Consider the following 72,089-nt stretch of genomic DNA (forward strand, 5'->3'; position numbering starts at 1 on the left):
TTTGAAATTTCAAAAAAATAAAAAACTACTTAAACATAATTTTGGATTCCAAGCAAAGGACCCCATACCTGTAGAAGGGAAAACCGTTTAAATAGGCTATAACCAACGGACAGGCTAGACTCTTCTAACGATATATTATTTGTAAAATTATGATAACAAGGGAGAAATTTTTGGGGGAATATATATACCCAAAACATTCTTAAAAATGCCATCGCAAAGTAAATCAAAGTTCCAGATACTTGAACAGTTGTAACCTTAAGTCATTCTTAGAGTCTACAATGCCTTGAAGCAAAATTTCAAGGCTCCATGCATTTAGGTAAAATTCATTACATCCAAATATGCAATTCAAAACTGTTTGTTGGAAATCTGACAAGTCTTAATTTTAAGTCTAATTTTGGTCCAAAACGTTGTTGGTCTAAATAGAAATTCTGTACTTAAATATATCCAATTCTTAATATACCTACTCTAATTGATTGAGAAGCCTTTTGTTCTGTACCATAAAAGTTCTGATATGTTAAGTGTACTAAATTTAATATTTACATACCTACGTTGTAAAATGTTCATTTAAGTTACAGTAGTCAAAAATGTTAAATTTTTGACACAATTGATATTTAGGTGAAAATTCTGTAGTGCTAAGATTCAACAAGGTCCAAAATTTTGCTAGTGCTAATGTGAATGAAATTTTGCCCAAAATTAGGCAAAATTCAAACATTTTAAAGTAAAATTGTATTCCTTCCAAAATTCTTGTGTGTCAGAAATTTTGCTAAATTGAATTAATTCGGTCTCAAATGCCCGCTGTTTTGTTTTTTCTTTCAAAATAAATAAATCTAGAATTTTTAATTATTGTTTAATAGATTTTATTATTTTTATTTTTAAACTGATATCACTTAAAAAATGAGAACAAAAAAAAAAAACTAGTATTTTGTTTTCCAAATATTATAGATAAAACAAATTTTTTTTTTAGGAATTTTCTATTTCTCTTTATTTTTCATTAATATTTATAATTTTAATTTTATATATAATTTCGTTTGACTTTGTAATAATTTCTATTTTACATTCTTAAAATCTAATAATATAATAACTTTATTTTATTTTTTAATTTTATTTATTTACAATATATTTTTTATACTTAGATAGATTTTTTTTTTATTTTTATATAAATAATTTGTATACAGTTTTAAATTTATTTTTATATTTAAAGAAGAAGATAGCATTTCTATTAATTACAGAATTATTTCAGAAAAGTTAATATTTTACAATGACAAATGAAAAAAAAAATATATAAACCAACTTTTAATAATATCTAAGTATGTTAAAGTGTTTACTATAAAAGGTAGTCTATGGAGTAATCTAATTTATTTTACAAGATCTTTTTGTTTAAAATTTACATTTAATTAGAAACTTTTAAAGTTTATTTTTGATGATTTAATTTTAAATTTTATTCCACACATTTTCTAGCTTTTTTCTGGTAATACATTTCTATCTAACTTATCTGATTTTGTTAGGGTGACTAAACTCGAAAACAAAATTAAATTAAATATTAAACAAAAATAAATTAAAAATATAAAAACTTAGTTTTAAAATAAAAAATATGCAACAAATACAAAAAAAGAAGAAATTAAATATTCTACAAAAAAAAAATAAAAATAATATGTGTATAAATAATCTAAATAAGAAATAAAAATAATGATGTAAAAGACAATAAAATAAATTTAAAAAAAAATAATATATCGTAATTTTTTTGAGAAAAATTAAAAATACACAGAAACTAAAATGTTATAGAAAAAATTTCTTACCAACTTTAAAATTTTTTTGAAAAATAGTGCACTCTTCAAGTTCAACTTTCACCTTCTTTTAAATGCTTGTGCCTGAAGATCTTTTTCCTGGTATATATTTACAAGTCAAAGTATTTTGTTTTGCCTTTTTTGACTGCTTGAAGATTTTTAACTAAAAACTTAGAGCTCAATTACTGGAATTCAATTTACAGCTTGAAGCTTCTTAACTGCTGAAAGCTCAGTTGTATTGCATGGGTTTTCTCCTTTGAAATTAGTTTTGCTGCTTGAAGATCATTGCATTCGTTTCACTGTTTTAAGTCATTTTACTATTTTACTGTTTAAAGTTATTTTACTGTACTGAATTTTTGCTATTTTACTTATATTTGTCGTATTTTCAAAAAAATTAAAAAAAAAACCGAATCCCACGCTTTTGTTCCGACAATTTTTTTTTTTTTTTTGAAAATCATAAAACTTTTGAGCTACCCCAAATTAACCTTTTGAGTCATGACATTTTTCCTTTTTCAAATAAATTTCATTAGAGAACAAAAAAGAAAAAAAAACTCAAAGAAAAATTCAAAACAACCTCATTAACCCCAATCAGCAACGTCCATAAAATTATCTTTAAATTAAATAAAAAATATAAAACTGACAAATGTCAAAAATAAAACAAATAATTTATTTTTTTTTTCTAAATAATAAATTTTTATTTCATTATTTTTTTTTTTTAATTTATATAATTTTGTATTTCTCTTAAAACTTAAAAATAATCTTGCACTTAAATTCTTTTTTTTTTATATATTTTTATTTTCATCTTTTCAAATAAAAATTATCTTAAAAAATAAAATTAATTATTTATATATATAAAAAAAAAGTTCTATATATAAACACAAACACAAAATGTGTACAAATCATAATATATATAAATGTTTGTATATGTATAAATCAATCTATATAAATTTTCTATTTACAAAAAAATATGATTTATCATCTTTAAGATGACCCTAAGAGAAATTAAAAATTATAAATTGCATAAAAGAAAAATAAAAAAAAAAGATTGCCACTAAATATTGATTTTTTAAAAATAAATTTTAAATTAAAAGAAAAAAGAAAAATTAATAAACTTCCAATGACACAGAGTATTTTGTAAAAATAAAATAAATTAAGTATTTTCAGTGCCATTCGAGTTGTGTTATAGGATTTAAAAATTTTTTGTTTTTTTTTTTTTTTGTTCGTTTGACGATTTGATTTGTTTTTTTTTTATTAATTTCTAATAAGTTTTGAAAATTTAATTTTGAACTGGGTTTTTTTTTTGTTTTTGATATAAATTCTTTTCTTGGGAGCCTCATTTTTACATATTTAAGATTTTTCTTTTGTAAATTAACTAAAATCAAAATTTGGCTTCAAGTATTTTTTTAGATATTTATTTTTTCTAAATCTTAAATTAAAAATTAAATTTATTTACAAGGAAATAAGAAAAAAAAATTAAAATCTATTAACAAAAAATATATAAACTGCATTGCTCTCTCTCAACCAAACAAAAAATAATTAAAAAAAAAAAGTTTTTACCACCCTAACGCTATAAGAAAATTATCCTAACTCTCCATACATCTTCATTTTTTTATTTAATTTTTTTTTTAGTTTTTTTTTTATATTTTTTTTTTTTATAATTTATTTAATTTTTGTCTTTTAACCCTACTTGACATCCACATTTAGAGGAACTTCACTGATATCGATAAGACTTGGCGGCGATGGCATTCTACCACTGCTACTGTCACTGCTGCCATGTTTGCCTGCACCATTTAAATTCCCTCCACCACCGCCACTAGATGGCGTTGCAGTAGTTGCTGATGATGAATTTGACAGTGACATATCAATGTCACTGCTTGTCAATTGATGATGGTGATGATTATGATGTTGATGGAAATTATTGACATGTTGATGATGATAACTACTGTTGTTGTTGTTGTTGTTGACATTATTGGCATTATCAACTGACATTGCAGCGGCTGCTGCGGCAGCCATCATGGCGGCGCTGTCATAATAATTTGACAGCGAGGTAGGTACCATGGCGGCCAGTGGTGAATTTCTACGCATTGCCGATGTGGCAAAGGTAGATGGGGCAAATGATGGCGTCATCATTGTCGATGATGTTCCGTTTGTTGTTGTTGTTGCTGTTGCTGATGATACTGGACCCAGGAATACTCCTCCAACGCCACTGCCATCGGATGCTGCTGCTGCTGCCGCTGCATTAGCACAGGCAGCTGCTGCAGCAGCAACGGCTGTGGTGGCGGATGATCAAGTTGTTGTCAATTGTCGCCACATTGTATGTCACATCGAAGGTAAATAGGGCCAAGAGAAACTATTGCCAGATAGTAGCATATCACGAATGAGGGTTTCAATGGGGGTTTTACCGACTAGACGTACAAAAAACAATTGTTCAATGACCTGCAATTTAAATTAAGAAAATATAAAAATAATAAATTAAAAAAGAAATTGCAGGAGGAAATAAAAATTTGTAAAAAAAAAAAAAATAACTTTGAAGGAAAATTTCAACTTACTTGTGATGAAACGGTTCTCAGTGAAGGTAGTCTCAGCAGGAGTTTACCAAATCTCGTTGGCTGATTTGGATATTGTGTTCGGCAATATTCTTCCAGAGCACATTGTGATTTTTCTTGTAGCGTTTCTATATGCGTTACATCGGATAAACCACATGCATCTGTGAATAAAAAATGAGAATAAAAATTAAATAAATTTATTAAAGAATTTTTTAAGAATTTAAAGTTTTCTAATTTTTGGAAAATCAAGTCTTTGTCGATTAAGTTCAAATATTTATTTTTTTTTTAATAATTTTAAAGCACTATTGAGATTCAATTTTTAATAAAAATTAAAAATAGAACCCCAAAAGCGAATTAAAATTTTTGAATAAATTAAGAGTAAATATAAATCAAATAAAGAACTCAAAAAAATAAAAAAAAGAATTAATATTAAAACACTCTGTAGGCACACCTCTTTTTTGTGACGTGATAGGCACACGGGTGCGAATTTGGTTTATACTTTTTCATGTCGCTAGAACTTTTTTCGGTCACAATATTTTTTAGAGAATCAAGCATGAAATTAATGTAGAATATTCCGAGGAATTCGAATATTGTATTCAAAACTCCGAAAAAAATATTTTCACCCTTATAAAGAGACTTTTTTGTGACCACTTTTTTGAAAAATCGTAATTTTTTTATTTTTGTCCTGACATATTCGCACTAGTGTGCCGACAGAGGGTTAAAAATGAAAAGCAAAAAATGAAAAATAATAAAACAATTAAATAATAAACTAATAAAATAATAAAAATAATTAAATAGTAAAATAATTATTAATTAATTATAATTAAATGAGAAAAAAAAAGAAAAAGTTAAAACTTAAAATTGAAAAAAAAATATGAATAACAAAATTGAATAATAAATTTAAAAAAAACTATGGACTTAATCAAGAAAGACTTGTTTCCAAAAAATTAATCAAATATATTTATGTTAGTACACCTACGAAAAATAATTTTTTTTTTCATTGTGTCAATACAGAAAGAGCTCTTTTTACGAGCTATCTAACTAAAGATGTTCAAACTAATTTTCAACTTATTTCTCAAAGTTTCTATTGATTCATCGAATATTGTTGTACAACTTTACATCTAGGAATATTGGTTTAATAAAAATTATATTACCTTTTTTATGGAATAACAGAAGAGTCGAAAAAGTTTAAGTTTATGAGAAAACTAGAAGCATCTAGAAGAAGGAATATATTGATTTTTCTAAAAGAAAATCATTAGGGCATAAACCATCGGATCAAGATTCGAAACAAAGAATTACTAACTGAAGTAGAAAACCGCAGCCAATTCACAATACAGATTCAAGAGAAAGGTACAATTTCTTATTCATAAGGCCATACTCTGATAACTTTTGAATATTTTTTAGAATATTTATAAAACTGTCAACTTTTCAATGATATTTGAAAGCCACTTAAATCACATAATCACTATTTGCAAATAAAAAAAAGTGTCTACCTCAACTTATTTTCTTCTAATCTATTCATTTAACAAAAATTTGAAAAACAAAGCAGCGTGTTACGTCATTTTCATTTCACATTTGGTACCTACTAAAAATATATTTTTTTTTTTATTTTCTAAAAAAGAATTAAGTAGCAAATGTTCATTTAATTTAAAATGACAACAAGTAACCGAAATAAGAAAAAAAAATCAATTGATTTTTATGTGTCTTAAATAAAATTATTCTGGCTCACTTTTTTTTATATCATCAAGAGTGTTAAAGTCCAATAAAAATAAATATTCTACGTCTTACTTGAAACACTTTTTCTTTTTTTTAGTATATAGCCAATCGAGTTGAATAATAATTTATGGCATCAATTTTTTTTTTATATTTATTTTGACTGACTTTACATGACATGATTGAAATATTTTAATTGAAACAAAAATGATAGTATTAAAAAAAAAAAAAATTAATAAAAATACAACATCGATGTAGGTATTTTTTTTTATGATAAGAAAGAAAAACGATATTTTGTTGTTTTCGAAACATTTTGTGATTATAAGCTTTCTTATCACGTCTCTGTATATTACTTATGTTGAGGGTGTTTACGACAAATATTTATATTATCAATGTTTGTGTTTAATTAATTAGCGAATAAAAAAATATAATAATTCATTTTTAACGCTAATGGAAATTTTTGATATTAAAAATCAACCTATTGCAGAAAAAAAATTGATTTTAAATTTCGAAATTTTTAAATGAAAACACAATTTTTGAAATTTTTCGAAGACTGACTCACTATTTAAAAAGAAAACTGAGTCACTTTCTAAACTAAAAAAAGTTATCTAATTTAAAGCGATTCAAAATTAAGAATGTCTGCAATGCAAACAAATTTTTTGTCAGTTTAGCTGTAATGACATCATTCAAAGTATTTTATATGCATAAATAAAGTAAAAAAAAAACCATCTGGGATATCACTATCATTTTTATTTTTGAAGATTAATTTTAATCCAAGTCAACAAAACATTTCCAGAAATTTAACCTTACAATGCCTTAAAGCCTTAACCTTGTCATTCAAAGTATTTATTTAGACCAAATTTACTAAGACGTCAAATTTAAGTGGAAACACACAAATATGAGTAATGTTTTTTTTGTATCAAAACAAGAGTAGGTAATGATGAATAACGAAGGAATTTTATTTCTTTATTAAATTTCAATTCATTGTTGAAAATATTTTTTTTTCTTCAATTTTCAGGTAAGGAGTTCTCAAACTATTTGAATATCAAAATATCATCCATTGAGTAATAAGGGTAAGATTTTATGCCACTATTTCAAAATTTATTCAGGTTGAATTTCACGTCCATTTTTTTTTTGTCAGAACCAATGATTTTTTAATGATTATCTTTTATTTTGCTTAAAATGTATAAAATAAACCCTTTATATTTGTTTTGCTAATAATTTCTTCATTTATACTCTTCGATCTTTTAAAACTTTATATTTAAATAGAAAATTTAATTTTTCACAAAAAGATTCTCACGTTAATTTTTAAAATTCTACTTAGTTTACATTTTTCAGTTTTTTTTTTCTATTCTCTTGGGAAATCAAATGTGAGTTCAGTAACAAGATTCCAAACAACATTATTAAATAGTAAAAAAGCCCCTTACAAAAATGGCCTGTTTTCATTCCATTCATAGTAGGTATATTTTGTACAAAATCCATCGCCACTCAAATAGGTACTCGAAAACATGAGAATCAGAAAGAACGAATTTTTTTGATTTGTTATTAAAAAAAATTAACATAAATTATGCTTACTTTTTCCGTGCATTTTGGGATTTTTAAAAGTGCAAAGTCCCTCGAATTCATGAGAATCACCAAGAACGAACTTTTATATTTTAAATTATTGAATTTATTTTTTCCTGTTTTTCATAGGGTTTTTTTTTATTTATTTAAACTTTTTTAACACGTTTTCTGAATTATTAAAATGTCAGCCGTTTTTGTCATTTTTTGGCAATTTTTATAAAATACAGTACTAATCGCAGGGACCAAAAGTGTTTTACTATCCACTTTTAAGTATAAATTTTGTGTTAAATTAAAAAAAATCAATTTATAAATTATAAAAAAATTTAAATTAAAAATGATTATTATTTTCTAACCGCACACGAATTTATGGTTTCGTTTTCATAATTTTTGTTTAGTTTGTTTTTTCCTTCAACGAAAACTTTATCATCATATATTTTATTTGCTCCATTTTGTCGGCTTTTCATTCATTTATATTTTTTAAATTTAAAGTTCCATGATAATGGTCTTTCGATTCGACGCACCCATTCGCGGTCTATGAGATTTATGCAAACATACAAAACGAGAAAATAAATTCGTTTTATAGTTCGTATTCGTTTCGTTTTATTTATTTTTTTTTTCTTCATTCGTTTTGTATATTTGCAAAATGATTTTCCACTCTATGCAGTGCAGCAGAAATTTCAGGGGTGGATTCGAGGAAATACGAATCCAATTAAACTCTTAAAAGTTTATAAAAAAAAGTTATAGCGTTTTTGAAACATAAAGCTTCTTAAAATATCTCAAAAAAAGGTCGATTTTATTGTTACACTTAAAAGGGCCCTCTTAAATGTGAGTTTAAAATTTTATTAAAACTCCTTAAACCTGATTCATTTGTATTAGAAAGAGTTATCTTTAAACATTGAATTTATTTAAATTTAAAAATCCCGCTAATTTAATTCAAATAAAATAAGTTCGTTCTTTCTGATTCTCATGATTTAGTGTACCTATCTGGCGTGGCGTTAGATTTTGTACCAAAAAGACTAAACAAATTTACGCAGACAAATCCGCTCCTGTCAAATAGTTGCACTTTGAATACACAATATGATGACGAAGGAAAATAGATTTTGTGCATTTTGCAGCTGGGAAATGGGTTTTTCATTTTGTTATTTTTTTTTTCTTGTTTCTCTTTTTGTAGACTATTTGAATTTTGTTTTATTTGAAAATTCGAATTCAAAATTAACAATAACTCCTGCTGCTGGTTGTATATGGAATTGGAAGTGTGTGCAAATGGAAATTTGAATTGAAATTGGATTTAGTGTTTTGGTTTTTATTATCTTTTGTGATTATGATTAGACTATTTTGTTGAGCTTAATTGACTCCATTTTAGTTGTTGTGTGCATGCTTAATGAGGTTTTTTTTTTTGCTGTTGTTTTTGCTCTTGGTGTTTGGTTGTGATATTAAATAGGGGAATTTTATTGGGGATTTGTGTGAAGCATTTAAAAAATATTTATAACTTAAATTGATTTTAATTTTCTATAGAAATTGTGTTGAAAAAAATTCTCTACATCATTTTGAAGTTTTTTTTATTGAATGAACAAGTTTAAGGACTTCTAAGGAAATTTTTGTTTGAAATAGGGAAATTATGATGTGATCCAAAAATGCCAGTAATATCAAGGAATTTTTTTACAATCGAATTTCCTAAAGTTTTTATCTTATAAATTAATAACTAAAATATATTTTTAACTTTCGTGAAGTGAAATCGTTAAAATAAAAAAAAAAAAACAACTCAATCATTTCTTTAAATACATTTTATGCGACAAAAAAGGAAAAAAAAAGGATTTTTGATTTATTCGGCGATTATCAAGCAATCTGTAACGCAATCTTTTTTCTATTGAATGTGAGTTTATATAGAAGATCACAAACAAAACTATAAAATAGTAAAATTCCTGAAAAAATGCTTTAGTATTTTTCGTACAAAATCTATCGCCACTCAAATAAATACGTACTCGAAATCATGAGAATCAGAAAGAACGAACTTTTTATTTTTATTTGATTTTGTTAGTAAAAATGTTTATTTTTGGGGAAAAAAATGTTAACATTTGTTAATGAATTTTGCATTTTTTGAGAAAAATTTTGTTTTGGGAATTTCGGGTTAATGTATGAAAAGCGCATAGTCCATCGAATTCGTGAGAATCAACAAGAACGAAGTTTTTTTTTAAATTGTTGTATTTATTTTTTTCGTTGTTTTCTTTCTTTTATAGTTTCACTTTTTTTAGTCTTTGTATTTACCTATGAAATTTTTTGGGGGTTTTCATCGCACTGTGATAGTTTTATAAAAAAAAAAATATTTTATAGGAGAATGCCAAATCCAAGCACTCAAATTTTTAGAAAAAGTTATTAAAAACCTTACAGCTTTTATCCTTCCAATAGACCAATTGCACCTTTTCTTACTTTTTGCTTACATCCAAGGAATAATAAATTCAATATAAATTAAAAAACTCCAAGAAAACCCACCTATATATTGAAACTCCCCATTTCAACACCCATAAGTCCTATCCACAAAATTGATCATCAATAATAATTCAATACCTAACACCTCTAGTTTTTTCTCTCTCTCTCTTTTGGTGGATCACGATCAAACTTCAAACAATATATATAGGTCAACCTATTGATATCAACACCAATCCTAACCTAACCCAGAAGGTCAATAAAAAAAAAGAATCTCAAAAAACCCCACACCACGACGAAGACGACGAACGCTCCTTTACCTTTATTTTTTTCGATGAGATGATGGTCAACAATAGAGCTAGAGACCCCATCACAAACCGAAACCTTTATTTTCCACTAAATTGCTTTATATATCGTTGGTCATATCTTGGTAATCTTCATATTGCTAAGAAACCATCATCACGACCTCGTCGTGTAATAATATTCCAATATATTCGCTCCAACTATGGCCAAATGCGGCTGATCGCGCGGTCTTGACTTGACTTGGCCTAGCTTAGCTTGTTTTAGCTTTGGCATAGAGGTTTACTGTATTCGTAGAAAAGATGGAAGAGAAACAAAAAAAAAAAAAAAAAGTGAAACCGTTTATTACCAAAACCCATATATTCACATTCCATGCCGCACAATCACTCCATTTCAATCGGTTTTCAATTCTAACGCGCGTATATAGTATGTTGGAGGAGCAGCACCGCGAGATGCACATCTGAGAGGCACACTTTCAGAGGATTTTGCGCAAATCGTAGGAGGAGGACGACGAAGACAACGACGACGACGAAACGAGAAAGCGCGCATAGACCAAACCAACCAACAATTGACACCAAAGCCACGGCACGTTCGAGAAATCACCAGACTCCAATCAAAAAATTGAAAATGCATTCGATTTTTTGTTGCACACCGCGTTCGCGTCCGTCTGTCCATCGAAAACCATAGATCCCAAGCGGTGTATATAAAATAAATGCATTCAACATCAATAATCGCCCCGAAAAGAGTGGTACTTGGCGCGGGTGATGATGATGATGATGGCTAACCGCGAGGACCCCAGAAAAAGACTGCGGGGAGACCGGAAAGGGGCTTCACATCATCCCATTCCAACGAACAATACGAAATATCATAATAATTACTATGCTTGACACTGGGTATCTTTTATGAGGTCGCGCCAAGAGATGATGTCGGAACAACTCGACTCGGAATGGAGTCGAAAAAGAAGAAGAGTCTTGTTCGGAATCCAACCGGGGCAGGCATTCAAATCGTGTTGGAAAACGTTTGACTGACACCGAGGCCTCTGAGATGCTCAGATACATACGTAGATACAAGGCGCAAGTACCTATAAGATACATTTGTATCTTTTGCATGCTCAAGCTTATACTAGTGATGTTGTATGCATCTGCGCTGAGTCGCGCCGCCGCCGCCGCTGACTATCAAACCATGTGAAAATGTAAAGACACAATAAAAACAAAGTTAAAAAGTGGTTAAAGAGACAGGCGAACATCTAACGGAAAACACTGTTTAACAAGGTGAGCCTAGCACACCTGAAAGTTCGCGTTTTTTTCGATTCGATGATACTTCTTTTTCTTCTCTTTTTTCGCCTTTTGCGGCTCCTATACCAACCAATACCTCATCATCATCATCATCATCGTCAACATCCTCTTCTTCTATATGCTCTATCTCTGTGGTGTGTCGCCTTGAAAGAGGTGCGCCATCTTCGCTGTTATCATGGGTAACATTGGTTTTGGATTTTCCACATTTCTAATTTTTGTTGTTGTTGTTTTATTTTTGTTTTTCTGTTTGTATTCCTACTACTTGGCTGTTGCTCATTTATTCCTCGTGATAGAGAAGTTTTTTTTTTTTTTCTACTGATGAGCAGCGGTGGTGAGATGTAAGGAGCTAGAAGGATTGTGGGAGACACTGATTTTTTTTTATAGAGTTTTTCCTCTTTTGGAGTCTTTAGTGGTACATGGTTGCCCCTTTCCATCAGAGGCGCGCATGATTTGGTGATGCACATCGAGTCGATGAGTTTTTTTTTCACAGGCACAGATATAGAATCCGTTTTGTTTCACACGCAGGGTAGGAATTGTTACTTAGGAGCCTAAAATTGGTCTCTGTCAAATAGATCTTGTGATATTGACATCAAAATGGTTAAAGTACCTACTTTTTCAAAAAAGCTTTTTTCGTGATATATTGATTAAGGAAAATCTGTTTTAAGTATGACTTTCAAAATAAAAAGTAAACTGCCAATGTTGAGGTCACAAGAGAAGTGTGATTTTGTGATATTTATTTCAAGTAAATTCAAGTCTTACAAATTGTGTTAAATGACGCTTTCCCGCGAAAACTGACAGCTAAATTTTTAACTACCTTCAACATTCTCTTTGTGTGATAATATTTATTACAAAATCTGTGATATTTTCAGAAAATCTTAAACATTGCTGTGATATGTAGTAAAAATTAGTTAAAAGAGCATTATGAAATTTCTTTTTCATTAGTAATACCTATCAAAAAAGCTGTGACATTTTCAGAGTGTCAGTTTTTGTGATATTCCAAGACATTGTTGTGATAACGCAGCAAATATGTAAGAATTTCTATAAAAAAAATCTAAAAAAGATTTCTTTTCTTTTTTAATAAGGCTTTTATTACAAAACGTGTGATATTTTTGTTGAATACCTTGAATATGTCTGTGATAATTCGAAAAAAAAAACAAATTTTTCTGTAAATAAAATAAAAAATGTTCAATCGGGATATCTTGTTATCACAACGTGAATATGGTAAAATTACGTTAATATGTTTATGTGATAGATGCAAAAAAGAAGTCTTGCTGCTAGGGTTACTAACAAGAAAATTAATCGAGATTGAAAACAAAACTAAGCCAACTAAGAAGCTTAATTCCGTGATATTTTTTAACACAACTGTATCACAATAAATCACAAAAAGAAGAAAACGTTATTTTCAAATATAAAACCTATCACAGAAAAGTAAAATTTTAAGAAGGCATCTAACATGTTATGATACGTGTAAAAATTTTATCGACAATTGAAAAAGGTGAAAATATTGTTTAATTTCGTTGAAAATTGTATGGTTTTTTGCTAACAGCTTAAACAAATACCCCAAAAATGTATTTGAATAAAAAAAATTACAATGTTTGTGATATTTACAGAAAACTTTCAATATATCTGTAATAAATTATTATTAAAGAAATGTTCCTACTCTGTTATGTGTTATTTTAAAAATTTGTCATTTTCTGTGATATCTGTGACATTAATAGATTTTCTGTAATTTGGTAATACATTATAATTCGCATGATTAAAAAAATAAACAATATCATTAGAAAAATTTCAGGAGGAAACCAAAATTTCAAAATTTTTGTGATATTTAGAGAAGTCATTCAAATATTCTGTGATAATCATAACAAGATGTGAATAATATTTGAATTAAGCAAGTTTAGTGTATAAAAAAGCTTTTCTAGAAATATTAATATCTCCATTTCTGTGATACCTTACTATTTTTGTCTCTTTTTATGTTATATCTATTCTCATAAAAGACTTTCTGTATTTTCTAATATTCTACAGTCCGCAAATTCAAAAGAACAATCTCATTAAGAAAATTTGAAAGGGGATTCCCTATTAAATTTCAAAATGTTTAAGTTCCGCCTTGCGGCCTATTCAATTCTTAATGCAGCCCAGTTCCCACACATGGATCCTACTTCCATTCCTATATTCCCACATCTAAACAACAACACTATTCAACAGTTGTGCCTTGATCATCAGCATCATCATCGTGGTCGTCCTCATCCTCATCAGGAGAAGCAATACCGAACATCAACATCACAGAGCTGCCTGCCTGCCAAAGCCATGGAGAGATTTTCAGCAGTTCTCTACTACTCTCTGCACGTATCCACGTCTTGCGCGCTGTCCGTCCGTCTTCTATCCTATCAGTCGTCTATTGGGATCTTTCTGTTGCGCTTCCAAATAATGCTTCTGAGGTGTGCAGCACTTTATAAGCGCATTTCTGCCCATTTGGACATATTGTACGAGTGTAGTATCGTATCGTATCGTCGTTGTCTTCGATCGTACCGTTTGCGACGACGAACGACGACGAGTGCGCGGTCATTATCCATTTAGTCGTTTGGTCACGATCTAGTCTTTGGAGCGAACACCAAAAAAAAAAAAAAAAAAAACAAAACAAAAAAAAAAGAGAATCTCTCGCAAATCTCCTCCTGATGCAGCAGCGTGTGTTCCAAAAACTAAATCAACAACAAAACAAAAAAATAAGCAAAAAAAAAACGAAGGAGGAAGCCCATGCCAAAAAGTCCGCATAAGCCATCCATGGAGTGTGTGGCATGATAATGATGACGATCGTTTGTTTTTTTTTTTTTTTTTTGGTATATTTCGGGGGGATATTTCATGGACTTCGAGTTGGATTCGAGCTCTCTCGAGTCTCGTTTTAGAAGCTTAAGTCAATTGAATTGATAATGATGACGAGGATTTTTATGAATTTCGCCTCCAAGTGACTTTGGCAATTGTTTATATGGTAAATTTGATGGCTTAAATGCTTTGTGTCCAGATTTGGATTTTTGTTCTCTCTTATAAACTACTCCTTCTTCTTCCTTCATCACGAGAGATTTTGGTTGGAGTTGTTGTTGGCACTAAAGGAGACGCTTTTGGAATTCTCCTAATTAAGTGGAATAAAAGAAATGAGGTTATGACCTCAAAGTGGAGATTTATAAACACACACAGGATTAGATATACATTTGTATCTTTTTTTTTTTAATCGACAATTTTTTTTATTTTAGTTCCGGGATTTCTCGATAGGTGCGCTGAGGAGAGTGAAGACACGATAGTTGAAGTGATTTTTATTTTTTTGTTGCAATTGCACGAATGTTTTGCATTCATATATGCATAATGCACCACAGAAATCAGCAGGTGGTGATGATGATGAAGAGTGTGGAGAGGCAGCATATTTCATCTACGGGCAGAAAATTTTGATTTGATTTTGTTGTAGATTCCCGCTGGTAGAAGATTGATATTGCATACGTTTTGGACGATTCGATTTAGAATTTAATTTGATTTCTGAGATATTGCTGATGTTGTGTGTTGATAGAGATTTGGTCATTTCAATTTGTTTGTGACTTATGGAAGTTTGTTTTGAAAATGAGAAATAGGGTTTTTTTTTGTCTGGAGATTCTTCATGAAATCTTGATACTTTGTGATAAGAGAAAGTTCTAAGATAGTTACATGGTGTATATAAAATATCGAAAAGTTCTCAAAATTCGCCAACGGTAAATTCTGCTTACAAATAATTGTTGAAATAGACTAATAGCTCAAAAGGAATTAGTCCCTAAATAACCTCTCACAATAATTGTGATATTTTTTCCAATATCTCAATATTTTTGTGATATTTACACAAATAAAAGAATATTTTTTTAAACAGACATAGAAATATGGAAGAAGATATTTTCAAAAAATTGTATTAAAATGTTTATTTGAATTTAAGAGTAATTTTTATCAATTTTTTTGTTTGTGATATTTTAAACAAATTTCCCTTTAATACTTGAGTGAAAATTTAGCAAGATACTAAACTTTAAAAAAAAAATTCAATAATTTTGTAGAACCTTGAAACTGTTGACCTAGAAAAATTATTGATTGATTATAACGAAATGACTTATAACACTCTTTGTGATATTCCCAGTTTACTTGTGATATTTAATTTTGTATGATATTTCTATTATGTCCGTCTATAATAATTATACGTAATTGTAAATTGTGTTTCAAATAAGCAAAAAAAATCTGTATATAGGGAAAATATCTCTTTTTCTGGTCAAAAATTGTTGTGATATTTCCTAAATTGCTCTAATATTCTGTGATATCTATAAAAATATGAGAAATCAGGCATTCCTGTGCGTTATATGACCTTCTACAATAAAATAACATCAGAAAAAGAGGATCTATACAAAATTTAAAAACCAACAGGTTTTAAGCTCTTTGACAAAAAAAAAAAACATTCTAAATAAAATCAAAGACAAGTGAAGTTGCCCAGATAAGACAATTCTGGTGATTCCAAGTCTCATCTTTACCCTCATAGATGAAACAGAAATAAATATGACGATCAAAGTCGGATTGCTTTTAAACATCCTAGAGATCTTAATGAAAGGTTTCAGTAAAGCCGAGTTTCAAGCCTTATGTTACTAAATTTCACAGTTTTAAAAGACTGTTCGCTTCCCTTTTAATTTTTCTGATCTGCTCGTTCTTTTTTCGAGCCCAAAAACAGTAATAAGCAACCAAACAAAATCAAAACCAAAGAAAAATAAAGCCAAAAAATAAAAAATAAATTTAAAAAATATAATTATATTAATGAAAATGCAATGGTGTTATTTTTTTTTTTGTTAATAGATACATTTTGTTAATTGTTTTTGTGCAGGTTATATTATTTTCAATTTTCCAAGAATCCAGCCATCAATTTATCTGTGAAAATAAGCAGTTAAATGAAATAAAATAAAATAAAAATTCAAAGCAAATAAAATAAAACAACCAAAACTACAAAAAAAGCATTAAAAAGCAAACACTTTTAAAATGTAAAAAAAAAAATAATAAAGCATAAACAAAAAAAAGTAGGCAAATAAAAAATAAAAAAAGCTTACAAAAATAAAAAAAAATCTAGCCAAAATGAAGCGTTTAAAATGAAGCTGCTAAAAAAAAGTTTTAAATAAAAGTATTTTTAATTATTTTTTAAAAATATTTTTCCGTCACACAAAGAAAATTGAAGAATTTGAATATCAATTTGATCAAAAAAAAAGTTTTAATTTTATTTTTATTTTTATTAAATTAGGTAAGTTAAAAAATTCTAAAAGGAAATACGAAATAAGCAAAATGAGCATTTAAGCAAAAAAAAAAGCAAAACATTGCAAAGCAAAAATTTTTCACAATAAAGCAAAGCAAAAAAAGCGGAGCAAAGCCAAAATGAAGCGACTATCTTGACAAAAAATATTAATAACCAAAAAAAATAAACAAAAAAGCATTAAATAAAAGCGTTAAAAAAGCAAAATAAAAATAAATTAAATTAAGACAAAAAAACAAAAACAAATAGGTACAAAAAATAAAAATAAAAAAATGAATCAAATAAAAAATTAAGCGAAACAAAAAATAAAAAAGCAAAAGCCTGTGAACTAATAAAGCGACTTTATTGCATTAAAATCCAAGTTTTCAAAAAATATAAAGCCTTTTTTTTGAAAAAGCAAATCAAAATTTGATGGAAAAAAATTTTTTTTTTAAGAAGCAAAATATTATTTTATGAAGCAATTTAAACAATATTTTATTTTAAGAAGCAAAACAGAAGTTTACCAAGAACCAATATTTTTTTTTTTCAATGAACCACAAAATGAAAACACCAATGATTTTTTTTTTAATTTTAAAAATTTTAAATTTTATATATTATCGATTTTTCTTTTTTTAATAAATTAAATAAGTTAAATAAGTTAAATAAATTAATTAGGCACTAAATTTTTATCACTAAAACTAAAATTAAAATAAATTAAGAAATTAAGTACAGAAAATTTACATAGGCAACTTAAGAGTTAAAAAAATGCATTTACAGAAAAATTAAAAACTAAAGAAATATATTTTTTTTTACAAATTTTTGGGCCGTCCTAATCTTACTACACACTCTCTCTCTCTCTCTTTTATTTCTTACAACTGCCATCTATTGCCAAAATTATAAGGCGAATATCTATAACTAGAATTACCAAACGACCCATTACTACTCGTATGACTTACGAACGGAGTGCTATGATGGAACATATCGAACGCTGAACCGAAAGTTCTCGGAGGCGTTTGATAAAACATAGCTGCCGCAGCCGCAGCTGCCGCCGAAGCCGATGAGGGTGAATTGTATGTGCCCATGCTTCCCGTACTCGGATTACTCAAAGGAGACGAAGTGATATTGGCCAAACTTGAGGTCCCATGTAAGTGGGAATGCGTCGATATCACTGGTGAGCTTGGTATCGCTCCCGTCGAGTTATAGTACATTGAAGGTTGATTGTTGCTGCTGTTGCAAGAGCTAAATGCACTTTGCAGCGATGGCAACATTGCCGTTGATATGGACGATGTTGTAGGGGTTGCCGTTGTACTCAGACAATTTGCAATGGAGTGACTTACTCCCGAGCCCTTATTGACTTCCCCCGACATCGATACAATTGTGGAAGGTGTTGTGTGATGGTGTTGTGATGTTGGTGTATGTAATGTATTGGGACTTAGAGCAGACTCACTACTACCTTTTATGAGAGCGGCCAAATGCGAAGTCAAGGCCGATGAAGCTGTCTGCGCATGTTCACGATCCAGATCATCCAGATGATCCCTGACCACCAGCATGATCTCCTCACACAAACTATTCGAGGACGAGTCCCCAGCAGACGATCCATCGGATGTAGAATTCGCACCGGCACCGACACCCCCAACACCACCCCCACTACTACTGCTAGTACTATTATTCTGGGAGCTTTGTAATTTAGCTGAAACTTTTGTTAGTAAGGCCGGAACATCTTTATACAAGATGTCCAGAAGCTTACCTGTGGTGAACAAAACAATCGCCTTCAAACACGAATACTCTGCTGAATCAACATGCAGCGCCTTCAATTTTTCAACTTGCTCCTGGAAGATACGTATGTGATCCATGAAGGCGACAACACGATCGGCAGCCATTGGCGATGCATGTAAACCAGCAGCAGCTAACAGTGGTGCCACATGCAATGGCATTGAACACTGTGATGCATTCAGGACGAACAGCTCAGACCACACTAATCTTAGTAACGCCACTTGATCGGTCACTTGTAGATCGGGGAAGAATGGTATATTTTTCGCCCATTCGACAGCGGAAAATAATAAACGGGCAGCTAATTCGCAAATATTATCAATGCCCATAATATTGTTGGGTTGCATACATTGGCCATAGCGTGATGTTGGATATGGTTCGGCACGTAGCAGGAGTGAAATGTAGGAACTTAGATATGAATGACCATTGAAACCGGCCACGCCCATGTGATCGCCATTGGCTAGTTGATATTGACCATGCATGCCAGCTAGTCCGGGTTGGGTGGGCGGAACGCGACCACGTTGAACAGCTGAAATTAAATAAAAATTGCAAACAAAATTTATAAGCTTTGGTAGATGATGAAATTATATAAAAAAGAAAATTTAAAATTAAATATTTGTTGGTTAAAATTCTCAAGACATGAGGTCCTAAACAATAAAACGGTTATCAAAACACAACTAAATACAATATACTATTATTCAATTTGGTTCATAAGAAGATAGGTCCCATAAAATTATGGGGTCTTAAACAAATCGAACGTAAATATAGGGTCCCAACGACATTTTACATACAAATGGCTGCATTTTGCCTAAAAACTACTAGGAATTAAATCGAAATAATATTATGTAAATTCAAAGGTCATATAACTACTTTCATAAAAATTGTAAATTGTTGGGTCTTAAACCAAATCAATGATAAGATTGTATCATACCAATAATATTATTAGTATACAGATTTTTTTGTACTTTTCTTTCTTATTTTTAAAAATAGAGACTCGGGGTCTCAAAGTCTTTGATGGAAAAAAATTCATGGGGTCTCGAATCGAACAAATTTCAACAAAATTTGAAAAATGAATACCTCAAAATCAAACAGTTTTCACGTCTTTAATCTTTTTCATGTTTAGGACCTTAAACTAGGTAAATGATCAATATTAAGGTTTTTTCTTACTTAGCACTAAAAAATAACGTCTCGTTCCTAATTTTTAAGATACCAGGAGACCCCTTCTCAAAACATTTCATCTATAAAAAATACTTTGTGGGTCTTAATCAGATCAATTTGAATAATAAACAATAAGATCAAAGACAAGTTTCAAAATCAAATAATTTTTAAATCTCTTGACTTGAATTTTTTAGGGTCATAACTTTCAAACCTTTTATCAATCCATAAGATACCTCTACTGATTAATTGAAACCTTCAATAAATTTGTTTGTTTGTTGCTGATTTTTTTTTCTCTACTATTCAAGTTTAGTAGTTTTTTATTTTTAAATGTCAGCTAATCATCAATATAAATTCTCTTGTTTACCTTCAAATTGTTCAAACAAATTAATACATCATCAAACTCAAAGTAAGTATATGTATCTCTCAGATACTCTCATAAATCATATTAAAAAAAAAAGTATCTGGGTAAACACATTAACCATCAATCAATCTCATCAACTTAAGTTTGAGCAAAAAAAAAAAAAATCATTTAATAAATTTCCAAATACCTAACAATTATAAATCACTTAATGCATTTTGCAGATACTTTTTTACAACAATAAAAAAATCACTTTAGATACAGATAGAAAAAAAAAATTATAGTTGCTGTCTAGTTAAAGATATGTTTTACCAAGAAAAATTAATCGACACATTTTGTTGAATACAAAGAAAAGAAAATATAAAAACAATGTTACACAAAATTATAATTAATAATGTCAAAGTACGAGGTATGTATATAGAAATTGATAGATAGATACTCGCATTGTATCTGTATCTACGCAGTGCAATTTAATTCTTATAGCAACAAAAAAAAAAAAAAATTACAGTTGTTTTAATAAATGTTTTCTCTCCATTTTTCTCTCTCTCTTTGAAACTATAATAAACTTCAAGGCTGTTCTAGTTATTGTCTTTCCACTCTCCATAAGTATTTTTATAAAAATAAAATATAAAAAAAAATAACAAAGTATCTATCAACTAAGCTTGAATGGGGTTAAAACGACTTATTAAAGTGAGGCTAAACGTAGGTACATAAATTGTTTGCATGTGGCTTCTTAAGCGCCAAGTGCGATTGACCTGTGAATGTTCTTGAAAATGTCTATCTATTTTGCAATTTTTCGTCTTTTGTCTATAATTTTTTTATTTAATGGAAAGAGAGAGAGAGAGATATCAGAAAGTATCTTTTTCTTAAGACGAACCCAACTAAGAAACCTATAAGATTTCCTTGAGATATTTCTTAGAGCAGAGAGATAATTAAAACAACCCCTTTTACGTTACGTTAAATCCTCAAAAGATACTCACAGATAAAATGCACAGATACATATGTATCTGTGTATCTATAAGGTACACAATTTTTTTTTTGTATATATTGCGACGACAGATAAAGCAAATAATGAGGGAAAATATTTGCATCGCATTACAATGCGAGTATTTTCGTTTAATTAAAATAACAAAGAAAACGGTTTTATATTCCTACCATCTCCGAGAGTTACACATTTACTTTACAAATACATATATAGATACTTGAGGTTTCCTTGTGTTATATCATGAACATATGAGAGTTAAAAGTATATTTAAAATCCTTGGAAGAGATTAAGAAAATATTTAAGATACTCTTCTTGATTTTAATTGCAAGTAGACATAAAAGGTGATGTGTGATGATTTCTTTTTGTTGGAAATTTTGTATTTGTAGAAGAATGAAATTTAGTTTGTTGAAAATTACGGTGGGGGAGGGAAGAAGGGGAAGTGAAGTTTATTTTGTGACTAAATTAAGTCTCATGGGAAGTTTTTGTACAAATCTGCAAACGAATATCACAAGATCTATAAAAACTAAAAATTTCTGTGATATTTCTCATTTTGCAAAATGTTTGTGATATTTTCTTGAAAACTGATATTGGGATATTGAAGTATCGAAATTGGTCTTCATAATTAAGTTTTTTTTTTTTAATTTTGTGAAAGAAATTCATTCAAATTACAACTGTGATACCTTTTTTAAGACTGGTAGGATAGCTTAACGCTAAGATATAGATTCTCGTACAATTTAATGTAACTTTTTGTTCATATTTTAAGGCTTTCGTAATATTTTCTTGTGAATAAATGTTGTGATATTTTCTTATGATAGTAGTATCACAATTTATAACACAGGAGAAGTCATTTGTGATATTTGTTGTGATATCTGTTTTCTCTGTGATAGATTTATCATTTTGAATCTTAATCAAGTAAAAACACAAAGGAAACACTTTGGATGGGTGAAATGTCATTATAATGTGTGATATTCATAATTATCTTTGTAATATTCCTATCATTGAGTGATAGCTCATCCAAAAAGTTGAAAGCAACACATTTTTTTAATATGAATTTATCGTGTTAACCTATTTTTGAGATATTCAGAAGTCTTTTCTCTATCAAACAAAATGTTTCCAAGGAATGATTATGTGATAGAGTCCGTTAAATGGAAAATTGAAACCACTTCCTTGGGATATCTATTTATTTTTTAATTTTTATCGATTTTTTGAAGCAAAATAAATATTGAAATATTAACAACTAATATCACACAAACAATTAATGACCCAAACAAAATACCACTTGCACTCAAAATACCCTTAAATCACGTTGCATTCCCTTAAAAAAGGCCAAAGTTCCGTTCACATGACATCTTTTTGCTGACCATCCCTATTTTTATGTTTAAAAAACTTGAATAATGGTGACAAAAATTCAATGATATAAAAAAAAGCAGGCAATGCAAAAACAGGATTTTTTTTTATAAAAAAATACAAAAAAGGGTCGAATTATTTCATTGTGAAGTGAATGTCCACATAACAAGATGGCAACCTTTAGGTAGTAATATCTTTATATAAGGCCAAGGCAATTAAGGTGAAGTGTCATATAGTTAAATTATGCTGTTTCTGTTGGTAGTTTTTTTTTTTTTAAGCTTTTCACCGATAAATAAATAAAAATACAATTTTAAAGAAGAAGAAAGAAAAGGGACTACATTTTGAGCGGAAAAAGAATATTTTTTTCTCATCAATCCTTTTTTGAATATTTTTTTTTTTTAAATAGCAAACTGACCATTGAATTTTTCTTTTGGATTTATTGTATTTTTCGAACACAATAGCCCTGCAGCTTGTTTATTTTTATTAATTTGCATATTTTAGTTGAACAACTTGATGTTGAATTGCAGATAAAAAAAAAAAAATAATCGTGGTTAGGTAGGTCAATTGGGTACTCGTAACGATTTTTTTTTCTTCTTTATTTCTATGGGAATTAATCATTGAAAAATTACCAGTCAAAAATATAGAAAATTATAGGAGAGACAAGGAAAAATTGTACCAAAATACCTTTTCAGAGTTCTTGCCCGGGCGCCACTTATATTTTTTTGCTGGAACTTATTGACATTGAAAAGTTTTAGTATTTGGCAGTTTAGTATCATCATTAATGAACTTAAATTAAACAAAATCTTTTTCGAAGCATCATAAAGGAATATTTTTTCCTTACCCGGGCGCCACTTAACAGAAATGCTTGATATTGTCATTGTCTTTCAACACGAACTGATTTTCTTGTTTTTGTCTTCTTTTCTGATTTAATTTTTATGATGCAATTCATGATAAATGCCAACCAAAAAAAAAATCAACCATAAGGTACCACACAAACAATACTCCACCATTTAATGATTTTGAAATTCATTCAAAATCGATAAATCTTCAATAAGAGAGAACGAAAGCGCGCGCGCGCGCGCGAGTTCAATTGTTTGTAACCCATCTTCCATAATCTTCATTTTCGATTGTCTTAAATCTTTTTGGTTTATTTTTTTTATTTTTCCTCTCTGTTCAAAGTTTTAAAGTTGGAATGAAGACGCCGAAATCGTTTCTTTCCTGTTGGACAATAGTTCAACATTGTTGTATGCAATCTGAATATTATATGTACCTCTCTCCTATACGTTAAACCACCACCTGGTCATCATCAGTGGTTGCTCGAACACACAACAATAAAAACGCAACCATCTCTTCGCTTTGCATAAATAATCGACGAGTTTATATCTTCGTCTTTGATTTGAAAAAAAAAAAAAAAATTTTTTTTTTTATTTTTCTCGCCTCAGTTGGCATATATGCATCGAGATCAACAAGACAGGATTGGGATTTCTTTTCTTGACCAGCACAGAATTTATCACTTTTTCATGTCCAACACATAAATATTAAAGACAACACACAAAATCCCGAGAGGTGCGTAATCCTCCCTTTCATTCGACAACGATGAAACGAATAAAAGCGGACGCGTTTGTCCCTTCACACGGTTCCGTGCTATAAATCTAGAATCTGAGGTATGCAAAAATGGTCAAGTTCAAGGAAGAGAAGATACCTTCGAAGTTAAAGTAGTGGTCAAGAATTGTGTTGTCTGACCCTTCTTGAAAATTTAATGTTAAGGTGCGAAGGACGGATCTAAAAAAATGCAAAACCAGTTAAACTGGTCTCTGGACATTGTTGATGAGGAATCCTTTAATCGATGTCCGCGTTTTCATTATAAGAGAAAAAAAAAGAATCCTTTCCTGTGTGTCCACTATTTGTCGTACTGGTCATTCTGTTTAATATTTACACAATACATTTGCGTAATTGTGTTTTGATTTTGTCCCTTTTAAGGATCTCAAAATAGTAGGATATCCCATTTCAGGTATCAAAAGGAATCATGGGAAAGTTTTTTTTTTTTTTTTTTTTTTTTTGATTTTATTAAATTCAAAGGTCACGATCCTTTCTGACACTAAATTACTTTGTGTGCAAAAATTCTCCAACTCTCAGGTAGGAAATATCAAGACAAACCTAAAAAACAGGATCAAGGATGAATGAAGAAAATCCGTTTACGGGATGCTGTATGCGGTTTTTTATACAAAGTACAAAGAATGAATAAAAAAAAACAAAAAATTGAGAAAGAACTCAGACGCGAGATGGTGACGAGGAGAGGAAGATTGAATTGAAAACAAAAAGACAAAAGGCCAAGAGGGGTGATTAAGGTTTTGAAGATTTCGGTCAGATCAGGCGTAATTCAGCATCCGCAATCGATTGTTTAGTGTTTTTTGTTTTTCCTTTTTCTTTTTTTATTTGAAATCATTTTTTTTAGGGAAGAGAATCAGTGAATGAAATTGATGCAGGATGATGATGTTGTTGATGATGCAAGGCAAAAGACTTATGTGAATGATGTAAAGGCACGTGCTTAAGGATAAATAACTTGTGTATTTGGATGTTATTCTTGAGTTTTTTTTAACTGATGTGGGGTTCTTATTTTTGTTTTTTCTCTTGTGTTTTGTCAAGTGTTGGAAGATCGCGTGATTAAGGAGATAAATGGCTTTGAGTGACTTTTGTCCTTTTTTGTGCTCTTTTTCCTGTTTTTTTTTTTTTTTTTTTTTAAGGAAAATTTTGTATTTCCGGTAGAAAGCGCGTTTTCATATTCAGAGCATTTTATTAACCCTTTTGAGACAGACGTGATTGAAATCAATATTTTAATGAGGTGGAAAAGTCTTGTATTTTTTTTTTTTTTTAATCAAAAGCATTTTTGGTTTTTGGAAGTTAGTGTGACAAACTATGCATAGATATATTTAGCAGAGGCGTGAAAACTATCAAAAATACTCTTTGATTCTTATTATTTGATAATTTATACTTTAAACCAACAAATTAGAAATTTGCTTTTTTTTTTTTTTTTTTTTTTGTTCTTCTGAGGGTTTTCCAACATATGTTAGGGATTTTGTTTCGTTGTACTTTTTATGTAGTACAACCTTGTCTCTTTATGTTTGACCAAAAATATCTTAAAATTATTAAACGGTTTTCTTTTTAAAGCAAAATAACGAACGCTCTAAAACCAACTATTATGCAATCTATTTTTTTTTTTTTTTCTTCTTCTAAGGGTTTTTCATCATATGTCAGGGATTTTGTTTCGTTATATTTTTTGTATAGTAAAATCTTGTTTCTTTCAAGAAAACCAAAAACCTCTTAAAAATATTGAGTGGTTTTCTTTTTATAGCAAATTAACTAACAGACCACCCATACCAGTTTCTGCCAATAGTTAAGATACTTATCTTTTCAACTATTTTGTTTAAACACTTTGCCTAAAAAAACAATATTCATTAAGCATTTTGAACTCAAAAAGATACAGATGTATACATATAGCTCTATGTAGATACTTTCAATATGACTTTTATCACCTTAACCAATTATAACATTCAATATTATCTTCTATCATTAAACTTTACATTGCCAAGACTTATATTTCTATTTTTTTTTTGTGTTTGTTTTACTATGGACAAGAACAAGTTGTATCTATAAAGATCTATGTGTATGTGTGTTGCAGGCAAATTATATTGAACCCATGAAAGTATCTATAATTACCATAGAAAAATGTAAAAAAAAAAAAAAAAAACTAAACAGCACAATTGAGTACGCGCTTGATTTAATTACTCTCTGGGCAGTGAACAAAAAAAAAAAAATAGTAATAAAATTATATGTGTTTACACATATAGCGGGCATACTTCATGTCATGTAACATTTGTAGACTACTCACAGATACTTTTAGTGCAGCTCATGTATCTTAAGTTGTAGTCTTTGATTATAATCGATCTTAACCTAAATGTGTTTAAGCTGTTTTTTTTTTTTTTTTGTAAATGCACAGATTTTGTTTTTTTTTTTTCTTAAATATTTACAATGATTTTATTAATGATAAGTTTCTGGTCTCTAAAATATCAAATATTTTTGAATATGACATCAAAACCGAGTCTTCTGTCAAAGTTAATAAAAATTGATTTTTCTCTTTTTTCTAACCAGACTAAATGCGAATCTTACACAGATAAAAGTCAATTGAGTGTGCATTGATCATGGTAATTAAATAATAAAGTTACAGAAAGACAGAAGGCATACAAAAAAAGAAGAAAAAAAAAAAAAAACGAATTATTATCTTTTCTTAATGAATTCGAATGAATTTATAACAACAAAACTGGTAGTAAGTTGTGTATTTCTTAATGATCGGCAGCAAAGAGACTTTATTTGAGGTAATTAATTTGACACAGAGATTTTAAAAAACGTCTGTGGTTTTAGATGCGGGGAACAACTGTGTGTATGCGCTAAGTCTTTTAAATGGATGATGTGTTGATAGATTGGTTTTGATGTAATGTGAATAACTAGTTTAACAAATTGGTTGGCAATCATAATGCTTGGTATAGAAAATTAAATGTGATTTTTCATGTTGCAATTTTTCAACTGTGTAAAAAGTCATTAGGATGCATGATTTTGTTATTTTGTTGTTTTGAGACAAGACGAAAAAATAACACGTATTTGAATTTTTAAGTTACAACTTGATTAGATTTTTATTGATATGTGAATTAGTGGATAATGATCTCAAGCTATTTTTTCTCTAGAATTAACGCATAAAAGAAGCTTTGAGATATGAATGGCGTCAAAGAATGCATTTTGTATCATAAAACTTAATTTTTGTGCCAAGAACAAACATTTTATTGAATTTGTGAGGTTTTTTGTATTTTCACCCGGGCGCCATTTAAGGCAAATGATTGAAATTGAGACTTTGACTCATAGGAACCTTAAATATTTGTTCTAATATAGCCACAAACCATTAGTCTAAAGATTTGAAGAAGAAATATTTAGTCGAACAGCTTTATGAGTTTTCACCCGGGCGCCATTTTTTGAAAAATATGTTATTTTACGCCTCCGATCACGGTAAAATACTCAACATCATTGTGTTCGTGGTCAAAGAAAATGAAAATGACTTCCACCCGGGCGCCACTCAAGAACATCTTCGAATTTGATGACAATTCTCTTCTCATACACAAAACTAACAATGTCAAAAAACAATCTAAAGTCATGTAAACAAGACACATTCACTTTTCACGTACATAACTCTCTTACATGCCTCTCCATATTCCAACACAGTCATCTCTCGTGCTAAATCATGACAATTAAATTGACGTTGAACAAAATACACAGCACAGATAAAGAAAGAATTAGGTATAAAAATAAATATTTTTGTATTTTATTGCATAATATTTTTTTTTTTTTTGTAGTCGTTTTTATTCTTTTACTATTCGATTTATTGAATGCGCGAGTTGTGTTTCTTTTTTTTTTTTGTTTGTCTGTCTGGTATCTGCGAAATTTATCTCATACACCTGGTCACGACCCCTTCATCGTTATAATTTTTTCTTTTTGTTTCATATTTTTTTTTTCGTCTTTACTTGGTTCGATTATGATTGTAACCTCGCTGTTGATCAAAAAAAAAAAATACATGCAAGGTTCACTTTTGTGTGTCTTCAAAAAAAAAAAAACGAACTTTCAGATACCTAGTCTTAGGCGCATGAGAGGGATACGTTTTTAAAGAAAAGATCCATAAATTCTCGGATTAGTGTTCCTAACCACTTCCCCCTTTTTTTATAATATTTGTCTGTTCCACAAGTCACTGTCTGTAACATATGCAACCATATTTTAAAGGAAGACAAAAAAAAAAACTGCAAACAAGAACCTTCTGTAAGAAGATTATTTTCCGCGTCTTCCTTTGTCAAAAAAGTAACCCCATTGAGCAATTGTTTGTCCCAACCAAACAATAACCCAATATAATATACATTTTTTTGTTGGTACCAATCAAAGCACAGTCTAATTACGTCTTGAACTATTCACATTGTGCCTGCTACAATGTATCATTTGACAAAAAAATGCAATCTTCTATTTTTGTAAAAAAAAATTTTTTTTTCTTGTGCCACTAACCAATTGGATTTAATCAAAGTACCACTTGGCCACTTGTACTTTATTGACAGATCAAGGTATTCTCGCCTTTCAATCAGAAAAAAAAACACAAAAAAAAACTTCCTATAAAACTATTTGTTATTTTGGCCACAAGTCAAATAACCAAATAATGTGGTCAAATGCCAAACAAGTGACGAGCGCTCTAATTCAATGTGATTTTTACCAACTTGCTTGCAGAGAGAGACGATGACTTTTAATTGACCTCTTTGTCTTGAGAATTTAGAACGGAAGGAAGAAAAAAGTAATAAAAGAAATTGAAACTTACCTTCTCGCCGCATACCCATCTTGAGGCACTTTCGTAATCGACAATATTGACATTGATTCCGATGATGTTGATCAATTGGACAATTTCTGCTCCCCCGACATGAATATGTTAGATTTCGGCGGACTGAACGTTTGAAAAATGATTTACAGCCTGTAAATAGAAAAAGAAAAAATTAGTACAATGAGTTTTTAAATTAAGAAAAAGAATAAAAGTGGGGTGCCACAAGGAAGACCTTAAGGGCCTGCTCTTTTTTTTTTTTTTTTTATTTTTAGTAATAAATAGAGATAATTTTGATGGTTTTCTATACAATAAAATATAATTTAAGACCACTTTCGGTGGGGTACCTTAAGGTTGTCTCTAAGGACCTCTACTTTTTCAATATTTGAAAGCTCTTTGAAAGAATTTCTGCCCAAAACCAAACTTTATTCCCATTAAATTGCACTTAAATCCTCTTAAATCGTAAACTGTCTTGAAACCTTTAACAAACAGAAAAAAAAGAAAACCTTAGGCACACTCATGGACTCTAGAGAAAAAGACCATCATAAACCGAAAAAGAGACCAAGAAGAATACAAAAAAAAAAAACAACTCTGGGAGATGTGGAAATGGGTGACTTATCCTATTTAATGTCGTGCTGTGTGATGTGACATTATGATAGGCCCGTCGTTCTATGGTCGTCGTCGTTTCGTATAGTGTCTACAAGCTCTCAACCGATGTAGAGTCGCCGCCAATGTTTTGGTATTCTTTTTTTATTTTTTTTGTGTAAACCACATCATTTCATATCAGTGGCTGAGTTTTGTGGGACGAATTTGCCCAACAACACACAACACAACAACATATTCGGCACAAGCCCCTTCTGTCTAGGATGGGCTTTTTTGTTATATCTCAAGACTTGTGAAGTGCTTCGCCTGGTAGGAAAGGTAGGTACTAGATCTTTTTTAACAAAAAAAAAAAGATACAAAAAAAACCTTAAAGATACTTTGTTAATTGAATCCCATTAAGTTAATTTTATAGGCGTTAAGGACATGCATCTTTTTCGTGGAGTAAAATTTGGTGGTGATTTCACTTGGAGTAGGTATCTCTTTTTTTTTTTTTTTTTGCACTTTGAAGTTGTTCAATGACATGAAATGTGTTGTAGTTTTTATGGATTGATGTGCAAATATACTCGACCGAAGACCAACACGGTGCGGTCGGTGGTGGTATATCTTGTGGGAGACCCCATTTGGAAGCAAATGATATTTATCTGGAATTTATTTTTGATGCTTGGGCTTTAAATGGTCGTGGTATGGGATTTTTTTTTTTTTTTTCAAGTCATCGGCTACGCTATGGGTTATATGATGATGACGACGACGACGTGGATAGAAACCAACGATTCCAAGTCGCGTCGTCAGTCGTGCGCTTTATGTCCGTTGGCTGTTTTAAGAGTTTTTTGTATGAACATCGTATTTTGGCGACGTTGTTGTCGTCGTCGTCGCCAGTCATAGTCATCTATCTCTTAGCTTGGCTATGAGCGAGGGAGTTTTTTTTTTTTTTTTTAACGTTTTTTTGAGGTTTTATTTTTTTTTTTGTCTGTCTACTTGCAGCCGATAGATATTTAGCTATTCAACGCTGTTGTACATGTGTCGTGGAAGCGTGTCCCTAGTTTTGCTCATCGTGGATTGATTTGGTTTGATTTGAGATGCAAAACAAAAAAAAAAAAAACATAAAAGGTGAAGGAGGTGGAGCGGTTGTATTTATACAGATGATGTGAGATAAGAACGAATGAATTAAGATTGAAAATGGCATTCAAACTTTTTTATTTTGTTGCAATTTTTGGATGAAAAATATCTGTCATCTTTGATTTTTGCCTTTTACTGGCATTAAATAAATATTTTATTTCGAAATTGAATTAATCTTGGCGAAAAAAAAAATATTTTTTTATTTTTTGAAAAAAAAAAGGTAGTTTTCAATGATCTGATTTATGGATATTGAAATATATTTTATAAAATTTGGTTATATACTCTTTTAGAAGAACATTTTATCAGCAGAATCCAATTAATTTAGTTGCGATATCTGTCAAACTAGATAAGAACCAGCTGGGGGCATTAATGCCTACAAGTGTTTAAATTAATTGAGAAAAATGTACTTTTTATTGTTTTTTGTTAACCTTTCGGTAAAAATGAGGGAAGTTTGGTTCACTTTCTATCGTGAAGAGTATTTCAGCAATCTAATTCATTTTATTTTGTTAAAATATCTCTTAAAACAACGGAGATATCGCTGGGGGCATTAATGTCCAAAAAAACAAAAACTCTCAAAACATCTCAATTTTGTTGGTTATTGCTTCTAAATGATGTCCAAATATGTTCTAGTATATTTTTAACCTATTTAATTTATGTATAACTCTTTTAAAAATTGATATTTTTGTTTTCTCTTTTCAGGTAAAAAATCTGAAAAAAAAATGGTAAGTTTTTTATCTTTTCTCACCATTTCCTCTATTTTTCATATAAACATATAAATGTTAGGCCTCTTATATATTTGTTTTCCCCAAACCCATTGGGTGTCCTATTACATAACTAACCACAACATTAAAAATAGCAAAAAAAAAGTGCTAACTCGTTTCTGTATTTGAATTTAAGTCTCCAAAAAGATACGCTTTTATTATAATTTTATTATTTTCTTCTTTTCGCTGTTGTTTATTTTTTTTTTTCTCACTTAAAATTCGTTATGATTGTGCGCAAGAGCGCGGCGCAATGGCCAAACCTAATGTTGGACTCGTGCACTTTTATAATCGTAAATTTAATGCACCGTGTAAAATGTTTCAGTTCCGTGGAAAAAGTGGTTTCATTTTATATACCTTAACTCTCTGATGGTGGTTCAGTTTGTGTGACTCTATCCTTATGGGGTTTTTCTCTCTGTCTGTCTTTTAGTAAAGTTTTTTTTTTTTTATTTTTTTAATGTTGACATATAGGAATTCTAATATTCCGGGGCTTTCTTGTTGTGTTACCTCTTGCTGTTTCGGCTTAATTTGTTTTGTTCAAAAAATAATTGTTAAAGATTAACATTTTAAGATATCATAAATTTAAACTCCCATGGACAGACATGGAAACACTAAAAAAAAAAAAAAAAAAAAAAAAAAACTTGAGATGATCCTCTAGGAAAAAGGAATACCCCAAGAAGAAGTAGTTGGGCTTTGGTATGTCTATCTGTTGGTTTTGTATGTTGTTTCTTGATTTGGCGGCATGCAACACAGAAAAATACAAAAAAAAAACACAGACACAGAGGGCTTAAGCATCTACATCACCTCGTCATCATCATCATCATCATAGAATACCATGGAGTCACCTCTCAAAGTCAAGATTTAACTGCAGTTCTGCAATAAGGATGCCATATCCCCGACAAGACTAACTTACAAGACTTCAAAAAAGTGGAAGAAGGTAGACGAAAAAAAGTTGAAGGCGCGATGCATTTTAATTTACGAGATGTTCTTCTTATGGGCAGACAATTTTTTTTTTTAACTTTTATTTTTGTTTCTATACAAATCCAATAATTTCTCAAAGAGTTGTAAGCGCAAAAACCCATAGACCACAAGGTGGTGTGGTGCGTTCCTTATTTCTTCCGGTTTTTATTTTTCCTTCATATTTTTGTCTACTTGTTGTGTGAGTTTGCACTTTTCAAAAAAAAAAAAAAAAAAAAACTTGCGTGTTATTTATTTTCTCTTTCAATTTTATAGACACTCGATAAGATGGTGGCTATAAGTATTCATAAAAAAATATAAAAAAAACCTTACTCTTGCTGCTGCTGTCAGGAAAGGGTCAAAATTATACTTAACCTTACGTCGTCATGTGAATATAATTAAAATATCATTAAATCAATTTACGTCAGGAATTAAGGCGTAAAAATGTAGTTTACTTGTGCTATCAATTTGAAATGTGTGTGGTTTTTTTTTGCCATTTGTTTCAAGTTATTTTTGTTTATGTAAGTTTAATGAATATGAGAAATACTTTTTGTTTTCGAAATAAAGTAGGTATAAGCTTTGAGATTTGATTTGAAGATTTTATTTTAGTTGAAATTGAAAATATTGGTCTTTCTAGGTGATATAACTTAATTGGGTTACAAAATAACCAAAAAATTACCCTTTCTTTTTTTTTTTTTTTTTTTTGCAAATTCTTTGCTTCAGAAGAGAATTAATAACTTTTAGAACAGAATTGTCTTGAATCACTATTAAAACCTTTTGAATCCTTCAAAGTTAAAAAATAACCGAATAGAAACTAACTAATATGAGTAAGGTTTCTTGTACATTTTTTGTTGCTTAAATAAACGGATTGCTAAGTTAAGTTCTAAAGTGAAATTTTATAGAACTGCCAGTTGTTTTTTTAGAGAACAAGAAACCTTCACTATAACTGAATAAAAACAAACATTTTGTTGTATTTTTTTCTTCCTTTAGTTCTCTATTTCATGTAAGGAAGTGAAATATGTACTTTCTTTTAAGTTTTATTAGTTCTCTAAAACTATTGAAAGTTTAAAAATAACCAAATAGAAACCATGATTTTGTTTTTTTTTTTTTTTATCCTGAACTCCTATATACAATTCAGAAATAGAAGAGTTTTGTTGAGGAGAATTATCTTGAATTCCTATCAAGTGTCTAAATTTAAAAGTGAAAGGTTTCAAAATTACCAAATTCTAACCCTTTTATTTCCAAGCTTTATGCTTTATGTTCTTTTAGTTGAATTTTCTTAATTTTGTATTCAAAAGTGGGGTAACATACACAAATTCTATGTTTGTTAGTCATCGATCCTTTTTAGGAATATCCTCTTGTAATACTTGTGTACAAATTTTCCTAGAAAAAATTCTAAATTCCGTCCTTATCCTTGTATTCATATTTCTCCTAAAAAAACTAATCCACTAGTCAAAACCTCATGTTTCTAACAAGAAAATCCTTAGGATTTGTTCATGTTTTTGTTTTTTATTCCAAAAATAAATGAAAAATTAAAAAAAAACTTTTCCTTCTCCTTCCACAAAAAAGAACTAAATATCAATAATTCTTTAGAAAATTTCCAATCCAATTAGTGAGAGAGTCAGTCGGGAGAAAGTAGGTATAGTTTGAGCTAAATATTAACTATCGACTGGAAACCACAAAAGTTTCATAGTAAGTTAGGTTATTTTTTTTTTGTTTTTTTTTTTTTTTTTTCTATTTTCTATGTCTATTCAACCATATTGTGCATCGTCAAGTCTACTAAGACTAATTCTAAGCGGTTAAGCAAGCATCTAACTGGTATATGTCTGTATCCGTATCCTAAGTCTCATTGTCTGGCTTTTCTAACCTCGTTAGGTAGGTAATCTTTTGGAAGGAAAGCTCCTTCTTTTTTTTTTTTTTAATATATGTTTTTTGTTGTAAGAAACAAAATGAAGTCGGATTTGAAAAGTCCTTATCCCTTTTATTTTACATCATGTCATGAAGACAAGAAGACAAAATATAAATAGTCTCAAGGAAACCTTAATACCTCTCGACTTGCTTCGTTTGAGAGCAGAGTATAGTAGTAATAATATTGAGTTGTTCTGGTAACCGGCTTGGCGGCTACTTCCATATTGCATTGGTTAACTGATTGGAAGTGTGTCTTTTTTACTCAACTTGTGTGTAGTTGTTTTTTTATTTTTTTATTTACTTCTGCATCATATGATATAATCTGTAATCGCTTCGTGGATCATTGCACCAGAGCAATTATAGGTTTTGAAGACGAAGAAGGAAAAAAAAATAATAAGTCCACAGTCTATATACAAATACTGACAAGCAGCGACGACGACCGACGACAAAGTCTCGAAGAGAATTAATTTGCATATAATAATGTATAGTTGCTCTGGTATCGAAAGAGGTTTGGTACTTTATTTTTTTTTATACAACACCAGACAGCCTAGTTTTGTTGTTTATGACTTAGAGGTGTAATACATACAATTAATTCTAATAACTAACTTTTTGAGAGGGGCTTTGTTGAAAATTTGGATGTAAACCCTTTTAAGGAAGTTTTATTTTATGAAGTTTTTGCAATAAATTCTATATTCTTCAATTTTCTTCCTTGAATTGAAAAATTTTTTTTTTTTTTTTGTGAACCAAACTAATCAAAATTTTGAACCAGTAATATGATTTTCGATTTTTTCGATTGAAAACATGTTGATCGGCACTAAGCTAAATGTTTGTAAGCTAGATTGTAAACATTTTTCATTCAATTTTGTATTTAACAAAAAAAAAAAAAAAAAATTTTTTTTTTTTTTGAAACTCAAACAGGATTTTTAAACTACAAACCCATCTGGTTTAACTCCCCTTCCTGTGTACTTTTTCACATCTTTTCCCATAAATTACCCACAAACACAACAAAATACACAAAAAAAACTAAGATTAATATCCACCAACACCCTTTCTTCCAAATAGCAGAGCGTCTACAACTGGAAATCAAAGGAATAACAAAAAAAAAAAAAAAACTGCACTTCACCTAGTTTCTCCCACACAACAAACCACCAACCAACATCGGGAACAAACAAAATCCTTCCATCTACTATAAAAGAATGGTCAAAGACCACCTCAAGGGTCTTCACTCTAGATTTTTCTTCTTCTTTTCTGTTTTTTTTTTTTTCATCATCATCATCTATAATACCAGACCGCTGTTTGTTCTATAACCTGAAGTAAAGTAACTCCAGAAAAAAAGATGTATATAGATAGAAAGATACATTCAGAGTTCCCAGCATATAAAGTTAAATTATGTTTTTTTTTTTTTATTATTTGTGGGGAGATTCCTCTTGATGCCCCACTCCACCCACTAGATGGTTTTTTTTTTTTTTTTTTTTTTTAATTTTTTTTTTTTTTATTATGAAGATCCATTGCAAGACGTTAGCTTAAGGCGTTTAGTTTTATTTTTATTATTTCTTGTTTTTATGTTATTTTGTATTAATAGCAAGGATTGGTAGGTAAGGTATATATGTGCAGGTACTTCCTGGGAAATACTTGCAGTGCAACACTCTATTTTTTTTGTTTTTTTTGCTAGTATACACGCATATCGCATCGCACAACAATATGCGTTCTTCTTGTTTTAAGAAGATACAATTTTTGTGTTGTGTGTTGTTCTTTTGAAAGAAGGAATTATTAAAAGAATTTCAACTCTTTCGCTGGTGCTATATGGAAGTTTAAATAAAAAAAAAAAAAAAAAAAAAAACAGAGACGATACTTGAATACTTTTAGGAGAATGTTAAGATACATGAGGCTTTATTGTGTGTGCAAGGCGATCCTCTCAAACTTAACTCTGATGAGGTAGGATTTTTTTTTTTTTTTGAGGTATGTGAAGATTTTTTGTTTTTTATTTTTTGAAATACTTTAGCTGGGATAAAGTATCTTCTGCTCGTAGTATAAAGAGTATCTGAACTCTCTGTGTGACTATGACTGCATTCGGTCAAAAGGAAGGAGTTAAAGTTAACCCACAACTTAGCTTGTTTGTGATCGTCTTCGTTCGGTATTGTTCAAGTCACGATTTTTTACTTCACATCTTCCGTGGTATGGTTACATATATAGAGAGAAGATCTCTTTACCCACAACATGTATAGAGTAGGTTTGGGGGATATACCGTATGATGATATATACAAAAAAAGATACATGTGCTTAGATACAATTATTGAAAGATATCTTTAAGATATCGTGTGGCTCAAAAAAGAAACATTCTATATCAATAAAAACCGAAAAAGGGTGGATACTCGATACACGAGACAAACAAAAACAACTTACCAATCTTCGATAGATAGAATATAGTTTTTTTTTTGGTTTTTTCGTCCATCGTGTATCTTTGTTTTTTTTGTATCTTTTTTGAAAAATGATGAAGGATAAATATTGAAGATGCACCAAGTTTGTGGATATGGTGAGATTGTAACTCAAAACAACAAAACTAAAAAAAAAGATTAAGTATCTTTTCTAAGTCCAGTTCGTTTCTCTTCTTAATTTTATTTTTACTCTACTCAATTGGGATCAATGGTTGAGGTTGAAAACTATTTAAATTTCATGTAGTAAGCCAGGTTGTCTTGTATAAGCCTCTATCTGTTGTTGTTGTTTGTTGTTGTTGTCATCATCCTCTACAGGAGTTTGCTATATAGAATGGACACAATGATACCTCTCCTCTATACCCATAACAACAACTGACTCAGGGATCGATGAAAAACTATATCGTCGCGCTACGGAACACGATTTTTCTTCTTTCCATCTTAATATACAAAACCAAAAACAACAACAACAAAAAAAAACTATGGGAATCAACTCTTTTGTATTATAAAAGATAGTTTTTTTTTTTTAGTTTGAATTTTTGCAGGGAGAGAGGAAAAGGTAGGTATCGTATCTACCTTATATTATTCGCATGGACAATATCAATAGGCGATTATGCAATTTAGATGAATTGGTCTATTATTATTATTTTTGTTGTTGTTTTTTTTTTTTTTTTCTGGTTCAACTCGGCTCATAATGTTCAATGAAGTTTTTTTTGTATCGTAGATGCGGGAGAGTATCTCTACCTAGGTTTATATCTATAACTGATGGTTTTTTTTCTGGTTTTTGGAGGAGAGAACTTAATTAAATTAAAAGGTAGATTATGTCACGACTTGTATCTTAGTTTTGAGAGAGTATCTATTACGTGAAGTTTAATTAATAAGTTGTGATTTTTTTTTTGTTGTTGCTGTTGTTTGTTGTATTTTTGAAGCTTGTTGGTTTTATGATTAATTGGATGAAAAATTGATTTTTTTGGACTTTGGAGAGTTGAAGGAGTGTTAAAGTGTTATTTGTGTCTATAATTTTTGATATTACTGCCAAATTATCGCATAGAAAAGAGTTTTGCTAAATAAGTTTGTGAAACTTTTGTTTTAAAAATCAATTTTGACTTTAACAACATGTATCAGATCATTCTTAAAAACTTGCATTTTTTTAAATAATCATTGTATCATTGAATTTACACTCATTAGTCGAAATATCAAGCATTAGTCATTTATAAAGGGTTCTTAAAAATGTTTATAAACATGTGTCTAAACATTTTTTTATCTTTTTTATCTAAATGCTTCAAATAATTTATTGTTAAATTTAAGTTTTCCAAATTCCGTGGATAAGAATTTAATTGAATCGAATAATACAAATCAACATGTATCTAAACATTTTCTTACAAATTTTTTTGCACTTTTTTTTTATAAGTTTTTGTAGTGTTTAGTTCATAATAATATACTTTTTATTTCAATTATTTGATCACTTTTGAAATAATTTTTTTTAATCCAGAAATATGTATCTAAACAAAAATAGTAGAATGTAAACATGTTCCTCAACATCATTTGTTAAAAAAAATATCAACTTGTTTGAAAATGAATCTTATAATTTTTGTAAAGTTTCTGAGGGTACATTTGAAGTAATTCAGAATTTTTCTTTCTATCAACATGTATCTGAGAATTTTCTTAAACATATTTGTAACCTTCGGATCGGTGTGATCGTGTTTGGTATGGTTTTCGCTTGAGGTTTTATTTGTAAGTCGATCCTATAAAGTTAAAAATAGCAAACTATAGTAAAAATTATCTTCAAACCTATCAACATGTATCTAAACACAGTATTTATCACCCATTAAACTTCCTAGTAGAATCTTTCACCTTACTTGATTAGATTTAAGTTTCTCAACCCTTTTCATATAGTTTTCAATGCAAATTACTTCTCAGAATTCAATTCTCTTTCCACATAGGTTATATCTCTAATAATAATTGGTTTATTATAATTTTTCTTCCTCATTTCAGTGTAAACGAGATCATACATCAATTTGTTATTTTGTTTCATTTTCTTAATAAAGTTAGTTAGTTCGTTCATCCAAGACATAAGACATAGATAGATTTATATAGAATTTCTTTTTACCCTCTTTTGTGATGCAGAGTTTTTTTAATTGGGCCATGAGAACAAAACACCTATAATATCCCCCTTCTACACATACTTGAGGAAAAAGATTCATAAAATCCTTGAGAAAAATAGTGAAATTTATTCATCTTTCAAAGTGCAAGCAAAGTGCTATAACCATTTTTCACTTTGATACAACTTTAATATACACAAAGACTTCAAAAAAAAAAAAAACAAAACAAAAAAAAGATACAAGAGAAAAGATACAAAAAAGCAAAAACATGTAACACGGAACCTTTATTTATTTTTTTTTTTTTTTTAATTTTTTACTTCTACCACACTCTGGTTGTATAGTTAATAATGTGTCATGTCATGCTCAAAAGAGCCTGTCACACGATTATAAACAACATTGGATGACAAATTTTTGCACTACTCTCTCTCTCGCGCTATCTGCCTTAAAGACAACTACTATAAAGTTAAAAAGATACTTCATCCACAAAGAAGGTAGATTGTAGCGGAAGAGTCGCTCTGTTTTATAGCTAGCGGTGGTATGCTCAAGAGCTCGCTCGTAGTAAAAATTACATGCTACAGATTCATTAGGTCAAAATTAATTAGCCCAAGCTTGCTTTTTAACTGTGCTTTGTATAGATGAGATAGAGATAGAAGAAAAGAGGGGTTATTTTGTTTGATTAGACAACGAGGAGACACATTTTTCATATTCAAATCTTTATGTTTAACAAATAACCATACAATCAATTGATACAAACAGTTCGATACAATACCAATCGAAATATCTTTTACAAAAAGTCAGAGAGGTTTAAGAATGCTGAGAGAAGAAATATCGGAGAAAAAAGTTGCACAAAACACCGATCACGTAGTTCTTTTAAAATAAGCGAAGAAAATTTTTAGTTTCCAACCATGTTTTGCTGCAATCGCTCCCTGGTTTGGTTTGAGTCTGAGGTTGTGCTTGCTGCTGATACTCTTTTTCGAAGGAGAATCGTGATCGAAAACACAACTTTCCGGTAACGGTTTAATTAATTACGTTATATTCCATTGAAATAGACAAAAAAGCAACCAAAAGAGAAAAGAAAGCTAACTAAGCCCTGTTTTTTGTACCAATCTAAGCGGGGAAAGAAGATTGGATAGGATTCAATAAAGCACACACTAATACACACTTATTCAACATCACACACAAACAGAACAAAAAGAAAACAAAAACTCTATTTGGCATCCCGCAAGGAATTAAGGTGCACGATGAGGTACCACACCGCATCGCGCATCTCAAGACTGCGATGTGCGCGATGCACATTAACTCCCCAATAGCCTAGCCATGCCTGATGCTGCCCCAAAAGAGAAGCGCATTTCAAATTGTCTATGTTCATCGAAGTCGTATAGTCATCGTCGCAGTCATTGTAGTTGCCCCCCAATCGATGCGATATGGAGGGGAGGATAGTCATTCATGATGGTTGATGCGGTCGGTGGTGCACCTATATGAGAGTTGAGAAGAAGAAGACTTGAGAAGCGCGACCATCTGAACAGACAATCAGGCAGGCAGGCATTCCTAGTCTTTTATACCTCTATAGTCTGTGTATCTTAAAGATACAAAATTTCAACAAAAAAAAAGAAGATATTTCACCAAGCAGCAGCGGTGAGGTGGAGATCCCTTTTTTTCTTCTTCTTGTTCTTCTTGAGAATCACCCAAAGTATCTAAGTATCTTTTCGATGAATCTTCTTTGCCATATAACGCGATCATGAATCATTCAGCTATGATGCGAGTCGAGTACATATCTGTTTTTTTGTGCAATTTAATCGTCGAGTTAAGCGCAAAACAACTGACCCAATTTTGCTCATATACTCGCGCATATTAGCCACCATATCACAACCTTCAGCCAGCAACACTGGCTCCAATGTCTGCTGTTTCGAACTATTTTCTTCGTTATTTTTTTTTTTTTTAATTTTTTCTTCTAAGAAAGTTCATGCTCGTTCATTAAATTGTAATTATTATCTAACATAATAACTCTTCTTCCAAGATACTATAGCCTAGCATTTCCTTCCTCCGTGCATCATAATATCCAATTCATTCCGTTCAAGTGGTGTTTGTATGCACTCCGACAATTATGTTATGAAGCTAATTACTTTGAGAGTAGTTCCACAACAACAACAAAAACAAAAAAACTTCATCCCAAGTCGATCATTGACCGAAACTATATCGGTTGCATGACAGCTATGTGTATAATATATGTTTTGCCCCGGCAAAAGCGCACAGAATTGTTGCACAGATACAAAATACAGAAAAAAAAATTATAAGTATCTCTCATGGTAACGCAGCGTTACCTTGTTTTTTTTTTTTGCACTTATTAACTTGGCTATTATACACATTTAACCTGTTTCGCGCTTAAATGTAAGCCATGCTATCATCAAACTGTATAAAAAGGTATAAGATAGATACCCCCTCTGGCATCTTAACTCTCTTACAATGCCCCCCGAAGAAGTGCGCGAGGAGACTTCCTTAAATGTTTTGGCGTTAAGTGTGCGCATGCGCGCCGCACTCATTGTGTATCTTATAGAGATACACACACATACCTTTAGAGAGCTTGCTCTATCTGAGAAGAACTTATTTAATTTTTTTTATTTTTGCAGTTATACTTTTTCCACATGCTTGAGTGCATTTTTGTATCTCAGAGATGATGAGGATTTTTTTTTTTATATTTTGTTTTTTCTCCAACCCCAGCCAACTTTAACAAGAAGAAAGAATACAAAAAAAAAAGGTGACTTTGATATGATGTGTCTATGTGATAATCCATTAACTATATGTGAGCACACAGTTGAGAACTGTCAGATGGATCATGGAATACCACATATTTATCAGATACCTATTCATATTTATGCGCAATGTGTCTAGGAGACATGGTAAATTAAGTGAAGACAGATTGCTATTTTACGGTTTCCTTGTTTTTGAAGACATGCATGCTTACATGTTTACAATTTATTCATTAAAATTGAAATGAAATAGAGCGGTTTTGTAATTGAGTTCTTGTTGCAACATGTTGCTAAGAACTTTTTGGACAAATTTCTTCTTATTAGAGAAAATTGTTGATGACCAATTTTGTACTCCTCCTGTACGAATATATGCATAGGATGCAATATATTTAAGCAACATGTTTAGCAACATATTGTTATATACAAATATTAAAACTGAAGGTTTGTATGTTTTTGAGATGTAGAGATTTTTCAAACTAATCTGGAGCTTTTATGCTTAAGATTCATCAACATGTTGCTTAGTATTATTCACAGAACGTGCACCAAAATGTTGGAAGAAAATTTCTGGAATTATAGAATTTGTGTTCTATCAACATTCTTTTAAAATGGATTGATATTGGCAAACGATTTTTAAAACCTAGCAAAATGTTGCACATGATTACACAGGAAAAAATTTAAAGCAACATGTTGCAGACTTACCTACTTAAATTCTTTCACAAAAAATAAATGTTCCTTGGAATAAAAGATACAAATTTTTTTTCAAAAATCTTAGCAACATGTTGCTATAGACAAGAAAGGTGTATTTTTTAATTCTATCGAACAAAATTGCAACATTTACATTATTTGACATAAATCTTAACTGGAAACTATAAAATCATTAAAAGTTCAAAGCCTCATTACCCCAGTCAAATGTTTTCTTAGCCTTTTTTTGGCAGAAGTTTTCAAGAGACAATGAAGAAGAAAAAAATGTCCAAGATACATTTCTATTTTTTGTATTTTTATATAAATCCTTGACAAATTACAAACAAAACACAAACTGGCATATTTGGGGACACAAAAAGTCAAACGCAGTTTCTATCACAAAACAGCACACAAAAAAAATTATTAAAAACAAAAAAGTTGCAAGAAGAAAAAAGCATCTGAAGCCAAAAGATGAATTATCTTCCAGGACAACGACGACGACGGCAATACAGATACAAAAAAGAATACAAAAATCTCCTGTGCGTTTGTGTGTATCTCAAGACTGCCCTCGTTTTGACATCCTTTTGGTTTGTCTCTTTTTTTTTATTTTGATATCCCCCTCCTTTATCTTGAGGTTTGTATTATTTTGACATTAAGACAAAAAAATAATACAGTTTGTCCTTTGAATCTTTGTCTCATCTTTCGCTAGTTATCATAATCATAAAAAAAAACCGGGGAGGCTAGAAAATAGATGGCATATTTTTTCCATAATTCACCTTACCCCCTCTTTTCAGTCCCCTCTTTTTTAACAACTTGTCATAGAATAAAAATGCCACAACCTGATACTCTCTTGTGTATAGTTTAATGCGTTTTTTATCGACTTGGCCAAGTAGTAGACAATTTGTCACAAACATCCCCCTCTTCAACTGAACTGTAAGCAAAAAGCAAAAATAATATCCAACTCGTGTATATTCCGTGTGTGGAATTGTATATCAGTTCAATTTCCAATCCTAATTTGAATGTAAGCCATGAATTATTTTCAAGTTATTGATTTCAACATGTTGAGAATATCAAATGAATTATATCAACTTAAGTTTGTTGGAAAAGTGGAGGGGGATTGAAATGATGTTGAAAATGATGCTAAAACGCAATAAAAATCAGTGAGTCTAACATAAATACTCGTAAATATTCACATGAATGTGCAAAAAATTTAAATCCTTATTATCTGTTTAATGGAATTTTATTGCAATATGATAGCTTCTCTAATGGGGGGGCTTTAGGTAACTTTTTCTTAACCATTTAATGGTCAATGTTGTAAACAGTTTGAATGAGCATTAACAGCATTACGAAACTCTCCATCGTAAAAAGAGGAATGAAAAATTTTGCATTTTTAAGGATTTACCCTTAGCAACATTTGCAATAAAAAGGATACATCTTATGTGCAATATATTTTTTATATTTGTGTGCTTAGGATAAGAAATGTAAATTGGGACATTTAGACTGGTTAATGGAAACGATTGGGTAAACAAATAATATTTTTATTGTTTAATTCCTTCAGTTAATTCGATTTTTTGTGTTCCTGGCAACATGTTGCTAAGAGGAGTGTTTTGATTTCTCATGTTTTTTCTATCGGAAAATGTTTTCGTTTGGTTAAGAATGAATTTAAAGAAGTTTTTAATGATGTTCAAGGGAACCAACATTCATTTCACACATATTGTTGCAGGAACACTACTTGTTTCTGTCACAGTTAATTTACAAACTATTTCAACACCAAAAGCATTGTCTGAATAAAGCTGAATACCAAATTTTTTGTGTGTTTTCTGCATAAATATAAGAAGTTCATAGCTCAGGCACCAACTTTGCAACATGTTGCAGAAACATTTTGTTGCTATTTCCATAAATCACAACAGAACCTCAAATTACTGTCTTAAAAAAAACAATCTACACCCATGAATATGACTTAACAAGCTCGTTAATTTTCAAGACATTCAACCAAAATCATAAAAAAATGTGTTGTTTCAATGTAACATGCTCTGACGCATGAAGACTAATTAAATGAAGATTACACACACCTTTTTAATTGAAGGTCTTTCTCTGCGGCGTTATGGATAACTAGTTTTCTTTTAAAACTCTTGTATGTTGTTGGTTGTTGTGTGTTTTTTTTTTTTTTTAATGGAATTTGCGTTTTGTTTAGTTTTTTTTTACGATTCCCACGACAACTATAGTAGCATGCAATGGTTTTTTATTTTTCTTTCTTCGCGCAAAAAATGAAAAAAATTGTTAACAGGTTAGAAGAATTAAACCCAATTTCTCACACATTTAGTTTTTAATTTATATGAATCATACCAAAAGAATTGTTTACAATAAAAAAAGAACAAAACAAAACAATTTGCGGTTAGGAAGTTAAGTAATTAACTTAGTGGTTAAAGAGAGTCATTAAGAGGGAAGTTATGAAGATCAAACCGCAAAAATTTGTTACAAATTTATTTAATCGTTTGAAATTACATCTCAATTTGGGTGTAGCTTTTGAGTGGGTTTGGTTGAATTGAAAGTATTTTTTGATTAAATGTACATATCTGGCAACATTTTTGTTTTGCAAATGCTGTCTTCGTGTCTACTCACATTTAAGTGCTGACAAAATTGCATATAACGATTGAAATATAAAAGACTGGCTTATGGTAATGGCAATGCATGTTTTTAGTGCTTTAATACTGAAGTTTTGTTACAATAAAAAACTGTAAACTGCAAAAAGAAGTAACAACAAAAACGACAATTGTTGCTGAAACATGTTGTCTGTTTCAAATTTCTCAAGATTTCCTACACCATTTGTTTGAACTATTAGAAAATCTTTTTTTTTTCAATGTTTCTAAATTTTGAAAAATGAAATTATTTTTAGAAAAACAAAAAGTTGCTGCAACATGTTGTTATCTAGATATTTGACCTTTTAGCTATCAAATCTACAAAGGCTGCTAGAAATTCTTGACAGTAAGATGTTTCAATTATTTTTTGTTAACTTTCACAAAAATTGTAAGCTAATTTTGTCAGTAAAATTTTTTTGCAACATGTTGCTAGTAACCTTATGATCATAAATTATTCCAAAATCACTGTAACTGTCTAAAGTAATCCATTTTCTGCACTCTTGCAAAGAAAATCTCAGGCTTTCCCACGTCTAGTTCTCAAATGAATAAATACATCCGCGATTCCATAAGGCACTCAAGCTTCGTCCAGTCATAGAAACAGACGAAAAAAAACATAATTAATGATGTCCACGAGAAATTTACACATATCCCGGAACGAAATAAAGAAAAACAACGCACAAGACAAAAAAAAAGAAAAAACAAGGACAACAACTCATCAAAAACTATAATCAGATCTAACGAAGCAGAAATAAATCGCTTAGTATGATGAAGAGTTCCTCCTCCTTTGACACACACACGCAACACTTTTAAATATCCCTTTTCTTGAATCTTTTGTTTTTTTTTTTTTTTTTAATTTTTTTAAGGAAACAGGAAAAAATTGTTGACCTCGTCATCGCGCGTTTTGAAGGATCATCATCAACATCGCCGTCGTCGTCATCTTCGCGAACATGATTATTGGTTTATGATGTTCCTCCTCGCGCTTCTTCCATAGTTTCTCCCGATTTCTGAATGGAGGAAGAAGAACATCTTTGGCCAGATGTCTGGATTTTTTTCAGATAGTTCTTTTCTTTATGATGTTCATCATAATGTATCTACACGAAAGAAACTATACTTACGAGAGGTACCTTACAAGAAAGATACAATATTTTGTTGCGTCAATTAATCTTTTTGATGAAACTTGCAACAGTACTCTCCCCATACATTCTATACACATCAGAAAGAACTTTATAGTGAAGGCACGATTCATATAAATATGTTGTATGTTAGGTTTGCTCATGGAAGAGAAATAAGATGAAGAAGGGGGAAGGAAATTTTCATTTAGGTGTGCAATATGGGAAAGAATTTTTCTTGGTCAAGATACTTGTTTTTTTTTTTTTTGGTATAAAAGATACATGCATATGGATTTCCGTGCAAAAGATCAATATCAATATCTAATCAAGACAAGACAGAGAGAAAGAAGATGAACAAGAACGAACAAAAGGGTTTATACCTTTCTCATGTTTTTCTAATATTTCCATGTTTTGACTCACTTTTCATTAAAAAAAATAGAAGAAAAGATACATTGTATCGTAGGAATAGATACTTTTTTATAATCTAATTCTATTATATATCTTTTTTTTAATTCATTGTTATATCTAATAATGTTCTCGTAAAAATGATAAGAATCTTATCATTATGACCGCGACGGACGATATGTAGGTACCACACTGCCGACAGACAGAAATAATACCGACGAAAGATACCGAAACAAGACCAACGAACATACTATCTCTCGTTCTTCGCATTAAACTACCATATTATGGATACAACAAAAGATACAAAGACAAAGATTATAATATAGTCACTTTTTTTTCCAGAAAGAAAACAGATACAACAACAATAATAGGAGGTTATTATCATTTTTATTTTTATCATTACGAGCTGTTTTGACATCGTAAATTATTTTGTTGAGATACATTTTTTTTTGTTCTTTAAATGAATAGATAGAACGAAGAAGATGAAGATGAAACTTTAGATGAGAACAAGATAAAAATTATTTCGAAGAAGAATTATTATAAAAGGGACACTTGAATGAGGATTGTTTTGGATGAAGTTTTGGAGAGTTTTGTTGAAGGCGTTAGAAAATTTATCTTTATACTTTTTGGCACTAGGTATCCTTTGGTAATAGTTGAAATATTTGAAGAATAGTCAAAAGAATCTTATAAGAAGATAATTCGAGGTGTTAGAAGATGTAGAAAAATATACAAAACCGTTTGAAATTGATAAAAACTTATTTTTCAAGTGCTTCCGAAACAGTTCGAATTTATGAAGAAATTTTGGAGGAAATGATGAATCAAATATAAGATTACCTTCTTTAAGCAATATTATTTTTAAGAAGTTCGTAAGATTTAATTGTTAAATGAGTTTTAATAAAGTTTTTACATAGGTAATTTTCGAAGATGCTCACTTAAAATCGTTAAATTTCATTCATTTTCATTCAAAGCTTTCACGAAAACAATTTATATGTTTTTTCGATGAATTAATGTTTCATTGTTTTAAAAATGTTTCAATATAGACTTTTTTAACTTAAAATTCGTAATCGCCACACAAAAAACCTTGCGAAAAGCATATTTTATTTAATAGGAGAATTTCATAGCAATTTAGTGTAATTTTGATATTTAAAATGATGAGAATCAACAAGAACGAAGTTTTTTTTATTTAATTTTAGTGATTTGATGAAAAAACTATGATAAACGATTTCAATCATTAGAAATGATAACAATAGAAGAGATTTTATGATAAAAACCATACAAAATTAGGTCCCTTGGAATGATGAGAATCACAAAGAACGAACATTTTTATTTTATAAGAATATTGGTAGATTTTTAACATTGTTGTTTTTGGTAAAGGCATCAATAGTTTCGGGACTTAGTTTTGTTTTGGAGGTTGTTATATTGTTTTTATGCAAATTTATGCGAGAAGACACAAATACCGTTACAAAATCAAATAAAAATTACAATTTTTCATGAGGGTTTTGTTAGAGTTATTTGAATTATTATCTAATTTTCCGATTTTTTATTTGGAAACTTGGACAAGTAAAACAAATTATCAATAAGATGTAAATAATTCCGAGAACGCAAAGAAATTTATCAATTTTTTCGATGAATAATTGAATAGCTCTAAATTTCTGAGGACCAAATATATTTTTAAAAGTTATACGATTTTTTATTTAAAAAAATTGACTAACACTTCAAACACTTATTTGAAGAAGCTAAAAACACAAACGTAATAACTACGTTTTTCCACATTCGTGAGGTGTGTTTTAAGAGTGATAAAAACTTGAAAAAAAATTGAATTCAATTTAGATCATCACCGTCGCGACGGTAAATTCTATTAGAAAGTTTTATAAGAAAAACACAAGATACACTCGAGGCTTAAGGCATTCATTGACTTGATGTTTTACATTCGTGATGTGCAGCAAGTAATCTGTGATTTTCTTAGAATTGGAAAATTGATCTCTGTTGAATCAAAAATTTAAAAAATAACGCTAAAAGAAAAAGTAACCATACTAAAACAGTTAATTGATAGGAAATAGAACTCAACAAACTATGAAATAGGAGCAGAAACCTTTAGCAAGGCAATAAATTTTTCTTCGATTTTAAGCCAGTTTTTGTTTGTTTCGGCTCAACATTTAGTGTTTTGCTTTTTGAAGCCTTTTTCAGTAGAATCCATTAGTCAAATTAGAGTTAAGCGCTTTGAAGCTAAATTTTCTATCTGATTTTTATTTCTTTTAACAATTTTTAAAATATTTTTTAAAGAAGTTTTCTTACTAAAACAAGTGCAATAACAATCTTCCAAATATAGAGAATAGAGACCGTACGAAAAGACCTTTCCACCTTAATTTGAATATCTAAAAATTCCTACACAAAAAATTGCTTCACTCCAATCTTTACCAATCGATTTGCAACCTTTCGCACCTTTATAAAACTAAACCAGTTATGAAATTAACAGAAGACAAAAAAAAAAAGTTGATAATATTTCAAATGTCAGTACCGTGATTTGCACAAAATAAAATCTATTTTCATTGCATTCATTCATACAATCCATTCATCCATCTATATTCTGTCTGTCTGTCCATTTTCCATCTATAAGATATACAAAACTTTTTGCATCCAAAACCATAGATAGATTGTTATTTCTCATAATTCAAACTGTCAGTTTATTTATGACCTGTCAAAAATCCAATCCTCCTACACTCTTCTTCTTCACACACAGAAAAATGAATGGTGTAGGAAACCTTTATGAAAAGCACATCAACATCAACGCCAGCGCTCCATGCGGAGAGCCATCAACAACAACAACAACAATCAAAAAACAACAAAAGAAATTGAAAGAATGAAGAAAAAAAGAAAAATTCGCGTGCCTGCACCTATTGTGATTGAGTTATTCATGGTCGATCACAATAATAATAAAAAATAAAATAACAAAAAACTTGATCATCATCTTCAATTTGACATTTAACCCTCTTTAAGTATCGATTTTAAGATTCGTGCGGATCGAAATATTTCGATTCACCTGATTTATTCATTCAATTACAAAAATCTACTTGAAATGTCACTTTGCAAATGACAGATAGAGTTTGACAGTTAAAGAAAAAAGTAACTCACCTTCACATGTAAACTGTCCATAATGCTTGCCCGAACTCTTATCACCACAAACCACACATTCGATATTTTGATTTTTACTATCAATTTGTGATCCGCCGCCATTGCTGCTCTGCGAACTACTGTTTGCTTGTGAATTGGGCGTTACACTTGACGGCAGGCAGTCTTTGAAGTCTTTGTAGTCCTTGATGATCGGCCCCAGGCCGCCGTTATTCGCCGATGAGCCGCCGTTATTATTATTTGTATTGCCACTATTGTTACCGTTATTATTATTGTTACCGTTATTGGTATTATTTCCACCATGATGGCCGCCATTGCCACCGCCACCTGACATATTTGACATATCCTCTTTGATCGATGAACCGGATGGCGTTGAGCCGCCGGTACCGACGCTCGGCACCGTACCGTGCAAATGTCCACTTAGATTAGGATCATGCCAGGCACTGGGCGGCGGTGGTGGCGCCACTAGGGCCATACTGCGCGGGAATCCCAATTCGAGGGCGCTCAACTCGCCCGAAGGCTGAGGCCTGGGATTGAAGAAGCCCGTTGCTGTGGACGGAGAGGCGCACATAACGCCACCCCCGTACACACTGAGCGAATTGTGGGTAATAATTTTGGCGGTTTTGTCACAGAAGGGAGATGAAAAAATTATAGTAGGACTCCTTTGTAAGGAGTTTGGACAAAATTATTTTTTTCTTCAAATTTTTTTGAGAAAAATTCCAAAAAAAGTTTTTTTTTTTTTTGCACGATCACTTCACAAGGATCACTTTATCTTTTTATTTTTTTTTTTTAATCGCTTTTTGTATATAGATTCTCTATTATTTTGTGATCACCGAAACTTCATGATTTTTTTATCTCGTCACTGCACTTGATAACTTTATTTTTCCACGATCGAGGATTTATTTTTTATTTAAAAAATTTAATTAATTTTCAAAAAAACAAAAGAAATATTTAAACAAAAATCCACACAATGCGCGTTTTATATAAATTTCGTGCGAGTTTAATCCTTCTACGTCCGATAGATATTGTATCTTTTTGTGTAATAAAATTTTTATAATTATTCTTCAAAGTTTTTTTTTTTATAAGATAGAATATTTTTAGTAAATTTTTAAAGAAGGATACAAAACAGAATTAAAGGTAAAAAATCACAGTGAGAAGCGAATGTGTAATATAATAAATAAATGATAATGCGCCATGCGGCAATCTCAGCTGTTCGAAAGGCCTTTTAGAGCCTGACTGGCAAAACATTCGGTGCAAAAGGTACACGACCCGACCCGACTCGACCGATTGCTCGACCTAACGACACATCACACATCTTCTCCTCACAGAGTCTTTTCACAGATACACAATACACAACAAAAAGATACGTTTTTTTCGGTTCAACTAATACTGCTTTAGATACTTGTGTTTTGTCTTGTTTTCTCTTATAGAATTCTTATAGGATTTTCTGTCTCATTTGGATGGGAATAGAGTGGTGGGTTGTATGAGAAGGTAGAGGTGGATTTTTATTCGCTATCCTCTGCGCACTTATCGTCGGCAAGTTACAATCAAATATTCACTCAGAGTTACAAACACAGAGATACCAGATAGATGGTTGTATTTGTAAAAGCTACTTTTGTCGTTTTGGGTGCAAGGAGTATGGCATGACTTGAACTATACACACAAAGTTGAGAGAAAATTCCTCTGTTTGATTATTCATCATCGTTATGTTTTCATTTTTTTTGTGTTCGTTTTATTTGGTTTTAGTGTGTTCGTTTTGAATTAATATATTCCCACCCCTTTGGAATGTTGAGATACTTTTCTTATTGCTTGTTTGTATTTTAGTATATTTCTTTTTTTTCTTATTTACTTGAAGAAATTATTCTTTCGTTAAGATTTCGAGTGGAAGATGTGGAGTGGGTTTTTTTTTTTTGTATTAATTTTGAGTTGAAGTTGATTTTTCTTATATGAGAATGTAGGTATCTTATAGGTTCTTATTGGAAAATTTAAAATGGATGGATTCTTGTGAGTTTATTCTTTTTTAAAGCTTTGTTTTTTTTTTCTTGTTAAAAAATATATGATGGATGGAAATTTTTTTTATATCACATAGGTTCCTATATTGGATTTTATGATTGGATTCGTACTCCAGTCAAAGCGTCATTTGACCTTGCGATGAGAGGCACTGTCTGTTTTTATTTCATGGATCGATGGGGGTATATTTAAAAGGCTTAAACCCAATTTCTCACCACCTGATCATTCTTTTTAGCGGAGTTATTCACAAAAATGCATTTTTTGGGATATTTTACTTCTAAGCTAATATCTTTGCTCCAGATTATCGTAGACCAAAAACTAAACATACATTCTCTTCCTTATAATATTTTCTATCGTTATATGTAATTTCATTGTATTTGAGTGAGTAAATATAAAATGGCAGCCATTTAAAGTCAAATTTCTGTTGTTAAAAAACACATTTTTGTCATTATTTCGAAAAAAGCTTATATCATGATTGACATTTTTCTAACCTATTTTGTAGCCCTGTTCATGTCCTGCATTTTACAGAAAAAATGAGCTCTTTATCACCAAAGATGGCCGAGCTATTGATAAATGAACGCATGCAAAACCGGTGCGAAAACACCCAAAAATATCGTTTTTTGGGAATAACTCGACTTCAGATTGTCCCACGGCAAAAAATAAAGCAATGAATTGTTCGTTACAACATTTTCTATCAATTTAGTGCACAATCTTTTTGTTGAAACAAATAAAAAATAAGTAATATTAAGTCAAAGTCGTTTTTTTGTTTAGCAAACTCTTGCCTTATTATTTTGCAAACGGTGCGAGTATTGGCTAAGAAAATAAAATATTATTGTAGTCCTTTGAACTATCTACAATTTAAAAAAAAAATTAACTCTCTACGACCCACACGAGCCGAGTAATTAATTTTTTAAAAAAGGTCCAAATGACCAACGAAAAAACATAAGACAAATTCTCTTATAACAAGAAACAATGAAAACAACCCCTCTCACTGAGAACTAGTATTCGAATCATAAACAAGGGAATTTTTTTTGAATTTTCGTACGGATTAATGCTTTCTTAAAATTATAATAGCTCGGCTCCCGTGGGTCGTAGAAAGCTAAATTTTTTTTTGAATTGTAGATAATTTAAAGGACTACAATAATATTTTATTTTCTTAGCCAATACTCGCACCGTTTGCAAAATAATAAGGCAAGAGTTTGCTAAACAAAAAAACGACTTTGACTTAATATTACTTATTTTTTATTTGTTTCAACAAAAAGATTGTGCACTAAATTGATAGAAAATGTTGTAACGAACAATTCATTGCTTTATTTTTTGCCGTGGGACAATCTGAAGTCGAGTTATTCCCAAAAAACGATATTTTTGGGTGTTTTCGCACCGGTTTTGCATGCGTTCATTTATCAATAGCTCGGCCATCTTTGGTGATAAAGAGCTCATTTTTTCTGTAAAATGCAGGACATGAACAGGGCTACAAAATAGGTTAGAAAAATGTCAATCATGATATAAGCTTTTTTCGAAATAATGACAAAAATGTGTTTTTTAACAACAGAAATTTGACTTTAAATGGCTGCCATTTTATATTTACTCACTCAAATACAATGAAATTACATATAACGATAGAAAATATTATAAGGAAGAGAATGTATGTTTAGTTTTTGGTCTACGATAATCTGGAGCAAAGATATTAGCTTAGAAGTAAAATATCCCAAAAAATGCATTTTTGTGAATAACTCCGCTAAAAAGAATGATCAGGTGGTGAGAAATTGGGTTTAAGCCTTTTAAATATACCCCCATCGATCCATGAAATAAAAACAGACAGTGCCTCTCATCGCAAGGTGAGGCCCTTTTTTCCGACGCTTTGACTGGAGTATCGATAAGTTTTCTTTGAAGAGAGATGAGACTTTTTTATATTTTGTCAAATAAGACAGTTTTTGATTTATATATTCTGAAGATATTGGATTATTAAATTGGTGTAGGTATCCTTCATATATTTTCATTTATTTCCTTTGAAAAGGAAATATTTTGAAGAAGAAAACTACCTATGAAAATTCAATTTAATTTCGATAAAGCAATTAGATTTGCTTTTAAATTGGGTCATTTCAATTTTTTGTGATTTGGCTAGCTTTAACTTTCATATTACTCTTTTGTAGCTTAATTATGCAAGTCAACCATTGTGAAATAAAATAAGCCTCTATAATGCTAATTTTGGTGATTATATTGAATAGGTACTTGAAGTTGTAAATTCGAACACTTTACAAATGAAATATCTTATACATCACCTAGAAAGTTGTCCAGCCCGTGACACTCACTCAGTTTCATTAAAAACAAGTGTTGATTAGATACCTTTTTTAATATCCTTCGCTTTTTCAATTATGAGAAGGGCTTGAACGAAGGGAAACAATAAATTTATTCTAAAATTATCTCACCCGTGACGATGAAATTACTTTTATTAAAATACAGATAATCTGCTTAGAGCTGTTTGATTTTGCATTGGTTGTGAATGATGATTTCAAAGAAGTTCGCTAATAATAGTATAAGCCAACATTTCTTGACACTTAAAAGAAAGAAAAAAATGCTACCCAAATTTGAGCTCGAACACACACCTCGTGGTAGGCAGTTAATGTCAATATCCACTTTACAATTTTGAACTTTGCATCAAAAGAAGGACAAATCCAAACTTAACTTTTTGTAGGAAATAAAAACAAAAAATGTTTGCAAAAAATTTATTTCGCGAATATTTAGCATGTTTTTACATTTTTTTAATTAAACTTTGCACCTAAAAATTTTGTAATTGAACGTGACTGTGTGTGTTTGTTCTTTTATGTCGAGAATGGAGATCCATTATTTTATGGAGGCTTAGGGTATATATCTCCAAATGTAAATAAAATATACATAAAGCTCTAATGTTTTTAATTTCATTCAACATTTATAAAAAAAAGTAGGTGTACAATTTTATTTTATGTCTGATGTCTTTTAATTATCAAAGTTGCCTTTCCCAAGACCTTCTTTTTGATTTTTTACTATCTTGCAAATAACTCAACGGACTTTGAGACAAAGAACATGGATGCAGAGTTTAAAATTTGAAAAAAAAATTAATTCGGAGTTCACTGGGGCGTATACGTTTTTTTTTCTTAATTTCTATTAAATGAACATTTAAACGAAAAAGCATCGTTTTTTTGTTAAAAATGAAGGTTTATTTAATAAAAACTGTTTATTAAATATTTTAATTCAATGTATTGTCCAACGCTAGCGACTTCTTTTTCAATTTTTTCTGGAAATTTATGGATTCCGTTCGAAAGGAACCGGTAATTTTTTGCCAAAACTTCCTAGCCGCTGTTTTCCACATAGAGGTTAGGGCTCTTGCTCCGATTTCCCTTAATAAAATCCAGCCCAAAATATTTGTAAGCTAAATATCAGTCAACATTAAATGTTTTATAAAAAAAAGGTGGAAGATTTCATTTTATGTCTTTTAATTATTATCAACGGTACCACTAACATAACCTTTCTTTTTGATTTTTACTTTCTTACGAATAACTCAACGGACTGTAAGAAAAAGAAAATTGGAGCCAGTATTTACATACCTAATATAAAAAAAATAAAAATTCATGGTCCACTTTGGTGTATACGTGTTTTTTTTTAAAGTTTCTATAAAATGAGATCTAAACGAACAAGCATCGGTTTTTTTTTTTTGTTCAAAAATGAAGGTTTATTTAATAAAACTGTACATTTATTCTAACTCAATGTATTGTCCATCGCTAGCCACTCCTTTTTCTAGTTTTTCTGGAAATTTATGGATTTCGTTAAAAAAGAAACGGTAATTTTTTGCCAAAACTTCCCAGTCGCTGTTTTCCAAATAGTTTTTAACATATCTTACTTTTTTTGGGATAAACTCGGACATTTTCGAGGCAATAAAAATCGTTGTTGTTTTCGATTTGACCATATGAACCATACTGATTCTAATTAAAGCCCGTTGACAGTACTTTGACATAAATCCGTAGCAAATTTAATTTCAATGGAAATAATACTGCTCACGACATTTGGAGTAATACGATGGAAAGTAAACTATGCTCCCAATACTTTCGACTTCAAGGAAAAATAAATCACAAAGAAAGTCCACAGTAATTGTCCTATATTAATTTTTTTTAAATTTATCTAATACAAAAGAAAATTGCATTGGTTTTTGTAGAAAACTTTTGAATGTGGCTATTTTGGGCTCAAAGATTTTTCAAAACCGCTCTAAAATCTTTTTGTAACACTGAGCTGAGCTAAAAAATTCCCAATTAACCTGTATATAGTATCTTTAAGTAGTTTACTTATATGTAGATAAATCTCGAGAACCCTACAAACATTATCCCTTCTATAAAGCTTTACAGGAGCAACATTAACACCTGTAAAGCTTTATAGGAGCAAATTTTTTAGTCGGGAAGTAGGTATCGATCTTCTAACAGCAAGAAACAATTTCCCTGCACAAGCTCTAAAGAAGCACTATCGAAGAAATATCTTTGAAATACCTTTTTTTGAACTTCTATGTTTCTGTTAGGTAACTAGTAACTCAGAGGTTCAAAAAAGCTTCAATTAGATCAACAATTTTTTTTAAACTTTCTACCAAAGTTTGTTAAATACTTAAATTCCAAACTTCTAACCCCCAAACAAGACCCTAAACATAATGGAAATAACTTTTACTCTTCTATATCACCAAATTAATCTTTGTCGTTAAATCAAGCTCTATAAACAAAAACTATAGATTTACATATCTGCCTAGAAATATCTACCTTTTTATGTGCCTTAAAAAAAATCTAAAACTATATCCCTAACTAGCTAATCCCCTTCTGATTGGCTAGCATCACATATTTTATCCAATTAGCAATGAAACAGATACCTACTCTTTGTCTCATTATTATTATTTTCGATTCGCTACCCCCACAAAAATCTAAACTATAAATGAAACAAAAACCAACAAGAAAAAGGAACCCCCAGCTGGAGCAAAAGATAGATACCCAAAAGATACTTACCTATCTAGCTCTAGCTCTAACTATATCGGTCATTCATATAATTTTATGAAGTCTTATAGTTTGGGAATGTGGTGTACCTACATTTAGTCGTCGTCAGTCGGGAGGCAAAAAAAAAAAACTATCTCACCACCCTACCCAACATAAAAACCCACACACACATTCCATACCTACAAAAAAATCTAAAATAGAGCAAACAAAAAAGTATCTTTTCTGTGCATAAATCTCCCCCCAAAGAGGCAAAAAAAAATATATATAAGGCCCCCCGCCCAATCAAGTGATTTCTCGAAATTAGTGTGAAAACGAGTGCATATTTCCGTGTCTCCAACTCTCTGTTTGGGGCACGTACCCAAGTCGCAAAAGGGTACATAGGGTACCTACTCTGTTCGTTGCTCCTCAACCTCAACTCTTCTGTATCTGTGTCTATCTCTATAAGATAGAAATGTATCTAATAGGTAGGTGAATGGTGCCACGACTCTTCGTACTCTTTCGCTCGCTCGCATTAAAAAAAAAAACACAAAGTAAAATTTAATAAAATAAAAAAAAAAAAAAGTACCATCGAGCGAGAGGCATAAATGGAATGGAAATAGAGGTGGAGAAAGAGCACCACCTAGTGGCTGGTGTGTGTATATAACATGCCAGCCAAGAGTTGGCCAGGGTTGGTTGGTTTTAACTTTTCAGTTCATACCCCCACTGACCTAAGTTACATTCGGTGCCAAGTGGCAGTCTTGTTTATTGTTTTTTTTTCTCCTTCTTCGTATTCTCCACTTCCTTCCCCCCAATCGAGGAGCTTTGAGTATGTGTTTGTGCCAACAGAGCGAGAGTGAGAGAGAGTGGGAGCATTACCGAGCAAAGTGCTCAAAATCGAAGACTTTTGTGTGAGTTTCGTTAAGTTTATCTTTCGCTATTTAGCTCCGCCTTGAGTTTGATTTGTATCTCTCTGTGCTAGTCCCGTTTGAAGTTCAACCCTTGTTGAGTGGTTTTTTTTCATTGAAATAACAGAACAGAGTTCGCTTATTGCGGTAAAAATTTCTCCGTCGGTAGCGCTGTAGATAGACTAGACGAAGGAAAAGAGAGAGAGATAGAAGATAGAGAGAAAAAAAAGAAATTAACTTTGTGCGAGGGTTAGAAAGTGCGCGCAACCCCAAGTTAACCAGTTAGGTTGTAGGGGTCGTAACGGATGATAATAATAAAAGATGATGATTGTGGGTGGCAGCTAAGTATATTTGTGGCATCGCATCGGCAGGTGGGAGTGACATTAGGAGAGGTTCACTTTTTTTGTTTATTTTTCTCTCAAAAAAAAAACAAAAAAATTTCCATCAAAGAGAGAGATAGAGAGAAAGTACATAAAAGAGAAGAACTTTTTTTGTGTTCCCAATATTATGGAGTAGTTTTGTATGAGGGGGTTGTGGAAATTGCCTGCCAGCAGCAGTAGAAAAGTTTTTTGGGGGTGATAATTTTTTTTTTGCCAACATCTCTCTGACCGATGGGTTCAGTGATAGTGATAGTGTAGTGTAAAAGCCATAGTCCAGGCCATGTCATCGCGGTTAAACTGATGGGCAATGCTGTTGGAGATTTTTTTTTTGTTTCTGTTGGCCTTCTTCATTTTTTCCTTTTTGTTAAATATGAGGGTACTACTGCCACCCACTGGCTCTCTCGTTTTTTTGCTTTCTTTTGTATTATTTGTGGGCTTGAATATATAAGTTTTTTTTGTTGGTTAGGTAGGTATTGGAAAGTATAAGGTAGTTGTAGAGGATAATAAAAGTTCAATGGACAGAGAGGAGAATTTTTCACAGTCATTGTGATTTATATGAATTTTTTTTTTTTACAATTTTCTTTCTTTAGATAAAAAGAAAATAAAATAAAACAAAACTATATCGTCATCTCTTGTTAGACGTGAGGATTTCAAGTTGACCATGGTCATAAATTTTATTTTTTTTTTCTGATTCACACACTTACATACGTCAAGAACAGAATTATTACATATTTATGTAAAACAAAAAAATAGGAATTTAGATACTATTGATGGAGATTTTATTTAGGGAATGTGTTGGTGACTTTCCATAGATTGGGTAACTTAGAAACTGAAGAGACTTTAAAGAGGTCTTTAAAAGGATATTTAGCACGATAAAACATTAAATTATTCAAGCTGGATATTGTTTAGGTACCTTTACCTAGTGTATAGTGTATCGGTATATCTACTATAGGTTATTTCTAATTCGAAAAAATAGACTATAATTGTTAGCCTCCTTAAAAGGTACAACTTTCATGTCATTTCAAGCAGTGCCACTGTTTTCTGATGTTTTTTTGCTTTTTAAGTCAAACTTTTAAGTTTAGAAAATTGCCCTTCCCAGTAGACCCCTTCCCAACCAACTAACAACAGCTTCTGTAAATTGAAATCTCGCAAGTACTACTTTTTATACAGCTTGTATTCAGCTTGCTTAAGAATTTAATTGCTTATAAAAGTTCTTACTTGTTTAACAACTTCTAATAATTTGTTTAAATACATTTAAAGAAACTTAACCGAAGAAAGCTTGTTTTACTGATAAGGTTGATTAATGAATTTATAGAAGCTTTATAGAAATTACCAAGTTTTGTATTTGATTTTTGGTTTTCACATTGAATAATTTAGCTTGGACATTTTTTTGTTTTGACATTTGTGCTATTTGAACTGATTAAGTTTTTGAATTAAGTAGAGCTTCGGTAAAGCTTCGTTAAACTTCTTATAGACCTTATAAGTACATTATAAAATATCAAGCTTGTATATAATGTTCTCCTTTTTCCATGCCCAACATCCGTACTAAAGTTAAAATAAAGCTGAAATGTAGCTCTTGCAATACCTTTACCCAAGCTGATATGTTAGCTGGGTTCCTCAACACATATTTTTTCTTGTCTCAGTTAACCTAGTAATGGGAGTGATATATTTTTTGATTAAGATTAAGTGCTAAAATTTTTGAAAAACATTTTTTTGGGGATCTAAGGGGACTTTGAATTTTTCGGTACAAAATTTGATTTTTAAAAACGACAATTTTTGGTACATGCAAACAACTTGAGGTGGACAAACGACGAAAATTTGAATTAAAAAAAAAAGTAATTTTTGGGGATTTTAGAGGACTTTGAATTTTTCAGTAAATTTCTCCTTATACAAACGATGATTTTTGGTTTGTACCTAAATTTCTCGAGTTGGACAAACGATTGTCGTATGAATTTTTGAAAAAAAAAAATTATTTTTGGGGATTTTATTAATTTTATTCAATTTTCGGCAGGTACACTGTGGTGTATGCGTATTTTTTTTGGGGGGGGGGGGTGATTTTTGAAAATTTGTTTGAGTAATCTCGAAACGATGATTTTTTGTATTTGTATGTATCCATTTCTCGAGGTGGAAAATAGATGCCCGTTTGAATTTTTGAAAAAAAATATATATTTTTTGGGGATTTTAGAAAAATAATGTTTTGTATGAGAATTTTAATAAAAAAATATTCTTTTTGGAATATATTTTAAACGGAGGGTGAACAAACGATGATTTTTAGTAAAAGTAAAGAACTCAAGGTGGAAAAACGACAACAGTTTGGATTTTTGAAAAAAATTGATTTTTGGGGTACACTGTGGTGTATGCGTATTTTTTTTTTTTTGAATATTCAAAATTTGTTTTTTGAGTATCTCCAAACGATGATTTTTGGTATATATCCATTTCTGAAGGTGGACAAACGATGGCCGTTTGAAGTTTTGAAAAAAAAAATATTTTTTGGGGATTTTAGAAAAAATGATATTTTGTATGAGAGTAGCTATAGATATTCTTTTGGAATATCTCCTAAACGGAGGGTAGACAAACATTGATTTTTGGTATACGTAAAGAATTTAAGGTGGACAAAATACAGCAGTTTGGATTTAAAAAAAAAGTTGATTTTCGGAGATTTTAGGGGAATTTCAATTTTTCCGTGCAAAATTTAAGGGCGGGGGGGTCAAAATTGAGTATAATTTGAAATTTGCGACACAATGTTTTTAGAAGGGAAATCATTTTTATTAAATCTTCATTATTTTGCTGCTTCTTCTTGTTGACCACACTGTTGTTATCAGTAGCTTGCACAAAGTTCATCGTTTAATTTTCCATCTTCAATTTTTTTTTTTTTTTATTTTTTTCTGAATCTCATATCTGCTGGAAGATGTTACGAAGCAGACTCCACTGCATTTATATTTTTTTCGTATTTTATTTTATATTTATTTTGTTTTTTCTTTATAAAAATAAACATGTCAATAATTTATGAAATGGAACGACATACATAAATTCCCATAAGACGCCTGCTACTGCTATCGCCCCACAATCATAATCCTACTTTGGTTTTTTTTATGAAAGCAAAGTCCATCTTTCTGTTTTTTTTTTTTTTTTTTTGTAGAGAGACGAAAAATGCATCTTGTCTCTAGCTATTAGACGTTTAAAAAAAAACCTGATGGGGCTTCTTTTTTTCCATTCGTCTTTTTTTGTTAATCTCAAAACTGTGATAATCTGTGGTAATTAGTTGGCTTATGTTTTAGGTGGCATATAAAATGAGATTAGGTACAAACATGCGGACAGACACGGCTGTTCATTTTTTTTTTGTGGATTTTTTTGTTTTTTAAGGAATTTTCATGCATCCCACCAGAAAAGGTGATGGAAGACTAAAGTGCCATCAACTCTCACTCAATTTTAGGCGAAAGGAACATTTTAAAAATCATTTTTCGCTTCGTAAAAACAAACTAAATGAGTCATTTGGAGGGCGAAAGAATTTTGTTTTTTTTTTTTGAGAAATGTAATTAGTGTCAAATAGGAAGATGTGACATATATGACACGTCATAAAGGGTCTTTCTGTATATAGACACTTATTAAAGATTTTTGATGCTGAGAGATGAATTTTTGATGTCTTGAGGTTGTCATATTATTTGATTGTGGGATAGAATTGTTTCTGTTGGTAGAAAGAATCCTTAAAGTCCTGTTAACATTTTGGAAACAGTCCATATTCGAGTCGCAAATTGTTGTCGGAGATTTTTGTCTCACATTTTTTTCGCACAAATTCACTCCTGTTTTTTTTAATTAACTTCTCTCTTTTGCAAATGCCTGTCTTCACCTTTACTTCTCTTGTCCATTCAACAATGCCTAATTCCCTAAATCTGCTTAAAATTTAAATAATTTTTCCAAACATTTCAGCCTCATACTGGCATCCGCATTGCAGTGTGTCCTTCTGGTTGTTAGATTTTTGATTGACAGTTTATTCTCCTACAAAGCGGATTTCAATCAGGATACAAACAAGAAAAAAAAATATAAAAAGAATGACTTTTGGTATTTATTTTTGTTGCACGGTTATAACATCCTCTCTCTTCGCAAAAGGCGCCAATTTTTATAATGAAATCTCATTTCTTGTTCTTTGAGATGCCCAAGATTGGTTTTTCTTTCTTCTTTTTTTGATATTTTTGCAATTTTCATTTCTAGTATCTTCATCTGCTTTTTTTTCATTTCCTTTGTAAACGCGAAATGTCCTTTAAATGTACATCTATCTACTTGTTTGTCATCTTAGAGTCAAAACCAAACTCGACTGAGTAAAGGTGTGTCATACGCCACCGACATGACACCTCTCTCATAATTTTGCAAACAAAAAAAAATAGAAGAAGAAAAAAAAAATTCAAAAACGAATAATGCGAATGTCAAAAATTTTGACAGCTCAATTTCTCGGAATGATTGTGTATACATGTAGCGATAGATCTGTCATAAAGGATCCTCTTTTAGAGTGTGTGTGGTGCCATTGGCAACCAAAAGTGACGGTTTCATTCTTATTTTTTTTTTTTTGAAAATTATACTTCCAGAGTAGTAATGTGGTGTTTGCGAAAGATGTGGAAAATCATTTGTGCGAAGATAACGCACGTCACATGTGTCACCCTCGCATATACTCACCCACGATATAGCACTCGCCATTCGGGTGGTGGCACAACCAAAAAGGAAATTTTTACTTTAAAATTATTTTTTTTTTTTCATTTTGATGAAATCAGAATGAAGAGTCCTTGCTCATCAGCACAATCACATGAAAGATGCTTGCTACCCCCGATCTCGAATTGTGATTGTGTGATACCTTCGGGTCTTTATGATGTGAGCCTGATGCCTGAGTATGAGCATATGTAATCAAATCCCAGTCAAAGTAATGTCAACGAAATTAAAAAAAAAAAGGAACTCAAAAATCAACAACGAGTAACGAATATCCTTCATATTTTTCTTTTTTTTTTATTTTGTGGGTGGAAGTGTTTTTTTTTTTATGGCGGGCACATAGCACATTCGAAATAATGAATTACTTCCTCGCACACGTCAAGCCAAAGGGACTTGGTTTATTTTCATTTTTATTTTTCTGTGCAGCCTTTTAACGAATCAAATGTTTGTCCTTGTTCAATTTTGACAGATTTAGGATGGGGTTTTTAGGGCACTGATATGGATTTTAAAACATATTTACTTTAAAAACTGAGTTTTGAAGACAAAAAAAAGTTACAAACCAAGGGTTAAGAGGTACAAAAATAAAAACATAGACTTGGAAATCTATATTTTTACGAAAACAGGACGACAACTTGTTCTGTTTTCAAAGAAAACTGAAAATACTAAATTCTTTTCTTAATTCCAAAATTTCAGTTCTTGATTTTTGGGTTTTTTTTTGTAACATTTTTTTCAGAATTGTGATTTTTTACATTTCCGACACTTTTTATTTACTTTTATTTTTGGAAATTGGGTTTTAAAAATTTTGAATTTTCAACATTTTTGACTTCTAAATGTCAGTCAAAATACCATGAAACAGAAAATTTCATAAAAAAGACTAGCGAATATTTTAAAGTAGGTCGTGTCCAAAGTATAGTCTTTTACAAACATTTGTCAGAATACAGGTACATGTGTTGACAAAAATTGCTCAGAATCTATTGACCTCTCAAATAACAATGGTAATACTGGGAGTTATCGAAAAATCTCCAACAAATGTTAATATCTACTGATTTTTTATAAAATGCAAAAATGTCTCCATTATTTTTTCATAATTAAAAATGTATTTATGAGAATATTCAAAACTTTGTATATAAGGAATTGAATGTAACATTTAATTCTTTTCAACAATAAAATTCAAAAATTCAAGATTTTATTGATATGGAAAAGTCTCCAATGATTAAATATATTTTTATTAAGCGAGTTATTGAAATCCAATATATTTTATAACATTTTCATATTAATCGATAAACTTCTATGCTCATTTGAGTATTTAGTTCCGATTGAGGTTAATTAGCTTGATAGAATTAGAAGTACAAAGATCCGAGGAAGCCTTCATGTTAAAAATACCATCTCCCAAAAAATTGAACACGACCGACTCAGTTGGTATTGCCATGTTCAAAGGAGAGATCCTGAGAACCCCGTCAAAAAAGCAATATCATATAACGTTCCAACACGAAATAAAAAGAAAGGTAGGCCTAAAAACTCCTGGTACAAGCAAATGCAAAAACACCAGCATTCAGTTGGCCTCAGAAACGGAACAATACAAAACCGGGAGGCTTGCCGCCGATTTCTGAGGTCAACCCGGCGAACCCCACAGGCGGATCACTAGTGTGAAGCAGTAACGTGGGAAGGTTATGATCCCCTCGACATCGAGATCATAACAGCGCCGAGAAAAAGGAAGAAGTTCCGATTGAGGTTAAAAAAAAAATCTTTTTATTGTAGCCGAGTTCTTAATGAAACAAATTTTTAATGAAAAAAAATATTCATCTACCTAAATAAACATTTTTCAGCCATTACACTTTTAAATGAAATATCTTTAGAAATTCTCCAAAAAATGTCTACAATTTTCTAGAAGGAAGGAAGGAGTTTCTAGAACATTTAAAAGTAAATTTCTTTTTGACTAATAAAAGTCTCCAAAATGTCTTCATTTTTTCTTTACGAATTAATGAACCAATGGGAATTTTAAATTTTGGAAATAAGGTTTTCAGAACCATTAATGCTTTTCATAATTTTTTGTTGCTAAAAACTTTTTGGAGAAAAATATCTCCATAATTTTCAACAATTTTTCAAAAAATGTAGGTTCATTGGTTTAAGAAAATGAAAATGTATTTAAAAAGCAATAGAAGCCTTTCAAAGATTTCAAATCATTTAACACATTACATTTTTTTTCTAAAAAAATCAAATTATCCTCCATAACAAAGTTTCGAATAAATCTCTAACATTATATTTAAATGTCCAAAAATATCTTGTGTTCATTTGTACAATTCTTAATATTAACAAGTTTGGTTATCGAAACATATCTTCAATTTTGTTCAATGTTTTCATGTCCCCTAAAAATATAAAAACAAACGAAAAGGCAAAGTAATTCTCCATTAAGATCTTTCAACTCTATACCGAGTCCCTTACCTGATAATCTCTCCAAAATTTTGTATTAATTTTCTGTATCCTGGAATTGACAAAATGGAATGCTTAAACTTTAAGGATCCCATTATTACATTTTTTCAGGTATCTTCTGGCTAGATTCTGATAGGTTTTGTTGAAGAAGAATCTCTCCAAAATTGTTCAAGACTTCTAAATCATGCAGAAATAAGAAAAAGTATATTTTTTAGAAGGTGCACAACTTTATTGAACCCATATTTTAATATCACTCGTTTTCTCCACAAAATATTTCTCCAATTTTTTAATATTCTAAAGTAAAACATGCTTGATTTTTTGAAATTTCTTAGTAGATTCTGAAATTTATATGATCCCAATGATATAATATATATTTTATTTGTAGGAAAAAAAAAATTGATTCTTGATTGCGCATCCCAAAATCTCTCCACATTTCTTATTTCTGGTTATCTAAAATATTTAACGACTTTAAGTTTCAAGCCCACATTAGAACTAATTACTATTGATTGGACATATACAATCACAATATAATGCGCTGCTGGAGACTATCAAAAATCTCTCCAAATTCCTAATATCTATACAAATTTCTCAAAAAGATCTCTCTATCCTAATTTCGTTCACTTTTGTATATAAAAGATGACATTTTTCTAAAGCTTAAGGTCTCTACATATGTACCCATCATACAATTTTGCGAGGGACTTCTTTGTTCGGAAAAATCCCTTTCATAAAATAAATTCAAAATAACGAACAAATTTCACGGAAATCATTTAAATTTTCCGATCCAAAGCAATAAAAACTCTTTGACTTTGACCATCATCAGACAACAACAATATTGCAACAATAAATTAAGTATCCTCAGAAAGGACCCAGGACTAAGAATTTTCCAATCAAAAGAAAAAATTCAAAAACCATAAAGAACATAAAAGCAACAATCCGACCGCAATGGTTTCGCTTCATTAAAATCGGATTAGTCTCTCTCCTTTTGAACACACAATAACAAAAAGACGACGAACGGCGCTCATATTTTCTTCATCAGCTTGACCATCATCGACGACCACACTGTAGGTAGAATTGGCGACTTTCTCACGGTCACTAGAGCTGAGGAGTTTTGATGAAGGAACAAGCACTCTGTCCATTTTGCATGCGCGATTCATTGCAATCCTTGAGCTCAAATATAAAACACGTTCACGGGTTGGGTTTGAAATTGTATCGGGATCGGTAAAGTTGCGTCTTGTCGCCTCGTTCTCGGTCATCGTCCATCATCTGGACGACCGACGATACACAGTCCCGGTAGCGCACACATTTTTGATGTCAAAGACGCATGCGCCTTCTTCCCGAAAAACTCAAACGAAAAAAAAAAGATTAAGGATGAAAAAAATTGTCATTATATAAAATCCGTAAAAACGTTTTTCGGTTTCTTGTTGTGCAAGAACAACAAAAACAAAAATGTGTCAATCTTATTCCCCCTTTTGCTTTTGCCTGGAAGGCTACTTTACCGCTGATGCTGCTCCTGTTGCATCCCTCGTCAGCAATTCAGCATCAGCAAACGATCAAGAAAGAGCAGAGGTTAATTTTTCTTATTTTGTGGGGTCAACATCTTTTGGACAATACCGCGCTAGAGATCGTCTTCATCTTCATCCGCAATATCCTCATCCTCTGTATTCTGTGTGTGTTTGGATTTGAATTTGAGTTTTTTGAATATCGTCAGTCAACCCTGGAGGCGAGAGCAATCAAGGTTTTCGTTTCGTTTAGTTTTACCTGACAAACTGGAATGGTTGTGGTACACGAAGTTGAAGTTTATACAAAATGCTGAATGGACATTGGGCATCTGGCATGATCCGGCTTCATGGAGCACATCAGAAGACGTATCTTCTGCATGGATTCACGTTTTTGTGTGTTTTTTTTTTTATGAAATTTTTCTGGTGGCAGTTTGCGTGTGTTTGGCTGTTGCTGCTGGAATGACCTTTACGTTGTGCGTACAAGATTTCGTTTTGATATCAAAGCTGGTTTGGTCAATTAGGAACTTCATCCCTGGCAGGCATAGAGGTCAAGTTGAATCTGTGTGATGAAGATGATGTAGGTTTGTTTTTTTTTTTAACAGCAACTACTTCAAGGCTCTTCTCGTGAAGTTAATTTTGACATTTTGGTAGGAATCAAGGTGGCGCTATAATTCAAGATGAGATTGGCAATTTATGGAGGTAGAGCAAGCTTAGTTTTTTTTTTCTGCAATCCAGTCATTGCAATTTAAATTCTTGTACCGTTTTTTTCGATTTTTATTCAATCGATTTCCTAGGTTAGCATTAGAAAGAATTTGGACCGTTTATGCGATTTAAATTTGATCCCCAACCAATTTGTACTATTTTCTATGGAAACGGATCAACACCCAAAATCTGAATGTGCTACAAACAAATTTTTCACAAATATAACATTTTTATGGTGATATAATCAGACTTATCAAATCTCAAATACATTTTGGATACAAAACTATAGTTAAGCATCCTATTATTCTACTATAGAGGATTTTAGGAGAAAAAAATGTGCTTCACTAAAATATAATTTTGCTCAAATTTGATGCCATTTAATGCCAGTATATTTAGATACCGACAATTGGATCCTGAAGTATGTATTAAGATCAGTCAGTGATGTAAGAATTGAGACCAAACTGCATTAATTAAAAAATGAAACTTTTCTTCTGAAATGAAATGTGCTACTTGCAATAATTAAATTATGATTAGTGAGTTTCAATAACTACTGAATAAGTGAAGTCGAAGAAATTGTACCTATTTTTTCGGACTCCAATCAATCGCAAGCCAATTTATGCCAAGCTTTAGTGAGTATTGTGATAAATGGGCTCTTCTTTTAAGTGTTTTACCTTGTTTTAAAGAATTTATCTAAACTTGTTTTCGGTGAAATAAAACAGTTAAAGAAATTCCCAGTAATTTTTTCTCAGCGAGCCCTGCGTTAGATTAGACTCACTGAACTTAGGAACACCAAATAAATTTATAGTAAAACAAAATGTATTTTTTGCCAGAAATTTGTCAAAATCTTAAAAATTTAAATGTGCTACAGACATTTTTGCATAAAAGCCAATTTTTTTTAATTAATTGACGAAGTAAATGAATTTTAAAATACATTCTAGTTTCTAAATAATAGAAAATCATTTCTGTTGAACTTAATATTCCAATTTTCCATAAAACGAGAATATTTTAGAAAAAAAAAATGTGCTTCACTAAAACTTCTTTTTGTTAAATTTGAATATTTTTTCGATTAAATAATGAAAATGTGAATTTTAGTATTCATGTTTTCTTATCAAAATGAGAAAACAACATCTTATAAAGTAAAACTTTAACAAAAACTTGATCAAAAATGACGAGTGACACTTATGTTAATTACATGATTGGGTTTGTTTTGTGTAAATCAAGTGTTTCTCCGTTAAGAACACTGGTCGCTCCTCTAAAATCAAGGATTTTCCAATAAAACCACAGGGTACTTCACAGAAAAATAGCAGATTGCTTAAATAAAATCACAGAATTTCTAGATTAAATAACGCATCGCTTGAGTAAAATCGTGAATAGGTACAATAAAGCTAGTCCACTAATCCTCTTGGTAAACTCAGGTTCTTGAAAATAAAATCATGAGTCAGTAAATTCAAGTGTCGCTTCGGTAAAATTACAAATTTCATCACGAATCGTTTTATCGAAATTAGGAATCGCTTCGATAAAACCAAGGTTATTCTTGGAAAAATCACAATCGCATCTGTAAATCGCGAATCGCATCGATAATACAACTGATGTTTATAGTAAAATCACAATGGTCTCAGTTAAATTAGGAATTGCTTTGGTAAAACCAAGGTTAATCTTGGACTTATCACAATTGCTTCCGTTAATCACGAATCGCTTCGATAAAACCGTGGATTTTCTTAGTAAAATCGCAATCGTCTCAGTTAAATCACAAATCGCTTCGATAAAACCATTGATTTTCTTAGTAAATCACAATTGTCTCACTATAATTACAAATCGCTTCGATAAAACCAAGGATATTCTTGGAAAAATCACAATCGCCTCTGTAAATCACGAATCGCTTCGATAAAACCACACATTTTTTTAGTAAATCACAATTGTCTCTGTAAAATTAGGAATCGCTTCGATAAAACCAAGGACATTCATGGAAAAATCACAATCGCCTCCGTGAAACACGAATCGCTTCAATAAAACTACGAATTTATTTGGTAAAATTGCAATCGGCTCCGTAAATTTAAGAGTCGCCTCCTCTTTTCGTTGCCTTAATTTTTTTTTTTTTTCATTCAATTGGTTAAATTCGATCAAAGATCAATACAAAATTACACTAAACACTTTTGGGATCATCTTTCAACTGTTTATTTGTTTTCTCCTTTATAATGCCACACTTCTTCATCCGCTTACCTCTTCTAATGACCCTTAAACCATCATCATCCATGGACCATGGAAAAGAAAACTAACAAACCCCTTCTCTTCTTTTCCTCTTAAAAACTAAATCGACCACAAGGAAAAGATATTTTCAACTCAACATTCATCCCTTTCCTATTTGTCAAAATCTACGACGAAATATATCTATGACTTCGGGTTAACTGGGTCGATAATTTGGATCTTTGCACTGCGTGCAGCACAGAACAACGAACGTCGTCGTCAAAACGTAGGTCGGGTGTCCTGGCTGAAACACACGCTCTGCAGGTACAAACAAACAAACAAAAATCTATCAAACAAAAGGATAAAGGGTAAAAAGTGAAAGGAGGGAAATCTTCGACCTCATCAACAGCATCATCATCGTCATCATCTGTGATCTAATTGTTTAGAATATGTTCTTGTATATGTGTGTGAAGGAAGCTGTGAACGACTGCATCGCATGATCGGCTTAAGTGGCGCAATGAAAGGATTATAAGGATAATAGACATATGAAATAGTTTGACTAGATACAAGAGGGGTGAAAAACTATATAAACAAAAAACAACGCAAAACAAATGAATACAAAAAAGTGAAATGAGAAAAATCTGTGTCCTATTTGTGGTGTGTCGTCGTCCTTTTTTGTCATCATTGTGATTGTCCTCGAAGCTGAAAACACCTTAGTCTATAAGCAGATTGAAATAGGAATTCATCATCATTGGCAGGAGAGTATAGAAATATCTGTAAACATGAGATTAAAATTGTCGAAGAATATAATAAAATCCGATTGAAAGGATATTCTTTCTATCTCATTCACATAGATAGACAAGACACACAAGTGCCTCGACTTTCAATACAATATTTTGTATTTTCAAAAAATGTATTCTATACATTTTTTTAAGCATCAGCGAGGACGAGAGGAGTGAGATACTACTTCGCACAAAAGAAGATTGAGAGCTCTTCTTCCATCTGAGAGATGATTGTGATGAATTAGGTCCATTCATCTTTCGCGAATTGTTGATGCGTAGATGGATTGGGATCGGAATCGGCTTCGGGATGTGTGCAATGATGGTGATGGAAATAATGAGAATGGGAGGTTTCGATGGTGATGGTTGAGCGTTGAGGATGATGTGCGAAAAGGCGTTGAAGCGCGTCAAGAGACCATCATAGAGACTAACTGAGAGCGAGTTTATCCTTTTTCGAAACATTATTATTTGTGGTTGATATGATGGTTTGCCTTTTTGAGTGGGTTAGAAATTAATCAGCATGAAGGATTTTGTTTGTAACAAATTTGTCATATAGTGGTTGTGGTGGTGGTGGTTGAAGCACAGCATCAGTCAGTCACCTGCTGTGCTAATACGCAACTATATCACACTGCACGGGGGCAAGGCAGTGCGATGGTAATCCTGCGTGGGATTTTTTGTAATTACTGACAAGGTGTTGGGTTTTGTTTAGAGTTGTTTTGTATTTTTTTTGCGTCATCAAAAAAAGGAAAAGCAGTGAGTTTTTTTTTTTTGTTTGTGGGAAAAAAGTTTGCGTCCTTTTATTAGTGACGTTTCAAAGTATTGATGACACTGATTAAGTCGAAGTAAACGAACACGAATATCTACGAATACGAATGCGAATACGAATTCGAATACGAATACGAATACGAATACGAATACGAATTCGAATACGAATACGAATACGAATACGAATACGAATACGGATACGAATACGAACAAGAACTGCCTTAGGAGGATACTAGTTCGTTCGGGGGAAACAAAATAAGTACATTCTATACGATTCTGTAAAAAAGGTTCACAAATTACAAGCAAAAAGGCACAAATTCGCCAAAGGAAAAACTTAAGAAACCTAAAAAACATTTAAAAATTCAACTATCTTTAAAGGCCATACGTTGAAAACGGGTTTTTCGGTACACAAGCACCGTTTTTGAAAAACTTTAAAATTGGTTTATCGAAATGAAAAAAAATAAAATTGTTTATCTACATGCTTAAACCTACGTTCTCTGAAGATCTCATCGTCTAATGGATGATCCATTCCATTCCAACTATACATCAAGATGGAGAATATACCTTTAACAGATGTCTATTAAAATTGAAAAAAAAAAAATATAAATTTAGGCCAGATTTTCGACCCCAACATTGACCCGCGAAATTGAAAAATAAAACAAAACATTTAAACTACTGAATTAATGATATTTAAAAATAAATAGAAGCGTGTGGATTTTTCAATAAGAATTTAAATAAAAACCCATAACGATTCCGGAAGATAATAATTTAATTTGATTTTTGAATCCTCAAATCTCCATCAGACACGTATCCACAATTAATGTGTTTCAAGTTCAGGGGACTTTGCGCATAGCTACTTTTTCCCCTCAAAATCATCACGTACAATGGCCTGACGACGACGAAGACCGTCGACGCACCATGAAAATGAAAACGAAGACGCCCGAGAAGTCTGAATCTACAATAAAAATAAATGACTTGTTTATTTGAATCTTTTTTAAATAGCTACGCATTTTTTATTTTATTTTATATAAATTTGCCGAAGAGTGAAATTGAATTTATGAGAATAATTTTCCCAAAAACAAAACTCTTATCTGTGTGCCTTTCTTCCGGTAATATCTGTAGTTTTTTTTATTCCGTAGGGTTTTTTTAAGGGGTGTTCTACAAAAAGTTGTTGACGATCTTTTTTAGTTCATGCTTCTTAATGATGATTTTCATTCTTTTTTTTATATATTTCTCAATGTCTCTTATCGATAAGAACGTTTTGTGTCT

General features: G+C 30.8%; 1 protein-coding gene across 1 annotated transcript; it reads right to left on the reverse strand.

Moving 5' to 3' along the window:
• Positions 1-4,081: 4,081 nt before the first annotated feature.
• Positions 4,082-50,807, reverse strand: LOC129917840 (steroid receptor seven-up, isoforms B/C). The gene is made up of 5 exons (XM_055998022.1): positions 49,493-50,807; positions 28,907-29,056; positions 18,639-19,190; positions 4,334-4,491; positions 4,082-4,220 (listed from the first exon to the last, which is right to left on the reverse strand). The coding sequence occupies exons 1-5, from the start codon at positions 50,058-50,060 to the stop codon at positions 4,104-4,106; spliced, it is 1,545 nt and encodes a 514-aa protein (XP_055853997.1). The 5' UTR covers positions 50,061-50,807; the 3' UTR covers positions 4,082-4,103.
• Positions 50,808-72,089: the final 21,282 nt, after the last annotated feature.

This window comes from Episyrphus balteatus, chromosome 4 (assembly GCF_945859705.1).
Source record: "Episyrphus balteatus chromosome 4, idEpiBalt1.1, whole genome shotgun sequence".
Lineage (NCBI taxonomy): Eukaryota > Metazoa > Arthropoda > Insecta > Diptera > Syrphidae > Episyrphus > Episyrphus balteatus.

Bases quoted from the DNA above. Each gene is read 5' to 3' on its own strand.
- LOC129917840 (XM_055998022.1), bottom strand. From the start codon at position 50,060: ATGTGCGCCTCTCCGTCCACAGCAACGGGCTTCTTCAATCCCAGGCCT. The intron at 29,057-49,492 runs GTGAGTTACTTT...TTCTATTTACAG, and splicing joins TGGACAGTTTACATGTGAAG to GCTGTAAATCATTTTTCAAA. The intron at 19,191-28,906 runs GTAAGTTTCAAT...ATTTAATTTCAG, and splicing joins GATGGGTATGCGGCGAGAAG to CTGTTCAACGTGGTCGCGTT.